This window comes from Lissotriton vulgaris, chromosome 3_1 (assembly GCF_964263255.1).
Source record: "Lissotriton vulgaris chromosome 3_1, aLisVul1.2, whole genome shotgun sequence".
In the NCBI taxonomy this organism is placed as follows: domain Eukaryota; kingdom Metazoa; phylum Chordata; class Amphibia; order Caudata; family Salamandridae; genus Lissotriton; species Lissotriton vulgaris.
Window position 1 is genome coordinate 1,702,040,241 of NC_141689.1, and position 72,089 is coordinate 1,702,112,329.

Here is a 72,089-nt window from a genome sequence, read left to right on the forward strand (position 1 = left end):
ACCTTAACTCATGTTGCAAGACATTTGCAGTACAAAACTCACACAGTGCGGCACTAATGAATAACATTGTTCTCAAAAAATACAAAACAACATTAGACATCTCTAATGGATTCTTTTGTCAAAACATTGCACCCAAAAGCAGGAATTTAACCGCTTTCTCAATAATGGGGTCACAGAAAAATTTCTGTTGACTCCAACAGGGATTCAAGAATAGCCCAGGATTATTCTCAGCAAGGGTAACAGAGTTACTACAAATATATGATAATGAGGCATTATCTTATGTCGATGACATCTATCTCACAGATGATGACCTGGATACTCACTTGAAAAGAGTGAACACCATAATACTTGGGTTCGCAGCAGAGGGTTACAAATTCAACTTTGCCCATCTAACTGTCCTGTTTTTAGGATATGAATTATCAAGTGAAGGCAAAAGCCTAGCATACAACTTCTTAGAGAAGTGCGCTGTACTCCAAGCACCAAAAACGCTGAAGAACTTACAATCAATACTAGGTTTCCTGAATTTCGGAAAAACTTACATTCTAAATTATGCAGAGAGGGTTAAACCTCTCTACGAATTAATAAAACCTGATTTTAAACCTATCAATTGGACTCAGAAACACGCAGAAATTTTGATATCATTGCAAACAGACATGTTAGCTAAAACAAAATTACAAACTCACGACAACACACGCAACCTTGTAATCCGAGTCATCCCAGGAAGTTGCGGATTCACGTACCTGACCTCTAATGAGGGAGAAACGGTACCAATAGCTTACAAATCACATTTGTACACAGAAGCTGAAAAAACATTCAGTCTTACAGAAAATATTGTAAATGCGGTTCAAACTGCTGTAGCAAAAGAAAGAGCCCAAGCCCAAGGCAAAAGAAAAGAATAACTGTTTATACAGCAGAATCAGCCCTTGAGGCATTATTAAGCCCAGTTAATCTAAAAACGGTGGCATTAGATCCAAGATGGATACAGTGGGAAAATGCTCTTGCTACCAAGACGTGAAATTCTATTTTGACCCGAACATGAAAAAACTGAAAGATCTAAAATATGATGAAGAATATCCTCTGCCAATCGAAATGCTGCCTCTTCAACAGTACTCTTGTGTAATCTATATGGACAGACTTACACAACATTACAATGTGGATAATAAATCCTATAATGCAGCATGCGCGATTGTTAAAGGTCGCTGGCTCTGTGGTAAATTCAGACCAAAAATAACAAAAACTGAATCATTAAGAAACTGTTTGCTCGTCTTCAAAAGGCGACTGTGCAGCACTACCCGTGAACTATCCACTCAATTATACATACATAACTGATGCAAACTCCGTTCCTTTTGCTCGAATCCCTGGAGTAGGGGATAGAGTATTTCCAAACACGAACAGGAGTATCTTTTTAATAGCGGATGCACACATGGGATTGGGTCTAAGGCACCAAGGGATTAAGGAATCTCTGAAAGAATTACAATCGGAATACTGGTGGCCGGGGATGAGCCTGGAACATTACAAATTTGCAAAGAGCTGTCCGAACTGCAACAGAGATCGCAGTAGTGAACCGACCGGAGTATTGCCATGGCCATTCTTGTAGTTAGCATAAGGCTATCTATAAGTAAATTCCAGCGTCCCATTAATTTCTTTTTAAGACTGGATTCACTTAAAAAATACAGACCCCAGCGCTCGGCTGACGCCAGAACTGTTATAAAAGATTTGCGAGTCTTTATCGGCACATACGCAATTGGCATGCTACATTCTGACCAGGGTCCTGCTTTTATCTCTCGAGCTTATAAGGAGGCCATGACCAGCATGGGCATTGCATTGCCGTACTCTTCTCCCTTTCATCCTGAGGGAAATGGGATTGTGGAAAGAAAAAACCAGGACATAAAGCAATCTATAACGGCAAGGGTATTAGGTTCGGCTGATGGGTGGGTCCAACATTTAACAAGTGTCCAACGTAGTCTTATTAACCTGCCAAGAAATTCTCTAAAAGGTTTCAGCCCGTACGAACTATTGTTCGGAACTAGAATGTATATTCAGGACTTAGATAGTCACACTTCAGTGGTAGAAAAGAAATGCTTTGATATCAAAGATCGTTTGGCTGTGTTACAGGAGTTAAATGAAACAAGAAAAGACCTGAGCAACTTAAAGTTAAAACAGCAGCCAACAGCCACTGAAGATAAACCACCTGTCCCAGCAAGGCCTGTCTGGATTCCAAAGATTGGGGATCTGGTCAGAGAGAAGATCGCGGTGAAGAAGGAATTTGGGCCTTCTTACAGAAAAGCAGTACCTGTCTTAGCTGTCAGCGGAACAAGATCAGTTGTACTACCGCCCCTTGCTGGTAAAAAGGAGAACCGAGTAGTATCCATCGACCTGGTAAAACCACAATCATGCTGCCAATAATAAGTAGTAGGCCCAGTAGACTCCCAAGAAATAGCAGAATACCAAAATTTGCTACAATCCAAGAGGTTCAAACTGAGAGACTAATCACATTTGATAAACCTGCAGTGAATAAAAAAGGACTATGCAACAATGTCATAGAACTTGTGCCTCTTGAAACCCAAATTGAAACAGTTCATCAAGAAACATCTGTCTACAACGATGTAGCCTCAGACTATGCTAATGAAAGAAAAAATGAAAAAGCAAAGAAAAATTCAGAAGCAATTCCAACACTTGACAGAACTGCATCTGGCTACTTCATTAATTTCGATAACCTTTCTGAAGATCCAAGTGAACCTGAAGAAAAACCAACAACAAAACATTCAAAGACAAAATAACTGAACTCTTTCATCAACTCAAAGAAACATATCTGATTTCTCCATGGATTAAATTTTGGATTGTGTTAGGTGTACTTTTCCTCTTGCTTTGGCTCATCATGGTACTTTGTTTGGGAAAATTCATTTAGGTAAAATACAGTACAATGGACACAGCAAGTCAGAACATCAACTTGGTCCTAAAGCCACACAAGTCATCTCACATCGAGAAAAGAGAACTATCATCAGTGAATGTCACAGCCATTCCAATACCCGTTGGGGGACCTTGGGACAAAACGGATTACGAAATCTATGGCCCGGTTGAACTCTTGAAATATCCACATCAGTTCAAGGTTTCATTGAGTGACTTTGTAAAACCAAGTACATTCTCTGATGATTGGGACTTTGAAAGCATAAATAACATGATGCCAGATTTAGTAAGGTCAGCAAAATTTACAGAACATGATTACTTACAGGGTTCGTCGAATTATAAACAAATGTACTGCTACAACCACTTTGCACATCACTATTTGCATAAATCTGCACAACCTAGAGATGTTTTTAAGTATAATCAATGGGAACATTGTGCAACTCCACCTAAAAGCAGTTCGAAAACATTTTATGAGAAATTCCCATACTTCTCAGGGTTTAACACAAGTGATGCAGAAACGTTTTATTTTAAACTTTTAAATAAGACAGGGATAAAAACAATGTTGACAAACACTAAATTGATTTATACTGAAACATTTCATGAAAAAATGATTACATTTGGTTTTGATTTCTGGAAAAATAATATTGAAACGAAAACCATCTGGGGTACAAAAAATTAGCAGGTCCAAGGTTTGGAAGCATTATTTAGAGCCTGCATGATCCCAGAACAAATAATATTATTGAATGACACCATTCAACAGACTACTTGTCTTGGTCTAGCTAAGATTAAAGACTTAAACAAACCGTCTATTCCAAAACCAATACCTGATAGTAATACCACTACAGATGTTGAGATAGACGTACACCATATTTTACACCAAAAAAGAACACATCCTGATTGGAAAAAATGGTTGATCTGGCCAATTGACACAAATAACTGTCAAGATAGATTCCTGAACAAAAAACAGGGGTTCAAAATGACCAGACCAGACCCTAGATACTCCCAGAGACAACATCTAGGGATAGTTACAACATACAGTGTAGGGAAACTATGCCTTGAATGGCTACAAACATCCACACTGGCTGAAATTAAGCAACATTTGACTTTACTTAAAGACGGTGCTGACTTGCGTAATTTCTTAATGGGACCACGCAAACAGCATCAAAAACGTTTCATAGCGGCCGGTATATACGCTGTGTACAACGAAGCTTGGAAAGTAACTCAAATTGAGACAGCAGAGAAAATACGAGAAATTGATCCTATTAATTTGGAAAAATCACTTTCTGTTGTGGACAATGGGTTAATGACTCTGTCCTCCAGAATATATTCACTGGACAGTATTGTATCATCTGCTATCGATATAATAGATCAGGACTTACTAATGTTACAACACGGTCAGTCCCAATTACGTTCTATTGTACAGCTAGGCTGGACGTTGCAAAATCTGCGTTCAGGTTACGTGCCATGGCGTTTGATAAACACAACGTCATTAATCTCTATCTTTAACCTTACTGATAAACAAATCAGTTTGGCACAAAAAGGGGCAGACTATACGATTCTGAGCATTGAAAAACTTGAGAGATTACCGTTGACAATGTCAGACAGACCTGTCATTGAATGGATAATACATGGAATAATCACAATTCCGATAACAATTTTCCAAATTAAAAATTGCCAAGAGTATTGTTAGGCGAGCTGTCACAGGATTCCAAGTATCCGTTTCGAAGATGATTAGTCCCAATTCCTTCTAGAACCAACTAGCGTGACAAGGAAGATAACTCTTGCCGCAACCAATTGGCTCCCAAAGGGAAGGGGAAGTGGAAGACAAGGGAAGGGGAAGTGGAAGAGAAACAACCAAACAACACAGGATCTCTTCAAGAGATGACTGTCCTCTGTTTCTCAGGAAGTATTCTGGACTTTCTTCCAATGCCGCCTTTTGTCTGAGTGACTGCGTGACATCAATCACAGAGAGTACACAAGTAACTAACAATTCAAAGAGACTCCTAAATCATTGCGCTTTAACTTACTGACCAATCCTAAAACATACCAAAGTAAGAATAGCCCATTCCAATACTTCGTAGTTGCAAGGTAGTTTGAATTTCAGCAAACTATTCTCCTTTAAAATAAGCACAAAAGTGTGAGCATCAAGGGGAAACAATTTCTTGGGAACAGTTATTAAACAAACTGAATATTGAGTTAGTATAACTTGTAAATGCTCATGCAAACTCAATATTCTCCTACCTTGCTTTTGGAGGTTCTTGTAGTAACTGGGGTTCTGTAATTACAGTAAACAAAAGAAAGAAGCAGCCTAGGAAATGCCTAATAACTTCTATTAGACCTCAAAACATTGGGAATGGCAAGCAAAACAGTTGTAGTCACTGTTGCATTGTTTCGCAATTATAAGATCTTAAACATCACTGTTGCAATTATTTTTTATTGTCCAGAAATAGTCTTCAGTCTTATCAAGCGTCTTTGTTATTTTCGCTCTGACCTTTTCTAAACAAAGATTCCAGTGTCACAAGGCTTTTTTCCTATTGTCTTTGCCAAGGGTTGTTTGTCAACAAACTAAAAATCTTACTTCTTCTTGTTCGCGTTCACAGGAAGAAGAATTGCGGGGATCGCTTTGTCTGGGGAACGGGTCCGATCTCCTTTGATTTCCGATGCCGAAAACCAGAAGTTCCGACCTTGGATTCGTGAAAGAAACTCACCGCGATGAAGATATCTGCCGGTGAAAGCCCCGAAGGCTCTGGTGAGTGGCGCCGTACGCGAGGCAGGGAAGGGCAGGAAAGCTGAGTCCGGAGTCCAGGAGGGAGGAGGAACAAGGTGACAGGCTGCCGAGACGCTTCGTGGAATCCCGTAATGATGCCAGGCTGGGACGTAGCGAAGCGTCTCTCAGAAAGTCGGAAAGGCTTTTATAGTCTTTCATGCACGTGTTAACAGCCTTTAGTTTGCGCTCACTAGCACACATGCTCCACGTGCTAGCTTAATGAATATTCATACGGAGCAACAGTTCTGGCCAAGAATAGGAAAAGCAACAAGCTTTGGTACATGCAGAATAGGTAAAGCAACAAGCTTTGGTACATGCAAACTTTACAGAATTCCCTATTAGCACCAGACATGATTATAGCCACAGACATTATTAAACAAACAGATCTCTGTCACCCACGGATGAGGAAAAACAAGAAGCCAGACATTAAGTGCCCATGACAAGTATATACCAGCAGGCCAGTATAAAAGGTTGGGTAAAGGGTACATTAAGTCATCATGGAAATTACCTTACACACACACATGTTATAGTGACAAGAAACAGAATGTATTTCTTAGTGGTAACAATTGTAAACGATCACTAAGCGGTATACTTCTGTGCCAAGGTATTAATTTGCATGGGGCCTGTGAGGGGACTTGAAATAACCTTTCATGCCACCAGCACGGCACACCTGCAACACAGATAGAGCCATTCTTTAGACAACTTTCTAACAGGAGTTACGTTCTAATAACGGACCACAGCTGTTGTGACATGGTGCCAGGGAAAGCCTATCTTGTAAGCGTTAGTTCCATGTTTCAACTTTGTTGGTCCTTCCATCTGTATATTCTTAGTTGAAAGCCAAACTTGATCTCCAGGTTTATAAACCAGTGCTGGACTTCTATGTTGATCAGCATAGACTTTCATTTTATTTTTCTGATTAGTTAACGTTTTCTTAACCTTCTCCTGAAAATTGCGTAAACTGGCTAATCTTGCTGAGACTGCTGGCATGTCAGTGTTTTTCTCTGGGAACATAATAGGTAGAGTTCGCAGATGCTGACCAGTTAGAAAGTAAAATGGGTAACGGCCGAGTGCTGAATGCCTGGTGTTATTATATGTGAATTCTGCTAATGGTAGAGCCTCAACCCAATTTGAAGATAAGGTAGTGGTCAAACATCTTAAACTTTGTTCCAAGTATTGATTCACTTTCTCTGTTTGACCAACAGTTTGTGGATGGAATGCAGAAGATAATGCTAAATCTATTCCCAATTGGCCACTCAGCTGTTTCCAAAATTTAGACAGGAATTGTGAACCCCTATCTGAAATAATCTTTTGTGGTAAACCATGAAGTTTTACGATATTGGCCAAAAATATTTTACTGAACTCCTCTGCAGATGGAAGTTTAGGCAAGGGAAGAAAATGTCCCATTTTTGATAATAAATCTACAACTACTAAAATAGTTGTCATTCCAGATGATTCAGGTAAGTCTGTAACAAAATCTAAACTAATGGTATGCCAGGACGTCGGGGGGATTTCTATTGGTTGTAGCAAACCCATAGGAGAAGTGTGAGATGATTTCTGCTGAGCACATACAGGACAAGCCTGGATATATCGTTGGATATCAGATCTCATATCTTTCCACCCAAAATTTTTTGGGCATAATTCCAGAGTTTTTGTCACTCCAGGATACGCAACAATTGCTAGGTCATGATTCCATTTAATCACTTGTTCTCTCAAATTGTCAGTTGGAAGAAACAACCTATTTTTATGGTAAAACAAACCATCCGTTATTGTGGTCTGTTTTTGCGAAAGCCAGTTTTCTTGATTCAATTCCTTTGTCTGGTTCCTGAGTATTGTTAAAAAATCTACTTGAGAAATTTCTGCACAAAGCTTTTCTACAGGAATTATACTTTGCAGTTCTTTATCGGATTCTTTATTTTTATCGCAAACTAAACGAGAAAGCGTGTCAGATAACAACTGTTTGACTCCTGGTCGATAGGTAATTATAAAGTCAAACTCACTAAAGAACTGTAGCCAACGCATCTGTCTAGGTGTGAATGCTTTGACTGTGGAATAAAATTGTAGATTTTTATGATCGGAGGAAATTGTTATTGTATGTTTTGCTCCTAGGAGATGGTGTCTCCATTCTTGAAAGACTGCCTTGATTGCTAGACGTTCACGCTCAGCAATGGTATAATTCTGTTCTGTTGGCAACAGCTTTCTAGAGTAAAAGGCAATCGGGTGAACTGTTTTTGAATCTATATCTTTTTGTAGCAGAACTCCACCAACAGCAGTTTGTGAAGCATCGGCTTCCACAAAAAATGGTCTGTCAGGGTCAGGATGTTTTAAAATAGGAGCTGGGGTGAATGCTTTTTTTAAGATGTTAAAAGCTGCTTCAGCCTGAGAATTCCACTGGAATTTCTTTCCTTTTTGTAAAAGTTGAGTGATTGGAACCACTATTTCTGAAAATGTTGCAATACATTTTCTATAAAAATTTGCGAATCCTAGGATTCTTTGTATTTCCTTAACAGTGGTTGGGGTAGGCCAATTTAAAATAGCTCCTACCTTTTTTGGATCCATTACTATGCCTTCAGGAGACAACCAATAACCGAGGAATTCTACCTTGGTGGTTTTGAAAACACATTTTCAAGCTTAACAAACAAGGAATTGTCTCTCAACTTTTGCAATACAGATTGAACATGTCCTTCATGTTCTTCAGGGGTTTTAGAAAAAATCAAAATGTCGTCAATATATACAATGACACAGATGTCTAACAGGTCATGCAGCACTTCATTAATGAAATATTGGAATGCTGCTGGCGCATTACAGAGAGCAAAGGGCATCACTGTATATTCAAAGAGCCCAAATTTAGTGCGGAAAGCAGTTTTCCACTCGTCTCCTTCTTTTATGCGGATCAAGTGGTATGCACCGCGAAGATCTAATTTGGTGTAGATAGTTGACCCTTTTACTTGATTTAAAAGTACAGGATTCAGAGGTAGTGGGTATCGATTTTTAATTGTAGCTTTATTTACTGCACAATAGTCGATGCAGGCCCTTAAATCTCCTGACTTTTTTGCTACAAAAAAGAGTGGAGATATAGACAGGTGAAGTTGAGTGACGAATGAACCCTATTTCCAACAATTCGTCAATGTAAGTTTGCAAGTACTGGTTTTCTGGTTCAGTAAGGGCATAAATACGGCTGCAGGGTAAGACTGCTCCTGGGATTAGATTGATTCTGCAGTCGTAGGACCTATGAGGAGGTAATTTCATAGCCTTCAATGGGTCAAAAACATCAAAAAAATCCTGAAATTCCGATGGGAGTTCTGTAGATTCCGACTGAATCGTGGCACAAGTGAGTGGAAAGTTAGGATCCCTATTTTCTTGATAACAATGCTTTTTACAGTAAGCATAATCTAAGGTCACAGTTCGTTTAACCCAATCTATTTTAGGATTGTGGAGTTCTAACCATGGAATACCTAGAATGACTCCAAAGGTTGGTGTATCTATGATATCAAAAGTAGTCAGCTCTGTGTGTCCGTTATCTGATACTAAAAGTAAGGGTGAAGTATGAAACCTGATTAAACCAGAAGATAGTGCAGAGCCATCAACAGCTCTCACAGGCTCGGGTTCTTTCTTTGGAATTTTAATTATGTTTAGTTTCTTGGCAAATTCTAAATCAAAAAAGTTACCTGTAGCTCCAGAGTCGATTAACACCGGAATACTGTGTCTTTGTTGATTGTCCAGAATTAAAATCACTCGTATTGTGAAATGTCGTGGTACATGATTGATAACACTGGTTGTGTATTGTGAGATCTCTAAGTTTTTTCTCTCTCGAGGAACCGATCTCTCCGTCCCTCGAGACACTTAGTTTTCCGATTCTAGTGTGTGATTTTGATCTATGGAAAATACTTTCTTTTTAACCGGTCTAACCGAACAATCATTGGCGAAATGACCTGACTTTCCGCAATATAAACATAAGTTAGCTTTTCTTCTTCTATCCTTTTCCTCTTGTGACTAAGGCCCCTTTATTCCACCTATTTGCATTGGCTCTATCTGCGCATTTTTGCTTCATTCACCTTTTTATCAGATTTAAAATGTAAAGTTCTAAAATCATTTTTTGGTCTTTCATTCTTTCTTTCACCCAACCTATGATCCAGCTTGATGACTAAATCCTGAAACTCAGTAAAATCATCAGGTAGATTAACTATGTGTGCCAAGGAGTCTTTTAATTCTTCTCTAAGCCCTCGATAAAACAAAGACACTCTTTTACCCTCAGGCCATTGGGCTTCCGCCAACAACCGATTGAAAGTAGTAACATATGCAAGTAAATCCTTTGAGCCTTGACGTAAATTTAATAACTCGTTATCAGATGCTTGTAAAAATACATGCTTTGCAAAAAAACTGAACATTGCTGTTTTAAAATCTGTTAAATTGTGCAATAATGGATCATTATTATCCACTAAGGGCATGGCCCAATTTGCCGCTACTCCTCCGAGATAAGAAATAATAAAAGCTACCTTAGTGGTGTCTGAAGTGAAAATATGAGGTTTGCACAAAAAATTTAATTGACATTGACTCATAAAGGTATTACAGTGTGCACTATCTCCAGTAAAACGTTCTGGATAGCTAAAGGGACTGGCTGTGGTGATACTACTGTAAATTGGACTGGTTGATTTTGACCAAAACTGGGCGTCTGAGTTTGGTTCTGAAAAGGAGCTCCGAATTTGGGTGGTGTTAAAAGGGGTCGCCTAGGTTCCCCTTTCTCTCTCCAAGAAGTAAAACCTGCTCTGGTACTTTCTAGTTCATCTTTGGTGGAATCTAGTTACTTTCTAAGGGATTGATTTTCAAGACGCAATTCCTGCACCTCGTCATTCATTTTGCGCACAATCTCGGCTAACTGAACAGTATTCATGTTAGCGAGATCTATGGGAATAATCAAATTCAAGAGGGATGAGATGTTTGGCTTCGCTTTCTGTTAGGCGAGCAATCACAGGATTCCAAGTATCCGTCTTGAAGATGATTAGTCCAAATTCCTTCTAGAACCAACTAGCGTGACAAGGAAGATAACTCTTGCTGCAACCAATTGGCTCCCAAAGGGAAGGGAAAGTGGAAGAGAAACAAACAAACAACACAGGATCTCTTCAAGAGATGACTGTCCTCTGTTTCTCAGGAAGTATTCTGGACTTTCTTCCAATGCCGCCTTTTGTCTGAGTGGCTGCGTGACATCAATCACAGAGAGTACACAAGTAACTAACAATTCAAAGAGACTCCTAAATCATTGCATTTTAACTTACGGACCAATCCTAAAACATACCGAAGTAAGAACAGCCCATTCCAATACTTCGTAGTTGCAAGGCAGTTTGAATTTCAGCAAACTCTTCTCCTTTAAAATAAGCACAAAAGTGTGAGCATCAAGGGAAAACAATTTCTTGGGAACAGTTATTAACCAAACTGAATATTGAGTTAGTATAACTTGTAAATGCTCATGCAAACTCAATATTCTCCTACCTTGCTTTTGGAAGTTCTTGTAGTAACTGGGGTTCTGTAATTACAGTAAACAAAAGAAAGAAGCAGCCTAGGAAATGCCTATTAACTTCTATTAGATCTCAAAACATTAGGAATGGCAAGAAAAACAGTTGTAGTCACTGTTGCATTGTTTCGCAATTATAAGATCTTAAACATCACTGTTACAATTATTTTTATTGTCCAGAAATAGTCTTCAGTCTTATCAAGCGTTTTTGTTATTTTCGCTCTGACCTTTTCTAAACAAAGATTCCAGTATCACAAGGCTTTTTTCCTATTGTCTTTGCCAAGGGTTGTTTGTCAACAAACTAGAAATCTTACTTCTTCTTGTTCGCGTTCACAGGAAGAAGAATTGCGGGGATCGCTTTATCTGGGGAACGGGTCCGATCTCCTGTGAGTTCCGATGCCGAAAACCGGAAGTTCCGACCTTGGATTCGTGAAAGAAACTCACTGCGATGGAGATATCTGCCGGTGAAAGCCCCAAAGGCTCTGGTGAGTGGCGCCGTACGCGAGGCAGGGAAGGGCAGGAAAGATGAGTCCGGAGTCCAGGAGGGAGGAGGAACAAGGCGACAGGCTGCAGAGACGCTTCGTGGAATCCCGTAATGACACCGGCTGGGACGAAGCGAAGCGTCTCTCAGAAAGTCGGAAAGGCTTTTATAGTCTTTCATGCACGTGTTAACAGCCTTCAGTTTGCGCTCACTAGCACACATGCTCCACGTGCTAGCTTAATGAATATTCATACGGAGCAACAGTTCTGGCCAGGAATAGGAAAAGCAACAAGCTTTGGTACATGCAGAATAGGTAAAGCAACAAGCTTTGGTACATGCAAACTTTACATAATTTCCTATTAGCACCAGACATGAATATAGCCACAGACATTATTAAACAAACAGATCTATGTCACCCATGGATGAGGAAAAACAAGAAGCCAGACATTAAGTGCCCATGACAAGTATATACCAGCAGGCCAGTATGAAAGGTTGGTTAAAGGGTACATTAAGTCATCATGGAAATTACCTTACACACACACATGGTATAGTGACAAGAAACATAATGTATTTCTTAGTGGTAACAATTGTAAACGATCACTAAGCGGTATACTTCTGTGCCAAGGTATTAATTTGCATGGGGCCTGTGAGGGGACTTGAAATAACCTTTCATGCCACCAGCACGGAACACCTGCAACACAGATAGAGCCATTCTTTAGACAACTTTCTAACAGGAGTTATGTTCTAATAACGGACCACAGCTGTTGTGACATGGTGCCAGGTAAAGCCTATCTTGTAAGCGTTAGTTCCATGGTCACTTGCTGTATGCAAGTATTGTATCCAAACGGCTCTCCAGATATGGAGGTGACGATTTGGCCTTCTTTGAATATCTCTTCTATACGAATTGATACTTTAAGCAGAATGAAGTCTGTTCTTTTACAGACAACCGTGCCTTTTACGTCATCAAAAGAAACGTATGATCTGCAAGTTGCAAGGACAACATCAGAGATACATACACTTTTATCAACTAATTGCCCCATGCATTTCAGAGAAATGCTAAGCCAAATTTTAAATATGTCAGATTTATTTATTTATTTATTTGCTTGTAAAGCGCCTGAGTCAATTCCCGAAGGGATATCTCTGCGCTGTTGCCAGCAGTTTTAGGGCAGCTTACTCTGAGGGCGATACCAGTGATACCAGATACCAGTGGCATCGCACATGTATTCAAGACATTTTTTTAGGGATTGTTAACACCCTTTGAAACAGTTCTGGGCATCTTTCCCAATTTTGTCCATTCTGTCTTTGGCGGTCTATCACTACTTTTTGGGACTCGTAGCAGGATCTTTATTTTTGATCCTTCTGCTCCGATATGGCAAGCCAAATCGCAGACAAGACACCAGCAACGATGGAGGAAACGATCCTAGCTATACGCTATCGGGACCGCATAACTAGAGTCCTTGGATTAGCCCGGCTAAGAGATCTGAATATGACCTGGTTTCTTTCATTCAGACCAATCTGGCAAAATTGCATCTTACCTGTGCTTCGATGTATGCTATGCGGAGAAGAATGCGTGTTGGACACCTGTCTTACACTACAATCAGCAGTATCAATGGATATCGATACTTTGCTAAGTCCTGTAACGGCTCATGCATCGTGTTGTCCCCAGCGGTTACCAATCCTGATGACGGCATTCGTTGAGACTTCATCACTACGATGAGGTGGCAGTGAAGTACGAGATGAGAGCAACATCACCCAGGTACAACCTTCTGTGAGCATTGCTGATCCTGACAACGATGATAGCAATCATTCTCACCACTGCACTGTTGCAGCATTTTCAAACTTAGTCGAACTTTCACCTGAAGCGGTAGACAATTTTTATGTCTGAAATGATGTTCTCCCCTAAACAGAAAGAATAACTTTTTAAGCAACAAGCACACAGCATTCCCCTGAACTCTGAATTCGGCCTTCAGCTTTGATAAACAAAAGCTACTGAAAACACTTGGAACTATTTTCTCCCCTGAAAACGAAAAAAAAAAAATGTCAACTTCCAAAATATTTACATTTTTTTTGGCACATGTACTCTGCTTAAAGTAGAACTATTCTTAAAGAACAGAGCTTCTATTTTTAGTAACTCTAGAGACAATATATTACCTCAGCCTCTAGCACATTTACAGCAACTGTATTTATATGTGATGGAATGGTCTCGACCTTCTTTTCTGTATTAAGAGCCATTTCATGTGTAATTTTCGCAAATCGTTCAGCTAATATATATGCATCCTTTTTTACTGAAAGATTACACTGCTTAATAAGCGTACAGTACCAATAATCTATCGTGTATTTCGCATACACCATTTTCAAATGCAAAAATGTATTTTGGGGTGGGTTGGAATACACATGCACCTTTAAATGTTTACTATTGCTTAGTTTTAGTAATGATGGACATTAGATCGTGGAGTGGGTATTGTGTTTTTATCTAGGAACCTGAATCAACATTGCTATTTTATGCCCTTGTACGGCTATAATCAATAATAACTCTGTAATGGCATTAGAATCAGATCCATATTTAAGTAAATAGCCCTTGCAGGCCAAAGCACGGCAGAAGCTTCTTCCTTGGATTTCTAGAAAGCACAACGAGTTCTTTCGACGCACCAAACCTCCAGCAACCTGGGAAATCCCCATTTGCTTTTGTTTTGATTTGTCATAGAACTCCTGCGAGCACTGTAAGAACGGCCAGTTCTTAGTGACATCTTTATTGACGTCTTATGTCCAACCTTACGTCAAACCCGGCACCTTTCAGGTATAAATATACCAACGTTGCCTTAAGCAAACACACGGCGGTGGTTTTGGAGCAGAGCAGCTATCTACTTGCCCGAGAGCCGAGCTGATGCGAGAGCCCACGGACGCTGCCCCTCCTCTTTGACGCGCTGAGAAAGACGCTGTCTTTTTCTCCAGCCGAGAAAATCCAGCTCCAGCGTTTCCAGCTTACCCTTGCGGGTTGCTGGAATATCGAGTCCTGAGGAAAGAGATACCAGACCTTCCACATTCTATTACCAAGGTACGGAGCTGACTAAACCCTTAAAGAGAATTCTTAAGTCAGATTCTTACCAACTTAACTTAAACTACTACTAACTTACTCCTTCCCACGTATTAGGCTTAGGTCAGGTACACCGGGGTAGGCGTATTTTAGAAGCACCAGTTGAGTACGTTAGTCAATGTATATATGTATGTATAGATTTTATCCATTTTAAGTATCTTATGGCTAAGAAACCATATCAATGCTTTTACAGTATTATTTCATAATACTCCTTTTACTGTACGCACTTTACTTTACATTAAGTATTGCAATTGTGGCAATTCATTTCGCTTGCATGAGAAGGAAGACTGCTCAAAAAATTATACATTTTATTGAAAACGCCCGTCTCTCTCTCTTCTCTGCACCCTGGTGAAACTAAGTACGCACAATTGACTGAGTGAAATAGCTGTCTATTGTTTTCTTACAATTCTAGAGATATACTCTTATTCTGAGGGAGCAAAGTTGTCATGTTATATGGTTGTCAGAAGCTAATCCCTTCTTGTCTATCCAGGGAGGTTAAACTCCTTGTTTATTCGAGAAAGTTTCTAGTGACCTCTGAGCTAGCTGGCAAACCTTAAGTCTAATATAGTCAGTAGAGACCTAGTCGACCTCAGTCCTACGTCTACACTGCTGAGTATATTATTCCAATGCGCAGAGCCTATTGGGAATATAGGAACTACACTACAAAGCCACATTCTTAGACATCTTTACCAATCTTTTTGATTACAACCATATGTCTTTAGGCATTGTATCAGTCAGGATCCCTTTAATATAGACCTCTTCACCCACCCAAGATATTATATGTATAGGTTATTTTATTGAACTCATATGGCATCCCATCAGTGCCTAATGTTTTTTCATTTTGCATTCCTCAACATTGCTTTAGGATTCTCCCATATTATGGGTATAGCCTGTCCTTTTCTAATATCAGGGGGTATATACAGAATTGTCTAGCTCTTAAACATTCCTTCACCTGCATTGAGTCTAATGTTTTTCCTTGTAAGTATAGTCTTTGAAGCTGTGACCTGAAAGCATTATTTATGGCTTCTTCCTCGTGTGCATTCCTCGTGTGTGTCGTACCATCATTGTCTCTCAGTGTCAGTATACTAGCACAATGTGTTTTTAATCTTGCATCAGCCAAGCCAGATCCTCCCATCCCTATCCCTCTCTCTGAATTTCAAGAAGGCAGCACTTTTTTAACATCAAGAACTAGAGGGGAGGGAGAGATGTGCATAAACCAGAAACCAGAAGGAAAAAAAGATAGAAGCAGAACTGTACATCATACATCATATTCCTCTTTGAAGGAGCTGTCTAACTCAATGGCTGACTTCTTTCTAAATATAATAGCATCTATCCACCATCATTTTCAATGTTCAAGACACCTTCAATATTTATCTGCAGATATTGGTCGCAAGCTTTTTGAAATAAAATCTTCAAACATTAGTCACTCCTATGAAAAAATGGCAGACTCCAATCAACATTCTTAGTAATGTGAATAAGTGAAGAGTCTAATGATAGAATGTTTTCGACCTTCCGATAAACGCATTACCCATAAAACACAATAATAACGCACTTACTTAAATGTTTCTTATTAAATAATAAGATTTATAAGGTAGAATATGTGAGAATATGTGAGAAAGAGATTATTTAATTTGTGGAAAGACAGACTGTGAACAGTTTTGTTTTTTAGACGAATGGCAGGTGTGAACCAAACCACAACTTATACAATGTTGTTAGTAATGTACCTGTAACACTTTAATATTTGTTTAGAAACATCTTAGACAGTGGAAGATTCCCATTCCCATGAAGACTCTGTAATATCATTGGTGGAAGAAGCAGAATTACTGCAACAAATACATTGGTTTTAGATATCAAAATGTTATATTAGTGCGTGTTCCTAGACTAGATGGAGAAAGCTTTTTGGCAGATGCAGATTTCCAATTCACCACAGTCGGGAGAACTTCTCAGACTCTCTGTGCTCTGAAGCTCTGTGCTTTGAGAAGACCTTTATTATATTTCCTTGCCAGAATGTATGCTATAATTCTATGAGATTCCACTGAGTACTTGAATTGCTTAAAGTTTTATGCTTTCACCTCTTGACTTCAAACTTCTTATGAATTCAAGACACTTTTCCCTTCTTAATATTTAGAAAAGGGACTATGACTATATGGAACACACTTTATGCAATTGTTCTGTATTGTATTACAGATTAATTGATTGCTTATTGATGACTAATAAAGAAATATTTACTAAAAGATATTAATACAACCCTTAAAACTCATACCAATGCCATCAGTGACTCCCAAAAATTGATGTTTAACTGAGATATGCAATTTGAATTTGCAACTTCTAACTAAATATTTCCTTTGTTAAAGTTCCATAACTTTAGGGCCCAGTAAAATCAGGGACTTTGGGACTTTATTTCCAGTTATGTTGAGACACAAATTCAGAATGTTAAAGTAAATATTTATTAAAGTCCCATGCTCCCACAAAGCTGGTAGCAGAGGACTATTTACGTAGTGTGAAAGAAGAGCTGTACAATTTACAGTTGCCCAAGGTAGAGAAAAGCACATATGCCAAAATCCTGAGTTTGGCAGTGGAGGGGGTGCGTTTTTTCTGAGACTAATGCAGGTATGAAATTGGAGGTGTGAAGATTAATAGGGTTATGCTTTGCATTTTGTACTGAGAGAGAGAGAGAGAAAACTTTGTTTATTTAGACCATAGTTTTTAAACAATACACAAAACACAATTGGGATCCAAGTAGTGGTGACAATATGAATTCTATAACAAATAAATTAATAAATTACCATACATTTAAGAAAAGGATAGCGCCCTCAAAAAATCATAACTCATTAAACACAGTTTACAAAGACATCTAAATCCATAAAATTCTCATTAATGGGAGAACACTAACAACTTTTAAGATCAATGCACTTCCTTTAATTTCTCCCTTACAAAGTCTTTTGTTGCTTTCAGAAATGTTCCCAATGCAATTGCAATATCGAGAGATGGCTTATTCGTAAGTAGACAAACTGCCTGGGCATGTGAGCTTAACTTGTTTTTTTATAAATATTGGACGTAAAAACAATTTCCGTATGGCTAAAACCAATGTGCACTCAAGCAATATGTGCAAAATGTCATTTCTTATTCCTAGCCAACATTTACAAATACCTTCTGCTCGAATCAATGCTGCCTTTATTTTTTTTTCTGTCTTCCAAGGGTTAATACCAACTCGGATCCTTAGAATTTCATGTCTTGACCCTTGATTGGGCAGGATATCCAAATACGGGAACCACGCTTCATTTGCCCATGAGCATTTTAGCCACTGGACCGAGTTTTTCACTCTCATATAGACTAGGTCCTGCGATCTTGAGTATGACTGCCCTTGGTCTCTAAGCATTCTCTTTGTAAAATCTACTTCCAGGGATTGCTGCACAAGTCTCACCTTAAGGCGCACAGCTATTTTCTGGAGGTTTCTTCTTACGTCCTTTGCCCAGCTAAGGCTTCTTGTTTGAATCTCCTCTCTGCACCATTGTGAGACCTTCTGCACACCATCCGGGTCCTGACGTTTCCAGAATCTTACCAAGGACATTTGGGTCTGTACGCTCCATGGTATTAACACTAGCTCCATTCTGATTGCTTGGATCATTGTGTAGCTTGGTAATGACAATAGGATTTTTAAAATCTTTCCTTCTTCACGATCCCACCCGCATTCACCACTCAGGTAAAGAACTTCTGCCCCGTACAGTCCTTGCAGGGGGTGATTGCTTCAATTGCCTTTAACATAGGTCTATGTGACATATCACCATATTCTTTATTACATTTTTTCAGCCCACAGACTGACGAGAAATCTTTCGCTTTTAGGGCCTCCAGGTGAGTGCTCCATTTTAGCCTGCTATCAAACCAGAGGCCTAGGTATCTCTATTCTTTAACTATCTCCAACTTGTCTTTACCTAAAAACCAATTAAAAGTCTTGTGTCGATTCCCAAAGCATAAAACCTCTGTTTTTTCCATATTTACAGTTAAAAACTTTCTATCACAACATCTTTTAAAAACATTTGATTTCCTTTGGAGTCCTATTCCTGTTTGATCAAGCATCACAAGAGCATCTGCATATAGGAGGCAGGGCACTTTGTTTCTGCTCATTCTAAGGCGCGGGTACTCAAAGTACGGCCCGCGGGCCGCCAGCAGCCTGGCAAGCCTTCCTTGACGGCCGGCAGACTTTACAGACATTTTTTTTACATGTCAACAAACACCGCCGGCACTGCTGTGTGGGGGTGGGCGATTACATCCAGAGTCAGAGTGGAGCTGCAGGGGCGCTGAACAAAGCCCCATTAACATGTAAAGGGTCTTTTAAAGACCTGTGAAATACTGGAGTGGGGTTGTGTGTGTTTCAGCCTGGGCTGACACAGCGTCCCGGACACCCCTTGCTTTCTGGGCACGGAAAGCAAAACACACGTGTGGGTAATGTTCCAGCATTTTAATGTCTATCATGACTAATTAGTGCATGTTGCACACATCGTGCTTTGAAATGCCAGTAAATCAGTCAAAAATATAAATCCCAGAGGCATTGTAAGTCCCAAACAAGGAACTTACTTGCGGCCTACTACTATGAGGAATAAACATTCACAATGAAAATTTGTCTAGAATTTTAGGTCTCGCTTACTCATTGTACATTGCCTTCCTGTATATCCATTTTCAATATATTATGTAATGCACAATCAGGAAACTGGCCTAATCAATAATTATTTTCATTTTATCCATTCCCAAGAATTATGAAATCCGTTCATTGGCTTCCCGTGCTGGGCCTTACAAACCAAACACACTGCAGAAGGATCCACCAGGGTCCTACTCCTGGGAAGGGAAGAGAGAACTTCAATATGCAGGCAAATGCAGTCTCCCTATACACGGGTGGGGTGGGGGGAGGGTGGGGTGGGTAACAGGACAGTGGGTGTGGTGACAGAGGACAGCAGGGACTGAGAGCCGGATGAGGTGGGAGGGCAGCAGGGAGTGAGAGTCCGGGTGAGGTGGGAGGGCAGGAGGGACTGGGAGCCCGGGTGAGGTGGGAGGGCAGCAGGGAGTGAGAGCCCGGTGAGGTGGGAGGGTAGCAGGGACTGAGAGCCCAGGTGGAGGTGGTAGGGCAGAAGGGAGTGAGAGCCCAGGTGAGGTTGGAGGGCACCAGGGAGTGAGAGCCCGGGTGAGGTGGTAGGGCAGCAGGGAGTGAGAGCCCGGTGAGGTGACAGAGGGCAGCAGGGAGTGAGAGCTTGGTGAGGTGAGACAGATAGAGATAGAGACAGATAAAGACATATAGAGACAGAGACAGATAGAGACAGGGGCAGACAGAGCTAGATAGGGTCAGAGACAGGGACAGACACAGATAGAGGTAGAGACAGACAGCGATAGAGACAGAGATAGACAGAGAGAGAGAGACAGAGAGAGACAGAGATAGAGACAGAGATAGAGATAGAGATAGAGGCAGGGACAGATTGAGACAGCGACAGACAGAGACAGATAGAGACAAAGAGAGATAGAGGTAGAGACATGTAGAGGCAGAGACAGACCGGGAGAGGCAGAGACAGAGAGACGGAGGGGGAGACAGAGGGAGGGAGAAGGAGACATAGCGAGACACACAGAGGGAGGTAGACCGATAGAGGGAGGTAACAGAGGGAGGGAGATGGAGGGAGGGAGACAGAGGGAGGGAGATAGAGAGAGGGAGGCAGATAGAGGAGGGAGGGAGATAGAGGGAAGGAGGTACAGAGAGGGAGACAGAGAGAGGGAGACAGAGAGGGAGACAGACAGAGGGAGAGAGTGAAGGAGACAGAGGGAGACAGAGGGAGGGTGACAGAGAGAGCGAGTCAGGGAGAGACAGAGGGAGGGAGATGGAGACAGACAGAGGGAGGAGAGAGATAGAGAGAGGGAAAGAGATAGAGGGAGGGAGATAGATGGAGGGAGACAAAGAGAGGGAGACAGAGGGAGGGAGACAGTGGGAGATAAACAGAGGGAGGGAGATAGAGGGAGAGAGAGGGAGTTGGAGGGAGGGAGGCAGAGGAAGCGAGTCAGGCAGAGACAGAGGGAGGGAGAGGGCAACAGAGGGAGACAGACAGAGGGAGGGAGACAGAGGGAGGGATACAGAGGAAGGGTGGGATATAGAGGGAGGGAGATAGAGAGAGGGAGGGAAGGAGATAGAGGGAGGGAAGGAGATAGAGGGAGGGAGATAGAGAGAGGGAGACAGAGAGAGGGAGATAGAAAGGGAGACAGACAGAGGGAGAGACAGAGAAAGGGACCAGAGAGAGGCAGAGAGAGGGCAACAGAGAGTGACAGACAGAGGGAGACAGACAGAGGGAGCCAGACGAAGGGAAGGAGACAGACAGAGGGAGGGAGAAAGACAGAGGGAGGGAGACAGAGGGAGGGGGATAGAGGGAGGGAGGGAGATATAGGAAGGGAGGGAGATAGAGGGAGGGAGGGAGATAGAGGGAGGGAGGGAGATAGAGGGAGGGAGGGAGATAGAGGAAGGGAGACAAAGAGAGAGGGAGACTGAGAGAGGGAGACAGAGAGAGAGACAGAGGGTGACAGACAGAGGGTGACAGACAGAGGGAGACATACAGAGGGAAACAGAGAGGAAGACAGTCAGAGGGTGACAGACAGAGGGTGACAGACAGAGGGAGACAGACAGAGGGAGACAGACAGAGGGAAACAGAGAGGAAGACAGACAGAGGGTGACAGACAGAGGGTGACAGACAGAGGGTGACAGACAGAGGGTGACAGAAAGAGGATGATAGACAGAGGGAGACAGAAAGAGGGAGACAGACAGAGGGTGACAGACAGAGGGAGACAGACAGAGGGTGACAGACTGAGGGAGACAGACAGAGGGTAACAGAGGGAGGGATACAGAGAGAGGGAGAGAGAGGGAGACAGAGGGTGACAGACAGAGGGAGGAAGACAGACAGAGGGAGACAGACAGACAGAGGAGGGAGACAGACAGAGGGAGAGAGACAGACAGAGGGAGGGAGGGAGATGGACAGAGGGAGACAGAGAGGGAAGGAAAGAGAGGGAGGGAGACAGAGAGAGAAAGAGAGGGATACAGAGAGAGAGAGTGAGTCAGAGTGAGTGAGACAGAGGGAGACAGAGAGAGAGGGAAGGAGGGAGGGAGGGAGCGAGAGAGAGATAGAGAGAGGGAGGGAGACAGAGGGAGGGAGAGATAGATAGAGAGAGAGAGAGAGAGAGAGAGAGAGAGAGAGAGAGAGAGAGAGAGAGAGATGTGTGTCTACCTGGTGTGTTGGCTCAGTGAATGAAGGCGTCCGCTGCAGGGGCCTGTGTTCAACCTCATGGTCACAGTTGTTTTAATTCTAGCCCCTCCCCCCTCCCCCACTGACCCCGCCTCCACCAGTGTGGGCCTTGGCCACAAACTACACTCTAAATTCGGCCCCCGAGAGAAAGTTTGCAAGTACCCATGTTCTAGGGCTTGCGCTTCTTTCTAATTTTGCAAATTGCAAATAACAAGGGTGCCAAAATGCACCCCTGTCTGAGGCCATTCCCTACAGATATCTTATGAGTTAATGACCCCTGCGTGTCTCTAATAACCTGGGCCCAAATCCCTCTATGTAACTCTTTTAAAATCATCAATATGCCATCCGGTATTCCGAATTTTATCATGTCTTCCCAGAGGCAGTTATGGTCCACAGAGTCAAAAGCTGCCCAAAAGTCGACAAAGCAACAATACAACTTCCCATTTTTCTCTATTGATTTCCAGGCCAGTGCCCATAGGTCAAAGCAATGATCTATAGTGGAATGTCCTTCTTTAAATCCCCCCTGTTGAACTGGGACAATTGATCCCTGTTCTGCCCAATCTTTTAACTTACCCAATATTATTTTAGCAAAGATATTTTCCCCAATATCAAGTACGTTGATTAATCTGTAGTTCTTTGGGGCATAAACATCCCATTTCTTGTGAATCAGTTTGATTATCGCTCCCATTCCAGTTTGTTGGGATCGTCCCCAATTCTAAGATTACTAAAAACATAAGCGAGAAGAATTCTGCCCACCAGGACGACTTTGATTTTATTATCAGAGCTGGTAGGTTATCTGGGCCTGTAGCTCTTGTTAGATTCAAGATCGTTATCGTGTTAAACAATTTACTACTGAAAAATCTGATTTTAGATCTTCCTCCAGGCCGCTCCAGTCCCCTGATACCTCCTCTTCAGTTACTCTCCCCGGGGTATATAGTTCCTGCAAATAATCCTCCCAAGTGCCCTCTTCCACCACGCAATTCATTGTGGCAACCAAAGGTTCTGTTGCTGATTGTACCAGCTTACGGAACTGTTGTATGTTCTTAGATTCAATAGCCTCCAATAATTTTTCCCAACAAGTTTCCTTGTGGGCTCTTTTAGTACTATGAGGTAGTATGGTGTATTCTCTCTTTAGCTTGACGAGGTTTTCGGCCATGGTCTGGTCAAATGTTTTACGAAGGCTATGCACGTCTCTCCTTAGTTCTCTTTTCTTGTTTAGGCAGTCTGTGTTGAACCATTTACCTTGTCTAATCAGAATGTTTTGTTTACTCTTAGTAATCCTTGCGTCAGTTCTAAATTCTACACGGATGCTTTGTAATACTTGATTTATTTTCTCAACATACCAAGCCAAGTTTAGGCCACTCACACATCCTAGATCAATATTTTGTTGCAGCCTGGTTAACCTTTCTATATATTCTTCTGTTAACCATGTTGTTATGCGCTTGGGTAATCCATCTGTTGTATGATTACTTTGTCACAAGCAATCTGATCAAAGTTTGCCAGCTCTAGTTCTATTATATTGTGGTCACTGCCTTCTATATGGCTGATCCTGAAGCCCTTTACTAATACAAAATTCCATGCTGGCATAAAAACATAATCTATGGGGCAATTTTGTGTCCCCTGTTTAAAAGTTTTCTTTGCCGGGCAATCTTGGGCTGACCTACCGTTTAAACAAAAAAGACTTTTTGTCACTAGGTAATTTCACAACTTTGCATCATGGACTGAACAAATGCTTTCAGGAAACTTTGCTTAATTTATATCATAGGACTCCAAGATTTCCATATACCAGAGATCTAACTGCTTTGGGTTTAGTTTATGATTAAAATCTCCCACCAACAAAATTATATCCGAACCATACTTTTCGCACAATGAATCCATATCATTCTTAAAATGTTCCATTTCAGCACCATATTCCTCCTGGGAACCCCATTGCATATATACTTTTAAAATCAACATATTTTCATACTTTATATCGGTGATCATTAGGGTTATCCTGCTACCAAGCAACTATTTACATGTTACAGTAAGCTGAAGTACATGTTTCACTAGTTTTGTGGATAACAATGTAAATGTAAATGTAGAGGTACTTGTATAGCGCAAGACTACCCCGAGGCATCTCGGCGCTTGTACGAATACCGCTGAGGAACCCTTCCTGGCCTTTCCCTGTGAAGTGCCCACTCCTGGGCACCCCCAAGGTGAAGCCAAGCATCCTAGCATTTTTGGGGCCGTTGTGGAGATTAAGCAAGCTATTGCCCAGAGTTGCAGAGTGGGGCCCATGATTAGAATAGGCACCGAGGCGAGAATTAACAGGTCCGAGGAAATTGAGTACCAAGAAACGCCGAGGCGGGAATTGAACCCTGGACCCGGGCGAGACTTCAGCATCAGGGTCTACCGCTCTAACCATTGAGCCACACTTCTCAATAATGTCAATAAGCCACCTTCTGGGCGACCGGACCTTGGTTTTATTGCCAGGCGATAGAATTGGCGGAACCCATCAACTACAGGGGTATCACCGCATAGCCAGGTCTCTAGGATGCAAATGATCTCATTGTTTTTTGCCAGTTCTTGTATAAGTTCATGCTTTATTTGATTTCCTAGTCCATTTATGTTCCAAGAGACCAGTTTTAAGCCATGTGGCAATCCCGTTACCTTTTCTACAACACTAAGGTACCCATTCCCATCAGTTTCCTCTAAATATCGCTGGGATGGCCCAGCGGGGCTTGTACTATAGATCCAATTCTTCCAGGATCCCTCCAAATCTGAATTATTTATTACTATATAAGGTTTCCCAAGCCTAATCCTACTACTCTTTCTAGTAATCTCACTTGCCTCTTTCCTAGTCCTGCATGATGCATAGGAAGGCTTTCTTTTGCGTAACATTATGTTCTGTCCCTACTTCTTCTTTGGGTACTAGTCGAATCTTTTAATATCTCTCTCTCTGCCTTCTCTATGGCAATTTTTACCAGGTCAGAATAAATTTGTACCCTGGTAAGCTCTTTTCCATCAATGGTTGATTGAAAACCCACCTGTCGGAAGTCTTTTGATCCTATTCCTTTCAAGTTGTGGCAATGGGCAAATGAGTTAAGGAGATGGGACCTGTTTAAATACAATCTCTTTTTTGTTTTTTTCCCTTCCGCTTCCCATTTTCACTTGTTCGAAATACAGCCACCTATTTCCTTTGTCCTCCATTCCTATCAATATGGGCCCCCTGAGTGGCTGTTGGGTATTATTTCTAACCCCTTCCTCTAATGTATTGCCCAAGTATGGCCTCTCTTTAAGGAAGGTAGTAATACCAGGTATTCTAGCTTTGTTAAATGATATATGTTTTATATACTTTATTGACTTTTCCTGGTAGTTTTGTTTACTACTACCAATCCCCTTTTTCGCTGGTTTCTTTGCTGATTTCTCAGAACTTTCTGTTCGTATTCTTCTCGCTCTTACTCTCACAGTTTTAAAGGGTTTTGATTTTAGCTTTTGTTCAGCTAATCCTGATAATTCCCCCATCTCCCTCCTTTTTTTCACAGCTCTAACATTACCACCCTTTCTTTGATCACCTTTTCCTATGGGTCTCCCCTGTTTTAGTAAGCCGTGTCTAGTATAATCACCCATTCTTTTTACCAACATCAGCCATCTCGAGATATAAACTTCGTGGTTGGCATTTAAGGGTTCTGCATTCCCAACCTCCTCCCCACAACCGGGGCGAGAGGCTCAGGTGAGGGACCGGTCTTAACATTCATAGCATTTAGACCCAGATACCTTGTAGCTCCCCCTCAATCTTAGAGAGGTGCGATTTCTTCTTTTTTAAATATCATGGTTTAACATTGTAACTTCCAGGAGCCCCTGTAGCGATTTTTGCAGCATTATCATCAGTTCCAACATTGAAGAGGCTGGTGTTATTGAGGATCCTAAATAAACTCCAAGGATAGATTACAGCCATTACTGCCCATTGACGCTGGATTCTGGTCGCGATACAGTTCTTGTCTTTTTATTCCCTTTGATCTTACATCCAAGGCTGGGACTTCTTCCTTATCTTGCCTTAAGTCCCCGAAATTTGTTTCCTAGGTCGCCTGGGAAACGCACTGTGAAGACAACCTCAGAGAGGAGGATAGTCGAGGTGACATTATTACTCCCTTATACCCTGTTAAGAACTGTAGGGATTGGTTGATCAGATTTACGGAGTCCATCGATTGTTCGTCAAAGATTAGGGAGGAACCCCCCTTCCATGATTCCTCCCCTACTACTTCTACTACTTCTATTTCAGCAGCTGGTGAAAAGACCCTCAGGTATTGCCACATAAATAGATAAAAACAATATAGGAGACAACATAAGTATGATAACAGGTGGGCTAACACGATGAACCAAATCCCATAAATTAGGCTTTGTGGGATGAAGATGTATCAATAGCTAACCCCTGCACATCAAGTCCATAGTAATTAATCCAGTTATCCGACACTTTTTTAAATGTGCCAAGACAGCCCGGCTCTTAAATGTTGCCCCTTCCTCTTCCATCTACATATCCATTCCTGTTTTCCACTTTGTCATGGTCAGTGGTTCAGGGGCCCCCAGTGTTTGGCTAGTTTCGTCTTTGCTACCACCAGGCTCAGATTACATAGTAGTAGTTTCATTCGTGTGAGATCCAGATCATTAGGTATCCCAGGGAGTATATATTTGGAGACGTCAGGTAGGGTCATCCCAAATATTTTGCCAAATTCGAGGAGTACCTTTCCCCAAAAGGAATGTATGATTGTACAAGTCCATAGCGTATGGAGAAAGTACCCTCGCTGCATCTACATCTCAGGCATTCTGGGGAGGGTGCCCTGCCTATTTTCTGGAGGCAAACACAGTCATAGTAAGTGTGGTGAAGGATTTTAAGCTGAATAAGTCTCAATCTACATTTTATCACTACCTCTTGTGGGAAAATTAGCATAGCTTCTCAATCAAGATTATCTAATTCACCTATATTGTTCTCCCAGGTGCTTCTCCGTTTCAAGAGAATGTCTGGCACATTGTTATTGACAGTTTTATAAATGGCAGAGATTGCTTTCTCCTGTATCCGTCCCATCAGAAGTCTATCTACTAGGGATACATAATCTGGGAGCTTTGTGTGAATGTGTTCCGCTTTCCAGGCATGGGCCAGCTGCAAATACTTATAACATTGTGCAGCGTTAAGTTGATATTCCCTCTGGAAGGACAAAAATGGCATCAGGGCACCCTCCTCAAGCAGGTCACCTATTCTAGATATACCAATCTGGTCCCAGGCCTCATACCCCTTCAGCTTTCCAATTTCCTTAAGATATGATCACAGCAACAGTGGGGACTCCCATGGGATTTTTTGAACTCATCACAGACATTTAGTTGTACTGAACCACGTTGCCAAAGTCATTTGTGTATCCACCAAGAGGCCTCCTATACCCTTGCCCCATAGAGATAATGGTGATAGGGGCATGTTTGGAATTGTGTCCTCTCCAGCGTTTCAGTAGAATTGTTGCCCTTTGTCTGTCCCCACTCATTTATGGCTATCAGATGAGAAGTCCAATAGTAGGCTCTGATATCTGGAAGGGCGATTTCTCTGTTAAATGGATTATATTGTAGTGTTAGGAGGGCTATTATGGGGTGCAAATTATTCTATATTAATTTCTTCAATTCGTCATCATTCTAGTGAAGACATCTTTGTGTATTTTACAGTAGGTTTTTTGAAGAACCTATAAGAATTTTGGGAGGGTGATAATTTTAAACATCCCTGCCCGACCTAGTATCAGTAGCAGAAATTTCCTCTAATGTTCTGCATCTACCTGAAAGCCTGCCAGTACCCTGCTTACAACCAAACACATCTCTGACTCAATTGTAGCGTACATCTCTAGATATTGGAATCACTCTTGATTTACCCATAACCTTTCAGATGGGTCCTTTAGATTTAATTGACATTCGAGGAGGAAAAGGATGGATTTTTTCCAACTTATTGTACAGCCTGTATGGGCCCCTTAGTGTTCAAAGACCTGAAGGGCTGTGGGGAGCAATTCCTCTGGTCGGGTAAGATACAGGAGGAAGCTATCTTTTCTCCATGAATCGGGGATCTGTTTATCTCAAAACCTTAACAGGCCAGGGTTTCGAGGGTCAAGGCAAACAGGAAGGAGGACAGGAGACACTCCTAATGGGTCCCTCTCTTGACAGGAAACTCTGATGATACTTTTCCATTGACTTTCACTGCTAGCATAGGCACCTTGTAAAGTAAGCCTACCCAGCTCGTGGATTGTGGTCTGCGATTGCACATTGTTGAATTAGTGGAGTGTTCTCCAATGGAGTGAATTCAAAAATTAGAAATTATATGAAAAAAGCAACATGAAGAGAAAAAGAGTCAGGCAGAAACAGCGAGAGAGGTACGGCTTACCCACCGTAAGAAATTCCAGGTGGAGGGTATGTTCATGTGCTGTGGAGCAGAGGAGACCTTGCATCATTCACAAACAATTTTCCAAACCTGATAGAAAATCCTTGACAATGGTACACACAGTTTAAAAGGTTGGTCAAGATTTCAAAGATTCTATGATTTGAACCCCTTCTTTGACATTGTCGTCCTGAATGATTTCTGTGCTGAATGCAAAATCGCTGTACATTGGCCAGATACCGAGCCGACAAGAGAATCTGGTATGAATGCACCATAACCTGTTGTGATGATTAAATATAATGAGGTATTTACTTTCTTGAAGGACAGCGTACCTCCGAAAGATTAGAATTATGTGAGACTGATCTGAATTCAGCAGGAAATTAAAGAGTCAGTCAATGAATACTGTGAAAAAATGCTAAAAATCATTTCAGCAGCATACAGGCCAGACTCAACTATAACCTACTGATATGGGATTCTTTATTATGCATTTTGTGATTAGGTTGAGATAGGAGATAAGTCAGCACATACAGCGGAATGTGATTTGTTAGATGAGAGCCTGAAGGTTAGGTTTATTGCCAACAGCATACCATCTGCCACCTTGGCTGCGCCCTCCAAAGCCAGCAACACGTCGCCTCTGCGGGAATGCCAGTCACTACTTAGACCCATTTTTAACAAAAACCAAATACGGTTGTGCCGACAAGCAGTGCTTGCAAGCTTCTCTGGCGAAGACATTCCATTAAGCTGCCACCTAGTAAAAATTTTAACTGCAGCGGACCTTCAATTAAAACAGATATCATCGGATCATCGATGAAGCTGTACTGAAACAGAGATGGTGACGACCTGTCAATCCTTTGCGCTCACATCTGTAACTGTGTTTTTAAGCATAACATCTTAAGCATTTTTTGCACATATAAGCCTCAAAGGAAAGTATCAATAGGCTATTTACCTTGTACAAACTAATGAATGTTGAGACGGGACTATGCACTACAAACATGCACTTGTCAGCCTGCCTTTATTTTGTAGCCAAGACTCTGACAAGGAGGGCAATTATGTCTCATGATCTGCTGCTAACCTCAACTGATAAAAATGAAGAAACAAGACTACGGGTCATCAAGGTTGGGGGAGTGGATCCGTTCCGTGATCTCAACGTGTGCTTTTTAACTGTGGTCATAAGCCTATTTTAAACTGATGTTTTATTGCTTATAAACAATGTTCAATTTATTTGTAATGGTTTTAACATACTGCACAATAACCATATTACTTACTTACTTACTTAAAAAAGATGAGAGCCTGAGGTATGTGAAGTACTGTAGTGATGAACAAAAGATGAAGCAGATAAAAATTAAAGAGAAATTCATGTTGGCACAAATAAAGTTCGCACAGAAAGGTTTTGAATAACAGTCTTTTGTTGGAATTGATGGTGTAGTGATGAATGCCAGCTTCCAGAATCAGATGCAGGGTGTTTGTCACCAAAGTGTAGAAGTAGGTATGGTTGGTGTTCAGGGAAGAGGAGTTCCAATTGAATCAGGTACAAGTGTAGATATTACAACATTAAAGAAAATAACTCCATGTCATCTTTGTATCAAAATAGGACATTGGAAAGGCGAGTGTAGGATTAATCCAGATAGAAGGAGTGTTGTTGATCAATTATAAGGAGTAAATCAGTTTCAAATGCAAAACAATCCTGTCCAACAATCATAAGTGCCCATGGAGACGCAGATACCAAGAATGCTAGTCCCACAAGCCACTATGGTTCAACAGAATGTGAGTGAAACAAAACTGAGTTTTGATCAAATGCCCAGAGTAAACAGAAACATATTTCAGGTACAACATTTGAATACATACTAGCAATTCCCTTTGACTGAGAATCAGTATTTTGATGCAAGTTTGCACAATCACAGTGCTTGATGGGGGAGGCAGATTCGTTGCTTGGTGCAGCATTACCATTAGACCAGACAAACCATTTGTAGCAGGTCATGTAAATGACCACCAAGTGTTGTTTGTCATCGACACCAGTGCTAACACTTACACTGTTAGAAAAGTGGAAGTCCAGACCTACTCCTCTCAGGAAAGAAGATCCAAGTTGTTGAAGTCACAAACAACCAAGTCAAGAGAAGTGCCTGTAAAGATAGGTTTGTTTGAATAAAATCAGCAATTTGTTGTATGCAATTCGAGTCCTATAAATTTATGTGGATGTGATTTATGGTGCAAGTTAAATTGCACAATTCACTGTACCCCCGAGGGAGTTGAATTCAAAACACCAGATGAGGATGTGGAGTTTAGACTAACACAGCATTTTGTTGTAGAGATTTATCTATGAAGAAATATTCAAGAATTGCCCCTAGTTCTGAAAGACACTGTAAATCCAGAGTATGGCATTTAACAGGAGAATACACTGGACTAATAAAAGGTGTAGAACCAGTCCGAATGGCAGTCAAACCCAATGCTATTTTTCCAAGAACAACACCCTATCACATGACAAAAGATATAGTAGCATGAATATTACCATTAATTAACAACATGTTACAAAAAGGGATTTTAAGAAAAATAATCAGAAGTTCATACAATTCACCAATTACGGGATTACAGAAACCTGATGGCATGTATAGAGTAGTGCATGATTTGAGAAAAATGTATGACATTTTATTCCCATGTTGTCCTCAGGTACTACATCCAGTCATCATATTATACCAGATTGGATGCACAGCAAAATGGTTCACTGTTGTGGACAATTGTCAAGCTTTTTTCTCGTTTTGTTTGAAATGAAGACAGGCATGTCGGTTCTCATTCATGTTTTGAGAGAGAGTTTTGGCATGGTGATGAGTCCTAAGGATATGTGGAGAGCACATCAGTTTTTAACCAGATACTTAAGAAGAATCTGGAGACATTCTTTGTGAAGTACATTGATGGTCTACTTGTGGAGTCAGATATAAAAGAAATTTGTAAACAAGGTACAGTTTCTCTTTTGAATCATCTTGCTGAAAATGGACATAAAGTGCCCCTAAGTAAATTACAATACTGTCAAAAAAGAATTCCAATATCTGGGACATCTCATTGAAAGGGAACAAGGAAAGTATCACAAGAAAGAGTGGAGGCATTTTTAGAAACGGGTCTTCCTAAAATGCAGAAAGATGCTAGAATGTTTTTGGGAATGGTTGGCTACTGTGGACAGTGAATACCCAACTTTTACCTGGTGGCAAAGCCTTTGCAAAGGCTAACACACAGAGATGTGCCTGCTCCACTTCCATGGGACAACAAATGCATGAAAGCTTTCCTAGAGCTAAGACAAAGTCTCTGTTGTGCTGCAGCACTGGAAATACCAGATTATACCAAGAGATTTGCTTTGTTCTACAGTGAAAGGGCCGGATATGCTCTCTCGGTGCTTACACAGATGCACGGTGAAGCAAGGAGGCCCATTGCATACTTCTTTATTATCTTTGATCCCGTAGCTACAGGGCTCCCTGATTGTCTGAAATTAGTAGCTGCTGTGAGTCTTAGCCTGGAGAGGTGAGAAAGCATAGCAATGAGGCATCTTTTAATTGTCATGGTGCCCCACTAAGTGGATAACTTACTTACAAGAACTAAAACACAGTACATGATGAATTTGAGATTAACCAGACATGAACACCACATTCCTGCCCCAGACAGCCTACAGTTGAAATGATGTCAGATTATGAAGCCCGGTACTTTGATGCCTATGCTTGAAAACTCTGACGAGTTGGAACATGACTGTCTGGATGTTGTGAAATTATGCACCAAGCCAAGACCCACCATTAAAGATGTGACTCTCACCTGAAGTTTCCTCAGGGGTGAAATGCACATTCTGATGCAAAGTCCCAACTTCCCTCACTGACCAGAAGTGCCCAACAAGGTCAAACCAAGGAATGGTGAGATGGGGAAGAGGGGAAATCACGGGAAGATAAAACACTCCTGTCCAAGGCACATTCAAGGATGACTGGTGAGCTTCAGATACTTCCTCTGTGTCTTCTGCATATAAAGAAAAGAGTAGATGTGTTAGGGTATGTATATGGTTTAGATATATTAGATTGCAAATCTCTTATTAAATATTTTCCATATAAGGAATAACTCCCTCTTAATTTCCCTTCTTCCACTGAGTATATAATGCGTGTAGATGCAGGAAAAGAGTACCATCTAATCAAGTAAGAGAAAAGAATAAGGTGTTATGTAATCAGAGCAGAGTATATAGGAAAATATCATATGGACTGACCAATGATCGTGAAAAAACAGGGAGTCAAAAAGATCAAATCAGATTATCATAAAAAAGGGAAAAACGTATTCATTATAGGAATAACTCCTAATAATTGAAATCAGTAATATGCACAAAAATGCACAGGGCTATTAGATAGTGATGAATTCCTTAACTTCAGGAATAAACTAATCCTTATCACTTTTTTAATAGCATATCAGAAGAAGTGCACAAGAAAATGAGACCTTCAACATACCGTAGACAAGCCAATCAGATAAATAAAGACACCATATAGTTTACATTGTGCAGCTAGAGTTACCACATTTGAAGATGACATGGATTCTTTAAAGGTTTGTTTGTATTTTCTTCTTTCTTTCAGGTTTCCAGGAGAGGAGAATTTTGTCCTTGCAGGATACTGGAGAAACCGATACGAAGGAAACAGGAATGGAGAACCCGGTGTTCAGCAACCCAGCGAGGAACCGCACGATGTGATGAGTGGTGACCCAGAAGCAAACAGGTAGGTGAAAGGTGGGGTGGAAGATGCATGCATCAACTCGAACGCAAAGTGCACTTCTGCTCATGCCAGCCGACTTTATTCAGGTTCTTGCTCCACCACGTCTCCAGACGCGATCGGGAGTTGAGCATTCTTGACAAGATGAGCCTTTAATAACTCCTGACTATGAGTTATTTGTGGATGTCTCCTGCTTGAGAACAAACTATGTTTTTTTTTAGAGCAGCCTACGCTATCTGCACAATCCAAAAAATTGTTGAAGCTTCCTGGCTTCAGAGTACAATTCACCCCAGGTTGCAGAATTGATTGCTCTCACCAGAGCATGCAAATTAGCAGTCCAAATGATAGTGACTATATTTACAGATAGTCAATATGGCTTTGCCGTTTTCCATGATTTTGGACAGTTATGCCATAAAGACGATTCATGGCATCATCTGGTTCACCAATACGCACTTATGATCATTTAAAAAAGTTTTTGGATGCATTACAACTCCCCTCCTAAATTATTGCACTCAATGGGCAGCTCACCAAACTGACATGGCTTTGTCACAGTTGACAAAAGATGCACTCTCGAAGTAGCACGTTATTGTGAAATTGTGGCATGCAAATTTAATGGAACAGTTAGAGGTGATTCTCAAGAAGACGGTGCCTTTTCAATGTTGATGTTTGTAGCTGAATCATGGGAAGAACTCCAAGATTTGCATGAAAAAGTAACTGAGATAGAACAGCAGGGTTGAAATGAGCAGGATGTGGGAAAAATGTAAATGACATTTAGGGGGATATTTTCAACAAAATTGGTGGAGCGTGTCGTTAGCCTCCTTAGCTGAATGACTTAACAGCATGCTCCGCCACTTCAGAAACGAAGGGCTGCACCATATTTACAAGAATATGGTGCAGCCCTGTGGTTCTCCTTGCACTGGTGCAACACTTAGCAGTGTAGAGTCAACCCAGGCACCTTTGCAATATTGTGCAAGGGTGCCTGCGTGCAGCGGAAGATTGCTTATGTACAGGAAGGTCCCCCATCCTGCACATAAACAATCTTGAAATGCTGTTTTGTCACTTCTATGTGTGCTGCTTAATGCATCACACATCAAATGGAAGTTACAAAATGTCATATTTTTTTAAAGATTGTTTATGTGTAGGAATGGTCATCTTACTAAACATAAACAATCCAAGGTGTTATTCGTTTTCCATGTGTTCTGCAAAAAGGCAGCACACAAGGGAACAGCAAAAACAAGGAGAAATAAAGCATTTCCCTGGTCTGAATTTTGGTGCTACTCCTATTTACGCTGCCCTTGTACACAGGGAGCAGCATCAAAATCAATAGGTTTTGTAGTAGAACGCCCACCGCAACACCCACTGCCCACTCCTCTCACGCCAAGCATAGCATGAAAGGGGGCCTTATTTACAAGGCATCGATAAGCCACGTTAAGTGGCTTAACACTGCCTTGTAAATATAGCGAACCCCCTATCGCCATTGGAACGTCACAAAAAAGTGATGTTCCCATGGTGATAGGGGCTTGTAAAGATGCCCCTTAGTTTTCAGCAGATGGGAGGCCTGCATTAACAGACAGCATGTTACCACACATGACACGTCACTTGTATTGTCCTACTCATTTAAGTAGGGATGCAATGGTCAGGATATTTTGGCAGAATTGGTTTAACCTCAGATTTAAAATGCTAACAGAGGATCTATATCAAGGTTGTGTAAAATGCCAACAGATCAACGTAGGTTAATGAAAAACAGTTACACTGAGTCACATAGGGAGATCAGGCAGTCCTTTCAACAGGATGCAAATTGATTCTATAGAGATGCCTTTTTGTAATTGGCTGATATCTTTCCTGGTTATAATGTGCATTTTCTCCTGATGGGTGGAAGCCTACCCAACATGGAGTAATGCCAGTTTCACTGTGGCTACATTTTACAGATTTGGACCCACAGTATGGAATATCGATCTCTCTTAAGTCAGATTCAGGGACTCATTTTAACAATGAGATCCTCAAGAAGTTGTGTGCAGCATTTCAAACTAAACAGAAGTTACATTGTAGCTATCAACTGCAAGCTTCTGAAATAGTAGTGCAGTTTAATGGGACTATGACATCTCAATTTGCAAAAGACTGTGCATCCACATCTCTGAAATGGACTGATGCTTTGCCCTTGGGGCTGATGTGTCTTTGAAGTACACCTGACAGGAAGACCTGTTTACCACCACATGACGTATTGATGGAAAGAGCAATGAGATCACCTGCTGTAATCGCAAATGCACTTGTGAACATAATATATGACACGGTACTCATCTACGGAAAATGATTGACTGGTGTGGGGAGTTCTGTTTCTTGACACGTTGAAGTTGTCATTGCAAATCGGCATTAAGAGCAGTGCCACGATTTGAACCCTGGGGACTGGGTTCTCTTTAAGGAACATGTGGGAAATTCCTGTCTCGAGCCAAGGTGGAAAGGCCTCTACCAGGTGAATGGAATCACAAATAATGCTGCCAACTGAGCCCGAGTGCCAAATTGGGGGCACTCCTCAGATACTCAGAAGCCAAGAGACCTGTGCTAAGATATAGTATCCCATGAACCAGGAACAAGAAAACTTACAAATGCAAAACCACATTGGCACAGTGGCAAGGAAGATGGGAATAAGGGGTGAAGAACTGCAGACAGGTGAAGAAAATCAGTTTCCTGATATCCCACAGAGTGGCAGTAGAGCTCAGGCGGAAGATGGAGAAGGTAATAATGCAGCAATGGTGACAGTTGAGGTAGTTCCAGAGCAACAGGTAGATCCAGATGAAGGCACCAGCACTCTATCAAGACCAGACAGAACTCTCAATGCTGAATGGCCCCGCATTTATGAAAGAAAGAAGCTAACATCAAGTGTGTCAATTGCATCAGTTCCATCCACAATCTCTGAGGAAACAGAAGTCACGGTCTGTCTCTTGTGTCCTATGCTGACAACCAACAATTGATAGTGTCAGTCACTCAAAATGACAGTATGTCAGCTGAAAGGTTCAATGATTGTATTTCCTCTGTGATGTCATGGATGAATGTACATTTCTTAAAACTAAACACCGAAAAAACCGAGATCCTGGAATTTGGCAAGAAACCTTCATTCTGGAGCAACTGCTGGTGGCCCCCTGAAGCCGGCATTTGTCCTTCGCCAGAGGGTATAGACAGAAACCTCGTTTTCTCATTGATAAAGATCTTACTTGTGCTCTCCAGATTAACCAAGTGGTCTCTGTCTGTTTTTTACACATAAGATATTGTGGAAAATTCTTCCTTTTATCCCGTTCTCCCTTAGGAAAACGGTGGTCGGCGCCCTTATTTTATCAAGGATAGACTATTGCAATGCCCTTTATTTGGGTGCTGTAGTGAAACAGCTGAATAAACTTCAGTCACTTCAAAATGCGGCAGCTAGAGTTTTGTATGGTCTACCTAAGCATCACTCCACCTCGGCCAGCATTAAACAACTACACTGGCCTCCAGTGAGGCTACGGGTGGATTTCAAAGCCCTATGCTTAGTGCACAAAGCACTCTATAGATGCTGGGCGGAAATCATCCAACGATTATTCCCCCGACACATTCCTTTGCGATGCCTAGAATCTCTGGACACTGGGTTGGTTCTTCCTCCCCAAACGAAGCGGGTCACTTGGGGGGGGGGGACGTTTCTCAGTTTTGGCAGCTAAGTTATGGTACGCTCTTCCCGTCTCGCTTCGACTACAGCCCTCACATACCATATTTAGGAAAGCTATCAAGGCTCTTTATGAAATGCTAAAGTCAGTGCGCTCTCAGATTTCTCTACCCAGCGCCTAGACGCCTCGGCATTAGTGCTCTTTACAAGTATCGTCAGTATCGTCAGTCAGTCAGTCAGTCAGTCAGTCAGTCAGTCAGTTCACTGGAATAAGTGACACCGAATGTAGTTAACGGTATGCTGCACCTGAATGGACTTATTACGTGAATGCTTGACTGGAACACAAATTGCCTGAACCCCCTTGAGATTGTTGAATTTAAAGACAAAAAAACGGTTGTTGTAAAACGTATTGAACAAAGTGTGCAAATTGATTTGAAGAAAATACTGATACATTTTCTGTGGAGATTGCAAAGATTACCTAGCCCCGAAGCTGTAGTAGAAGAGTAGAGATAACATTTTAGAAGATTAAAGTATAAGGTTAAGGAAGACTATACAAACATCACTTTAAATAAAGTTACAATAAACTAACTGAATAGCAAAGAAGAAAAAGAAGAATACCAACTGCTTATGAAATAAAACAAAGACACTAGCGTGCTGCTACATTTAGATCTGACTTACGATAAGAATGTGTATTCTAACCAGGAATTGGTGCAAGATTATTGTTGTAACTACATTTTTAGCAATGGTATTTGTAGCTATAGCATTATTATTGGTTGTACCTGACAAAGAGAAATCTGTAATTCCAGCCAATAACATGTCACTGTGACATGCTATAGATGAGGATTCATTGAAAACCTCATTTGTAGATGATCTGAAAGAAGAATATTCCAATAATGTTTATTCTAGATTAGTACAAGAATATACACATGCAATGATTGCTAAGGATTGTTATGTGTACACACTTGCCTTTCTCTGCTGAGGAGGTGACAAATCATCACAGTCCCTTGTCTTTTGCAATTTTGTGCAGCATAATGCTTAGATTAATTTATGGACAGCAACAATTTAAATACTATTATTCACATTTTTACATGATTCTTTCAAACGTATCTTTACAGAAGAGCATGAATTTGCACTCACAAGCAAAAGAAATAGAGAGTGCTTGGCATTATTTTAGAATTTACCATACTATTTACGCTGTTAAAGATTATGAAAACAATTTAATATGTCTAATGAGACATTTAGAAAATACATTTATCATGATGTTAGAAGAGAAAAGAGCACATATTGCATATAGTAAGAATCTAAATGAAGATGTTTTAAAGGATGAGGGAAGAAGGAAGATGACTTTAGAAAGAAAATGACATACTGAAAGTTATGACTGAATAAAATACAAAAATGGACAGTATGTAATTTTAGGAGGAGATTTCAGAATAGAAAGAGACATATTGGGAATGGTAATTGTGAACACACATTTAAATTATCGGAGGGGGGACCTGGCCAGTTTAACATGGTGACAAACCAGTAATACCAGGAGTTTATTTTCTCTGTGGACAAGATTAATATTTCAAATTACCAGCTTCCTGGGTGGATATTTACTATTTAGGCCTACTTGATTCCTAAGATGTATCATGTTAATAGCTTAAAAGCTTTAACAATGTCACCTGCAAACAGATGTGCCGGAAGTATAAATGAGGGAACACAATTGATGGGCGATATATTTCGAACTATTATTCCAGCTGTGAGAGTGATATTGAATGATGAGAAAATTATAAACCTTTCAACTATAGTATACATGCTGACAGACTGGTAACCAGTATATCTGGAGCTTTATTAGTCCCAAACACTGAACTAGTAGCAGTTAGATCCATGGTTTTTCAGAATAGTTATGCCTTAGACATTGTACTTACATAGAGAGGCGGAATCTGTATGATTCTGAAGTTGGAACATTGTGATCCGACATACGTGATGAGAGTATGAGGTTCCGTGACGATTGTAAGTGGTGTTTTCGACTTGAACGAATATGGTCGAGTCTGGTATCTATGAACCGCAAATGACGAGTTTACTGGGTGTACGCAGTTTCGCTGTGCTAACCTAAACCGTTCGTTTGTTTCATGGGTTTCTATCTGTACCCACGGGTTCCATCTTAGATACGGCATCCATTTTGTTTCTTGCCCTCAAGTAGCCAGCGAACGGACGCTGTCCGCTTCGCGACCCTGGGATTCCCAAGACTTTTGCGGAAGACACATTTCCTTTGAAAGTGTCTTTATGATGAGGGGGATGATACTGTAAGGCAGATGTCCCCGCTCGAGGCTCATCTTGCCGTGCCGGTCTATTGTCTTAGCCGTGCATCTCATTAGGCACGTCCCTTTGATGCCTGCAGCTCGTGTTTCCCGATAAAACCTTTTTTACACCTTTTTCGATCTCCCCACTGTTTCTGCCTTCCTCTGCACCTGTCCCTGTTCCTTCTTCGATCTGTTAATTGCCGATTGGAATGTACTAATGGTGGGAAGATGGGTTTTTTCAGTTGGGAACCGCCAAATGTTTCCGTAATTATTTTCCGGACCTTGAATACATCAAAGCGACCCCTCTCGGGGATAATTATGGGAACCAAGTTGTAAATCTTTGTGTACCATGTTCGCTTATGAGAGAAATGTGTATAAAAGGAGCGATCCACAGTAGCAAATTGAATCAGATCCCGCGAACATACCTGCTGTGTACTTCACGTGATTTCTGTGTTCCCTGCAGAAAATAAACCTCGAATCTTTGACGCCGAAGGTAGTGTCCCGTGTCTCTGTCATTTGTACGCCGGAACAGGTTACCCACGAAGGTTTCAGGTGTTGTCCCCTGGCACCGCTGGGTCTTAAATAACCCAGTCCTTCAGTTGGCGCCCAATGTGGGGCTGCATCAGTGGTACCGGTCCAAGCCCGACGATCGTGAGGAACTTCGTGTGAAATCTCCGAGGGAAGGTGCACCCCGCTTCATCGATCCTGTTGTCGAAATAAGTGGCCCGACGACTTTTCCCGCGAAGATTCCCGCCTCCTGACGGCTGCGACGGACTGCTGCCCTGACTGTAGACCTGTTTTGGCGCCTGGCGTAGACCTTGGTACAGCGAGACGATTGACGGGCCTTCCTGGTGACGCCATTGATCTTTGAGTTAAGTATTTGTGGGTCGCTCCCAAGAGTCCTTAGTTGTGGTCCTTAGTTGTTGCATGGTTCCATTGCATTTGTGGTTCTTAGTATTTGGTCCTTTGTTGTAATATTTGACGACTGCAGCCGCCAAAAACCGAGGTTTTTTGCTCTTTGCTGGGACTTGGTAAATCCCGTAGCCCTTGAAGTTTGTGAAACTCGACTAGTGTGCGAGATGCCTGGTTGTAGTACTTTGTTCAGTTGTTTCAGACGTTGTGGTACGGATTCCTGACTGGAGGACTCGTGTCCGATACCTCCGGTTGGAACTCCCACTTATGAGCTCTATAGTAAGCACGGGTTAGGTCCGATTACCTTTAATAAATATTGGATTCGCTATACCAGAAAGGATGGTGTCCTTAGTTGGCCACCTCACGGTAGTTTTGAGACCCCGATTTTAGATAATCTTGAGGCTAAATTGTTTAAGAAAAAGTCAAGGCCGGCCATGTTTGATGCCTTTCGGTTGTGGCGTAAGGAAGCCCGACAGAAAGAGATCAGACAGACTAAACGTAATCAGAGAGATGGTGTTGCTACCATTGTAAAGAAAGCAGAGCAGTTCCAGCGTGATAAGGAGGAAAAGGAAAAGGAAGTTTTTGATAGACTTCAGCGTATGTCTATAGATAAATGCTATCCCACTTTGCCAACGGAGTCGGATAAGAAGGAGGAATTGGTTGAGGATCCCTTAATGTCCTATCTTATGAAGTCACCACCTCCGTACGCACAGGATACCGCAGCTCCTGCGATTCCTCCTGTACCTGCTCCTGTACCTGCTCCTCAACCTGCTCTTCCGACTGTTCCTGCTGTTTTGCCTACTGCTGTTCCTACTGCTCCTCCGCTTGTACTTCCACATACTCCTGCTCCCGCTACTGCTCCTGTTCTACTTACTCCTGCTGCTTCTTCTGTTTCTACTCCTTCTCTTGTTACTACTCTATCGTATACTTCTCCAACTACTCGACGTCGTACCCCTTCAATGGCCGCAAATTTTGCTAATTCTCTTGGACCTATTCTTGAGTCCGCTGATTCAGACGGTCCACAAAGACGTAGTCAGCTCCCCGGTAATAGGGAACGTGCCGCGTTGTACAACATGGTGATGTCATGGATGCTGCACCCCTATAGAAATCCTCCGCGTTCGGTATTGAATACGTTTAGTCAATTCAATACACCGACACAGAGGTATGTTTTTGAAGAAATGTGCAAGGTTTTGCGCAATCAAATATCGGAAGATGCATCGGAAGATGTATTGACTGCTTTGACCAACTTACAGCTTCAGTTTTCGAGTGGAATGGTAGTGGGTACCAATGTTCGACGTGCCATCGAGCAATTATTGGCCCTCCGTCCCTCTCCGATGCCTCAAGCATTGTTCGTTGAGGATGTTGAGAGGCAGTTAGATGCGTCTGGTCAGTATCCCATGCGTGAGGTTCCTCCAGTATGGATGCCAGCTAATCCTCAGGCTCAACCTCCGGTATTGGCACATTTCCAGAGAGTATGGATACAGCTCCCATGGAAACGATCAGAAGTGTTACAGGTGAAGCAATCTTTGCCTGACCCTCGCAAAAATCCTGCAGGGTACTATAAGGAATTGTTGCAGCTCGTAGATGCTACGATAATGAATCTTGCCGATATCGATATGCTGTTTGGCAATGTCGTACCGCAACCGGTATGGGCTAAGATTCGTCAGGAAAATCATCCAAACGAATTAGGTGGTGATTGGGCTGCCCTTGTAGCGGCGGATGGGTTGCAAACTGGTGGTTCTAAACCCGAACAGTTGATTGCTGCTCTTCCTCAGAGAATAATTACCCTAATGAAAACGCTTATGCCAGCTATGAGGGTGAACTGGGACAAATTGTCAGCCTGTAGACAGAAGAAAGACGAGAGTGTCTCTGATTTCTTTACGAGATTTGAGGAGGCATTCATCGACCATAGTGGGCAGGATATGGGCACTGAGGGTGGTCAGCGGTTGTTTGTGGATACATTTGTTTCTAACTTATTGCCCGACTTGAGCAATAAATTAAAAAATTCTGAGAGTGCGTGGGCTGTCTCTACTTCTGCTCAAATATTGGCTACGGCACAGTATTACGAGAACAGAGAAAAAGAAGAGAACGACCGCGCTGATAAAAAGACGAAAGAACTCAAAACTAAAGTGTTGCTGCAGCAGGCTTATCCTCCGCGTTCGAATCAGAATGACTCGCAGCAGCGAAATCGATCGCAGTCGCAATCGAATAGGTCGCAATCGCGAAATGACTCCTCTTCCCAAAGGTCTTCGTTAGGGTACAATCAGTGTGCCTATTGTAGACAGGAGGGTCATTTAAAATTCAACTGTCCTGTTCTGAATGACCGTAATAGTGGTAACACATCCAGAGGTGGTCGTGGTGGTACTCAACAGACATCACGTGGTAGGGGTCACGGTGCTCAAAATGATCGTTCAGATAATTCGTCAAATTCCAATAACTGTTTTGATCAACGTGGATCATCGCAAGGACGATCTGCGCAGTACAATGTAGATGATTATTACGTCGATCAGGGAACTGACGACAGTAATTACTAGGACAGCCATAGACAAGGAGAGGGAGTGGTATCAGTTCCGGTTGATCAGAGAGGGCCTTACGTCGCAGTTGCCACATCGGGCGTTGTTGAGCCTTTTCTGTTGGACACTGGTGCAGCGAAAAGTTCCATAATGCATTCGAAACTCCCTGGCGCACCTTTGTCTGGCTTAACAAATGTTTCTGTTGGATTCTCTGGCGCCCCTGTTAGCAATCCAGTTTCGTGCCCTTTGTCTCTTACCATTGGGCCTCGTGAGCTAAAGGCTCCGTTGATTTTGACCACTGGGTGTGGTGAAAATCTTTTGGGCCTGGATTTGCTAAAACGTTTGTATGCGACTTTGTACTGTTCTCCTGCGGGAGTAAAGCTTACTTTGGGTGAGAGAGTCGTCTCTCCAATGTACTTGTCTCTCGATAAGCTTCCACCCGAATTGAGTTCTCTTCCTGCGTCTTTGTGGGCAACAGGTCCCAATGACGTGGGCCTGCTTGATATCTCCCCTTATGTTGTTCAGCTGAAATCTAATGTGCGATTGCCACGTATTCCCCAGTATCGAATCTCTCTTGACGGTGAACGAGCACTGTTAGCGATCATCTATGATCTGATCGAGAAAGATGTTATTGAGGAGACTCGGGGAAACGTGTGCAACAGCCCTGTACTGCCTATTCTGAAACGTACCGATCCTTCGAAACCACCTGTTTATCGTTTTGTTATCGATTTACGGGAGGTAAATAAAATTGTGATTCCTCAGTTCCCTGTTGTGCCTGACATCACGGCGCTATTGACTCTGATTCCAGCTTCTGCATCTTGGTTTTCGGTGATTGATCTGAAGAATGCGTTCTTCAGCATCCCGATTGCTGAGGAAAGCAGGGACCTTTTCGGTTTCTCTCTTGGTGGTTGTAGCTTTCGGTTTAAACGTGCTCCTCAGGGCTACTGTGAGAGTCCATCGATTTACAGTCAAGCCTTGAAGGGCCAACTGGATGCGTTTATCTTGCCGGCTGGTGCGGCCTTAATCCAATACGTCGATGACTTATTGGTGGCTGCAGATACTCAGGACATTTGCAAAATTGCTACGGTATCGTTGTTGCAACATCTCTGTGACTTACATCACAAGGTGTCACCTTCTAAACTCCAATATTGTTGTCAAGAAGTCACCTATCTAGGTCACTTATTGTCAAAGGAGGGAAGACGGTTGACCCCAGAGAGAATTGCAGCGATTGCGCGAATGGCTGTGCCAACAACCCAAAGAGATGTGCGTGCCTTTCTAGGTATCACGTCATACTGCAGACAGTGGATTCCAAATTTTTCATTGTTAGCAAAACCATTGGTGGCTCTTACGTGCAAGGATGTTCCAACTCCTTTACCATGGACGGAGGAATGTCAGAAAAGTTTTTCTGAACTGCGGGACGCATTGTGTTCGGCTCCTGTTTTAGGTACCCCTGACTACAGCAAGCCGTTTACATTATACGTTCACGAGAGGGAAGGTTGTGCGTTGAGTGTCTTAACGCAACCTTTTGGTGGTAAGCAACGTCCATGTGCATATTTTTCCTCGACCTTGGACCCGGTAGCTAGAGCATTGCCGAGTTGTTTGAGAGCAACAGCGGCAGCTGCGGTGTCCATCTGACAATCAGCAGGATTGGTCATGGATAATATGCTTACAGTGATGGTGCCACATGCAGTTGACACTCTTTTGAATCGTACGAAAACTCAGCACTTGACGAGTGCGAGGTTGTCTAGGTACGAGTTGACGCTGTTGGCAAGTCATATTCAGATAAAGCGTTGTAATGTTCTAAACCCGGCGACCTTATTGCCAATTAGTGCAGAGTCAGATGAAGTAGCAGCGCATGACTGTTACTTGAGGACTGAGGAGGAAACAAAAGGTCGAGTGGACCTTAAAAACACTCCTTTGGAAGATCCCGATGGAACTTTGTATGTGGATGGTTCATGTTTTAAATTGCCAAATGGTGATGTGACTACTGCGTATGCTGTCGTAACTTTGAATACTGTTGTAGAAGCTGCAAGATTGAATCAGAACTCTGCCCAAGCTGCAGAACTGATTGCCCTAACTAGAGCGTGCGTGTTGGCAAAAGGGAAACGTGTGAATGTGTTTACCGACAGCCAATATGCTTTTGGCGTTGCTCATAGCTTTGGACGATTGTGGAGAGAGAGAGGTTTTATGACGTCGCATGGCACGAAGATTCAGCATGGACAGCTTGTGAATGATCTTTTGGACGCACTTACGTTGCCTAAGCAGGTAGCGATTGTTAAATGTAGTGCACACCGTAAGGTGACGGATGATGTTGGTCGTGGTAATGCATTTGCGGATGAGACTGCTAAGGAGACTGCCCGGAACCTTAGCACTAGAATGTATGTGACGAGTTCGGTTAGGTGGCCTACAGAGACTGGTATGTGTGAGGACACTATCGAGAGTGTGAAGGCAATTCAGAATGAGGCCACTGAGACTGAAAAGACGAAGTGGAAAGAGAGTACGGGAAAGTTGGATGTGAATGGTTGTTGGGTTGATTTGTCGGAGCATAAAAGATGGATGTTGCCAGATGCGTATGTGCTAGCTGTTGTGACGATGGCACATGGGTTAGCACATATTAGCGTGAAAGGTATTTGCAAGTTGCTGTCTCCTGTGTGGAAGAATGATGGTATCACGAAATGTGCTGAAAGATTGGTTAAAAACTGCATGGTATGTATGTTGTACAATCCTGGTAAGGGAACCCCAACACCTCCTGGCCATTTTGCTCCCCCTTCATGTCCTTTTGAGGTGATTCAACTAGACTTCATCCATATGGAGCGATGCAATAACCTGAAATACGTTTTGGTTGTGGTTTGCGCGTTCTCCCGATGGATTGAAGCCTACCCTCTCAAAGACAGCACAGCCTTGCCTACTGCAAAAATCCTGCTGAAGGAATACTTTCCTCGGTATGGAATGCCTCGGATTGTATGGTCTGATAACGGAAGTGAGTTTGTGGGGAGTGTGATGAAGAGTGTGTGTAAGGGCCTTGGAATTAATCAGAAATTCCATAGCGCCAATCATCCCCAGTCAGCAGGTTTGGTTGAAGGGTATAATGGCACCCTTAAACTCAAACTAGCGAAGATTCAGGCTACGACTGATCTTTAGTGGCCTGACGCTTTGCCTTTAGCTTTGTTGTCAACAAGGGCGACAGTACACTCCCGAGTAGGGCTCAGTCCCTATGAAATAGTGTTCGGCCGTCCTGCAAATGTTTGGGGGGTCCCTAGACCAAGTGTGTTTTCTAATCTTGAGTACCCCATGTTGATTGATTATCTTCATGATCTGACTGCTAAACTGAGGTTAATTCACCAACAGGTTTACGAAGCACTGCCGACGCAGACGGAGGGTCCAGGCCACCAGCTCCAACCAGGAGATTGGGTGGTTACTCGCAATTTTGCCCGAAAGAAGAATCTGGAACCCCGTTTCACTGGACCTTTCCAGGTCCTCCTTGCCACGAGAACTGCCGTTCGTTTGGAAGGGCGTAAAAATTGGGTGCATGCCGCCCATACTAAGAAGGTTCCTATACCTTTACCGGCAGACTCGTGGGTGAGGAAGGGCATTGCTTCAGCTGAAACCGAAGGATTGCAGGCTTTCGTACCTTTTAGCGACGCACAACCTGTCGGAGAATCCTCAGTGCAGCAGAACGACATTGTTGAACATTTGCCATCACAAGACTCAAGATCTGAACAATCGACTGATAAGCAGAATTCTGTTCCCTCATCGGATTCATTGTTTGATGAACAGACACGTCCTGGGAAAACTCGATACTTTTTGCGATCCAGCACCAAAGACTAATAAAATCTTTGTTTTGTCCCCCGACATCTGCATTATCCCATTTGCCACGATCAGTCTGAACACCCATATCATTGTGATTATTTTTGTAAATATTGAGTTTCGTTCCACATGTGTTTTTGCTTCCACAGCTGAGAGACTTTTGTACATATTTGTAAATAAGATACCTTGCATCCAGGTGTACCGTAGGGCCACGCATGTACTTCCTTCTGGTTAGTAGGTCTTGACACTAGGTTAAAGGCCGTCGATTCCTGGGAACTCCTGGGGATTGACTACTGCTACACAGAACGAAGTGCGTCAAGAAACGTTGCGGACGGTCTTAGGGGATGGCGTTTTCGAAGCTGATGGACTTGGAAGAAGCTCAGGCGCAAAGATTCAAACTGCAACAACTTATTCATACCAAATGTTTTATGTTTCAAGTGTTCCTATTGTTTTTGACTGTTTCTGCACTATTGGCGGGTGGGGTGTATTACATGATGTCGTACTTCTTACCTTCTGCCATACCTACTCCTACTTCTGACCCTAAACTTACCTCCACTGCATCCCCTCATTCTTTCCATATCTTACCCGAACACGAACAGGCTAGACGTGCAGAATTCAGAAATAATTCCTTTATTCAGCTCCTTCATCAGCACCAGTTAGTGGTTAACACTATTAATTGTTGGGTGTGTGGGTTAATGCCACATACCACGGATAAGGGAATTCCATATCTGGTCCTACCTTATAGTTCCCAGGGTTCAGCTCGAGCATTCCAAACAATGTTTCGAAGTGCACTAGATTCCTACCCCAATCGAGAGCCACGTTCTCCCTACTCTGGTCCGACTCCTGGCTCGTATCAAAAGCCTTTGTCTATAGCGATAGAGGACTTAGAAAGAGATATCTATGAACCGTCGCTCATTCCAGAAGAAGAGGTACAAGCCTATAGGGTCCTGAGTAAGGTCGAGTATAGTGCGCTCACGAGTGAAAAACAGCTTAGAAGCTCGCCCCCGATATGGGTCGTACCCCACCTTGGTAATTTTTGTTTATTGGGTTGTGGCCGAAGATCGAGAGCTCGTCTTGGAGAGAGTGCTTGCTCCGAGACTTATATCTTGCCGATGCTCTCGTCCCCTGTGTTTCTGGCTGCCAAGGGTACATACTTTGTCTGCCATGATCGTGAGTATACATGGTTGCCCTCCGACTTTGTGGGCTCATGTTTTATCGCAAATTTGTTGCCTCCGACGTTCACTGTAGACGCAGACTATCACAAGACTAGAGTTGTGAGAGGCATAATTAGCGAAGAGGACACTGCCGGTCAAGAGGCAGGAGACTTTTTCAAGGGTTTCCTCCCGTTTTGGGGACCTATGGTTAATAGTAGGAACCTGAGACAGTTGAATCGAGTGGTGGAATCAACAGCTAATATTACTGCCAGTGCCCTTGGTAATATCACCACAGAACTTCAGGCGGATAGGCTTATGACGTTTCAAAACCGTATGGTTTTAGACGTGGTCTTAGCAGATCGAGGTGGAGTATGTAAGGTGATCCATTCGAGCTGCTGTATTTCCATTCCAGATAACGCTCCGACTGTCTATCAAGCCATCTCAAAGTTGCATAAGATCTCTGAGTCCATACACGTGGACGTAGGGGATTGGACGCTACTTGGGTGGTTTTGGGGCCTGATGTCGACTTGGGGTTGGAAGATTCTGATGATCATCGGAGTTGTTGTGGCGTTCCTGTTCACGTGTTGCCTTTGTGTGCAGTGTGGTCCTGCCTTATGTGGCCTCTGTGCTACGACGTGTATAAGACAGCCGCCTGTTACCAAAGGAACTCGGTTGGACAGAGCTATGTTACAGCAACATCTAGATGGTCTGATGAATATCGAGTATGATTCTGACTAGTGCTTGCCTACATGAGGGCAAAAGGAGCGTCTGAGGTTCCGTGACGATTGTAAGTGGTGTTTTCGACTTGAACGAATATGGTCGAGTCTGGTATCTATGAACCGCAAATGACGAGTTTAGTGGGTGTACGCAGTTTCGCTGTGCTAACCTAAACCGTTCGTTTGTTTCGTGGGTTTCTATCTGTACCCACGGGTTCCATCTTAGATACGGCATCCATTTTGTTTCTTGCCCTCAAGTAGCCAGCGAACGGACGCTGTCCGCTTCGCGACCCTGGGATTCCCAAGACTTTTGCGGAAGACACATTTCCTTTGAAAGTGTCTTTATGATGAGGGGGATGATACTGTAAGGCAGATGTCCCCGCTCGAGGCTCATCTTGCCGTGCCGGTCTATTGTCTTAGCCGTGCATCTCATTAGGCACGTCTCTTTGATGCCTGCAGCTCGTGTTTCCCGATACAACCTTTTTTACACCTTTTTCGATCTCCCCACTGTTTCTGCCTTCCTCTGCACCTGTCCCTGTTCCTTCTCCGATCTGTTTATTGCCGATTGGAATGTACTAATGGTGGGAAGATGGGTTTTTTCAGTTGGGAACCACCAAATGTTTCCGTACTTATGTTCCGGACCTTGAATACATCAAAGCGACCCCTCTCGGGGATAATTATGGGAACCAAGTTGTACATCTTTGTGTACCATGTTCGCTTATGAGAGAAATGCGTATAAAAGGAGCGATCCACAGTAGCAAATTGAATCAGATCCCGCGAACATACCTGCTGTGTACTTCACGTGATTTCTGTGTTCCCTGCAGAAAATAAACCTCGAAACTTTGACGCCGAAGGTAGTGTCCCGTGTCTCTGTCATTTGTACGCCGGAACAGGTTACCCACGAAGGTTTCAGGTGTTGTCCCCTGGCACCGCTGGGTCTTAAATAACCCAGTCCTTCAAGTATAAAAATCAGAGAGTACGCAAGGAACATTTCAGACATCAAACTTGACCTGGAAACCTTAGAAACCACTACTATAGTAAAACGTTTTGCTCAAGGTACTTCTGCAATAGGCAATTGGATTGCAACGGCAGGAGGAGGAATCCTCAAAGCAATATGAGTTCCTGTATTACTAATAGTTGTTTGATCTCTGAATTCGATAGGCATATATAAGGCTTTTAAAATTCTGCTACAAAAAAAATAAAAAATGGAGAAAGAAATAGGCAAATAAGAAAGGATTTAGAACTAAGCAAAAACATTAACAAAGGAAATAACACCCTAAAAGAGAGAAAAAACGTAAAGTGAAAGAGAAGAGATTCAACAGAAAAAGAGAGCCAATTAGGAGATAAATCTGTGACTGCTGTAATGACTGTAAACCATCAATGGGCAAAGGTTGATAAGGTGTTTTTAAAAGGTGGCAATTTATGCAATTAACATGTTGAAATAGCGTGCAGGTCTAAAATGAGAACCCACATTTTAAGATTGACGAATGGGACCATAGTAAGGCAAATAAAGTTAGAAATGCTTAAAGATGCAGTTTTCCTTTTCATTTTTTATTAGCCTTAGGTCAGCATTCTTAGCAATGTGAATACCCCTGTGATAGGAAGGTAATCAAAGCCAGAAGGAATAAATATAAAACAGTGATTGAAGAAAGAAAAAGGAATTAAGGAAGGTGGCGTGGGAGGACCTGGAACAAGCTGGCTCACTCAAAGATTCTAAAAAATTCTGGGAAATCATTAATCACCCGTTGTTTACCTAAGAGGTGAGGCAGATGGACTCACTGATCCTAGGAGAAACATGGGAAGCCCCTTTTGCAGGCATTTTTAAACTCTCACATAAGGGGCCAGAGGATGAAACAGTGAAAACAGCCATTGGCCTAACTTTAGCCACCGGGCTGAGTCTATCCATTACAGTGGACGAGGTGGAGGTCGCTCTATCACAGGGAATTTGTCTGAAGGCCCCTGGCCCGATGGGGTGCTCTTGACCTCTTTAAAAATAATCTTAAGCTCTGGGCACCTTTGTTTATGAATATTGTCAACGCAGCCATTATTGGCTCATTGCCTTCACATGGAAGGAAGGAACAGTGGTGCCAGTATTTATAAAATGAGCAAGAAGTGACTATGGGCCCATTTCATTGATAGATGCCACAGCAACATTTTTGGGCAGGGTCCTCCTTGCGCGCTTAGAAGATTGGGCATTAGAAAATGGGATTATGTCTAGCCCTGGGCGGAGTTGGCGGAGTGGGGCTTCGCGGAGCTATGCGAAGTGGGCGAGAAACTACGCCCACCTCCGCACTCCGCGTTGCCCCACTCCGCAAACACCACTGGCCGCCAGCCCCGCCACCCGCCTCCCTCCCGCCCTCCCTAAATACTTTCAAATAAAGCAATCAAATAATTTAAAAAGCACTTACCTTGCCGCCGCTGCCCGCCGCGTCCCCGGGGCTCGCTATCTTCCGTCTTCTTTAGTAATGCGCATGCGCGGGCGGCCGCGCATGCGCATTTTCTCGTGAAAATGCGCATGCGCGGCCGCCCGCGCATGCGCATTACTAAAGAAGACGGAAGACGGAAGATAACGAGCCCCGGGGACGCGGCGGGCAGCGGCGGCAAGGTAAGTGCTTTTTAAATTATTTGATTGCTTTATTTGAAAGTATCTAGGGAGGGCGGGAGGGAGGCGGGTGGCGGCCAGCTACGCTCCGTCTGCGGAGCGTGCGTAGTGCCGCCTGGCTACGCCAGCTCCGCAAAATGCGGAGTAGGCGGCACTACGCACACTCCGTGCACGGAGCGTAGCTGGCCGCCCACCCCTAATTATGTCCAATACTCAATATGGTGTTAGGCGAGTGTGGGGTACAACTGAACAATGTCTCAATTTATCTCTAATTGTTAATGAGCACGTAAGGGCCATGAAGAACTCTATCCATCTGGCCTTCATGGACCTATCTAGGGCCTTTGATACGGTCATCCAATATAAATTATGGGCTATGTTGGAAGGTATGGGTGTGGAAAAAACGTTAGTAACCCTACTCCGCAGGCTTCACTCTGTTACCTCAGTCAAAAAAAGATATGGCAGTAAAGGGGAAAAAACATGCCCAATTATTTATACGGAGGGAGTCAGGCAAGGATGCATACTGGCACTTCTCCTGTTTTTAAGTTATACAAATGGGTTGGGGAACTTGATTTTCCCAAAATTGGCAATAATCCTGTCCCACTTTAACTTATTGTGATGACATGGTTTTATTAGCTAGGAAAGCTATGAGTTTGACCTTATCTATTGATGCTTTTACCTATTTTATGACCTCGCTTGATTTAATAGTTAATTTTATAAAATCATATACAATGGTATGCAGACCTGAAATCACTAAAACTAAAGCTTTTATTTGCAGGGAAAGATGATAGAAAAGGTCAGTAATTTCTCATACATGGACAATCTTTTTAATAGCCAGTTTGAGATGATAACCACTTTTAACCTTAAGAGCACAGCAGACAAGTATGGCGATGGATGCACTATTACTTGCTGCTTGTAAATTGAGGCATAAACCAGTGAAGGAGCTAATTACCTTTTATAGAGCCAAATGTCTTTCTTTTGCCACATATGGAGCTGGGGTTTGGGGCTATGCTAAAATCCAACATCTTGTAGTAATCGAAAATAAATGTAGGAAAAGGTTACTGATGCCCCTGAAAAATGCACCCACCCTATTCTGTCACAAGGAACTTCACCCAGAATTTATAGAAGATCTTATAGGCAGTGCCTCTCTGCTCTTATGTGCCAAGATATGGACATCTGAGGATTTAACATTTTCCCATGATGTTATTAAAGACTGCCTAAAATCAGAGAATGTTTTAAAGATTCCATGGTTTAATATTTAAGGAGAAACTACCATGTGATTGGTCTGAAATACTTTTTTGAAAACCCTGAAGGTATTCCCCTAAGTGCCAAAGGTATTATCAAGGAGGTATACTGCTTCAGGGACAATAGGCTTATTAGTTACAAACATGTTGATATGGGAGTCCCCTGTTTGCCTCCTACCCCTGCACAATTTTATCTATCTTTTTCTATTAAGACTCAGTTTTGATTTTATCTAACGAGGCTCTGTTTATGCCCTGTGCACTTTTTGCTGGCATTTCCTCGCCAAGGAGGGTGGTCAAACAAGCTTATGCCCTGCCCATATGATAATGCCTCAGTTCAAAGCAATATTCACTTTATATTATTTTACACATTGCATAAATTTGAAAGAACTAGATAACTGCTCCCATTACTAAGAAATTCTCACCCTTGCTTGTATATTGATGGTTTTGACTTTTGACAGTCTTTGCCTACGGCTGAAATCTCTATTGCAGAAGCAAGTTACATAAGAGACTGTATAGCGATCAGAAGGCATTATGAGTAAAATTTGCATAGAGACTTTAACTTTTTATTGTGAATCTTGTGTGTACTGTATTTTAATCTATTTGATCTGTAAATCTTTTTATGGTTCTCTGACCTTAAAAAAGTTATTCTTGACTTAACTTAGTAATGAGAATAAGTGAAGAGTTCAATGCTAAAATATGTTGAAGTGACATAATCTAATAAAAGATATAGTTTTCAACCTTCCCATAAAGACATTACCCATAAAGTACAATGTAATGTAGTTAAAGCTTACTTAAATGTTTCTTAATGAATAAGATTTGAAAGGTAGAATATGTGAGAAAGAGATGGTTTCATTTGTTGAATGATAGACCTAAATGTGAACTGTTTTGTTTTTTTAGAAGAAATGCGAGTGGGAACCAAACCACAACTTGTACAATGTTGTTTGTAATGTACAAGCAACACGTAATATTTGAAAGTCTTTGCTTCAAGACAGCGAAGACGGTGGTAGATTTGCATTCCCATGAAAACATTACAATATCATTAGTGGAAGAAGCAGGACTACTGCAACAATTGCATGGGTTTTTGTGTCAAAATGTTATATTAGTGTATGTTCCTAAACTAGAGAGAGAGCTGTTTTGGCAGATGCAGATTTCGCATTCCTCAAACTTCTCAGACTCTCTGAGGCCTTATGCCCTGAGCAGACTGTTATTATAAACCAGAATTTATGCTATAATTTTCTCAGACTCCACTGAAATTCTGAACATCTCATTATGAGAAGTACAACTTGATTTGCTTAAAATGTTATGGTTTCACCTCCTGATTTCAAACTCTTTATGGGTTCAAAATACTTTTTTCTTCTTAATATTTAGACCAGGGATTCTGTCTAAAGCAGGGGGTCTCAAACCTTTTCAGTAATAAGTTCTACTTATGTTCAATGAAACTAATTGAAAGCTGCTAATATTATTAGCATTGTGATAGTGGCCACCATATGCAAGATTTGTAGCCGTTTACTACCAGCAATCACGTCAGTGCATCAGGCATGGTTGCCAGCAGTAATATAAAAATGGCTTTGTCAGTATGCCTCTACATGGGTAGGCCATAGCTCCAATGCCTCTACTACCAAGGTAATATCATTTGTAAAAATATCTCCTCAATGCCACATGATGTATCAATCAAATATCATGTTTAAATATATTTTGGAAATTCAGCCATTTTCCATAAAATATCAGTTTATGAGTTCTGAAAATAAATACACTTTCATCTCAAATACGCACTCTCAATTTTGGTATATGTAAATTACTTCAGCCAAGCAAAAGCTTCTATGTTAGTAGGGTTGCCAACTAAGCATGGGCGGAAAATCCGTTCCGCTCGTGGATTTTGCGGATTTTCGGTAAATTCGCGATCCGCGAACGCTCGCGAATTTACCGAAAATCCGCAAATTCGCACGCAGCGGATTTTTTTTTCTTGGTGATAAAATTTTGCGGCATAAGTTCGCAATTGCAAACATGTAGGTGCGGCAGGCAGCAACAATCTCGCACTCGCGAAATTACAAAATTTGCAATTCTGCACAAGAAATCCACTAGCAAGCAGCATAGACCTTCTGAAAATGATGATTTTTATCAGAATAACTCCTCAGGTTGACATTTGCCTGCCCTTTTTTGGATTTGAGGCCTTTTGACTTTCTTTGGCTCACTTTTGGATTAGAAATCAACTTTCACAAGTAAGTTTGTTTGGGGCATTACATTTGCTGTTCTGCAGAAAAACGAGTTTTGCTAAACTGAAAGCACTCAGCAGGTGCAAAAGTTCAAATTCATCATTAGTAACCATTCCCTGTAGTGCTTCCTGACTGGGGCCCCTCCAGAGTTCAGTTGCTAGTTGCAACAATTGTATGACCCTGCTCTGACCCTCACAGCCGGATCATAGAATAGCTACAAGTAGGCCACAAAGGTCCTGGAAAAAAAAATTGCACTGCAACAGAACGCAAATTATAGATAAGGAAGCAGGTGCCAGACTGGAATTTTAAAACAGTGACACATTAATAAATCAACCCCAAATTAATTCATGTCAGTTGAAGCATGGCAGGTGTGCTTGCTTTTTCCCCCCATAATCTACAGTGATGATGATGAACCAGAGGGTGGCATTGATGTACTAGAGGGTGGCATGGGTGAAACAGAGGGTGGCAGTGTTGAAACAGCGGGTGCTGTAAGCCTGTGATGATGAACCAGACGTAGAAACAACATAGTCGCGACCGTTGCGTGCCGACAAGTAAGTTCGCAATTGCGAACTGGTACAAAATCCTCGCGAACTGGCAGAAACCCTTGCGAACACTATAAAAACAAAACAATCCGCAAATTCGCAAGAATTCGCGGATTTTGCGGATTGCGAGTTCGCAAATTCGCGAACGCCAGATTCGCAAAATTCACCCATGCTTATTGCCAACACACAGGAGAGCTACTTCCAGGCTGCTGGAGAGCTACTAGTAGCTCATAAGCTACTCATTGGAAAAGCCTAGTCAAAATGGATTGTGCTTTATGCATTTGTTCTGTATTGCATTACTGAAGAATTGATTACTTATTGATGACTAATAAAGAAATATTTACTAAAAGATAATAATAAAACCCTTTACACCCTCACCAAAATGTCATCATACTTGATATTTTACTGTGAACTATAGTTTGAATTTTGATTTGCAGCTTCTGATTAATTCTTTAATATAGCAAAGATCCATAGCCTTATGGCCCAGTAGGAGCAGGGACTTTATTTCCAAGTATGCTGAGACACTAATGAATGAATGAATGAATGTTGGATTTATAGAGCGCGTGGTTACCCTGGAGCGTCCCAGCGCTGTACCACTGGGGAACCCGTCTTGGTTTTCCCTGTGAGATGGTCCCTTTACTGGGCATCCCCAAGGTGCAGCCAGGCATCCCCGGCAGTGATGGGGCCGGAGTGGAGACTAAGCAAGCTATTGCCCAGAGTTGCAGCGTGGGACCCCATGGTTAGAGTGGCACCGAGGTGAGATTTATCGGGCCCACTGACATTGGTCCTGCACCCAGCCGTGTCAGGAATTGAACCCTGGTCCCGGGCCGAGCTCTGCCTCTGGGTCTGCCTCCTCTGACCGTGAGACACACTTCTCCACTGATTCTGAATCACACAATTCTGAATCATAAACCAAATATTTATTAGGGTCACAGGCTCCAACAACACTATATTATATATTGATAAATATACTCAAAAGTATGGAAGACATCCCATGTAACTATATCCTGACTTGCCACAGTATACACACCCAATGTACACATAGACCTCATCCAACTGATGTAAAGAGGAGGCACTGGGTGGCTACTCGCAGTAACATACACTGCAGCAACACAGTGGAGTATGCAACAAAATGAATCCTTATTTTGTGCAGCATGGCTATGCAAAATGAGGCACAGCCCCCCCCCACTTCTTCGGGTCAAAAGGAAGTTAGAGGAACACACTCAAAAACAATGAAAATAATGCATGAATTTGCTGGTCTCACAAAAACATTGCACACAAATACAAACGACATCAAGCTCAAAAGAGGATATGTGACTAATTGTCTGCTTGAAAAGAAATAGTATGTTGATACAAATATTATGCCAAAGGTACCCTTTAGGCAATCTGCAAAGAAGCATTTAACATCTAATATTTGAAAGACATCCATCTGCAGGGGTATTTGTCTAGGGACATGAGCACTCACACTCATTTTGCATGCACCTTCACGTTTCCATGAACAGCATGATAAATCAGATGAAAGAGCTGTCTACAACACCAGCTGATTCTGCCTTCTTATTGGTGTCAATGTATGTATAAGCTTACCGACCAAAGTCTAAAATCCATGACAGCTCCAAGGAACATATACGTCTAAATATGCAGAACCTGAGGACGAAGATGAGTCTATCGAAAAAATGCATGATTTTAGGAAGCTAGCTGCTTCAATCAAAAATATAATAATTTTAAATTGGACACGTAAGGTCTACCACATGCAGGACAAAATATATTGCATTGCAAACATTCAAGTTATATATGTATTCTTCCATTAAATTCAAAAAGGAATACATAATTATAATTAGGGCACCCAGGCTTTATGGTATTTTTTGTTATATTTCTGTCTGTATTTATCCATATTTATTTTATGTCAACTTTATCTGTTTTTATCCATATTTATTATGAGTTTTGTGAGAAAAAAATACAGTTGAAACTGGTGTATTTCCACATTTATTTAAGCAATAAATATGCAGTCACGATTGAATGCCTGCCAGGTTTCAGTTTATGAACACCTACAGAAGTTAAATCAATGCACTTTAATGAAAATGTACACATTTTAACATCCACCTTGTGCATATCTACTGCTGTGTAAGACTCTGGCAGTCATGGCAAAGGGTACTTAGAATCACTCAAAAAGCACAACATTTTCGTTTTTATCAACTTTTAAAAATAAATACAGACAAGAAAGTAAATGGTTTTCTGTCTTTATTTATCTGTAAAAATATACAGGGAGCCTTAATTATAATTCATTATGTCTTGTTCCATTACTATAGGCCTACATACATACTGTGCAAATATTAGATATTACACAAACTTTTCACAATTTCTCAGATTCATTGTTCCACTAATTTGTCTCACTCCCTTCCTTTGACAATAAGCTTTTTATACCCTCCTTGTTGCTGAGTAAGACAGCTAAGACCTGTTCTCCCTGTCTACTCATGCCCTTACTGTTTGTCAGGGCCAGGCAGAGCTAGAGTATTCGAGAAAGATTCTGATAAAACTCCACCAATTCCATTCTGTGAGGTCAGGTAAGTAAATGACAAGGCAGCATCAGGACCTCCCCAGGGATAAATGTGACTAAGTGAATGAAGGTGAAGACAAAACACAACAGCTGCATTCCTTCAATTAGAAGCAATATGATGTTCACCAGTTGGAGGATACAAAATAGAATTTGCTCTTGACATCAGGAAACATATTGAACAGTTATTTAGACAGTTCATAGTAACCTTTGACATCAGCATAATTGTAATGACCTTAGCCATATCCCATGTGCCAGAGAACAGGTTGAGGGATAAAAAGCCGACTTCCCTTATGTTAGTGGTATGGGACGTACATATGTATATTGTGTTAGCATGATGTATCTATATATTCCTAGTATAGAGGTATGCATAGTGTTTAATCTATAACTTCTTTTGCTAATTAGTAAGGGTATATGCTGTTTGTGTATTTTGCTTGCATCGAGTAGGCCGAAAACTGTACAGACGCCATCTTCTCTTTTTGCGTTAGACCCGAACAGTGGTCACGTGTTACCTTCCAATGGTTGTCAGGCCTCAGCTTAGTTGATTTGCTAGAGACAGCTGAAAACACGCTATTCTCTCCCTGTGCTCGAACTCAACGTCGCATCTGGTTGTGGGTGCGATAAGCGCATTCCTGAAGGCACCGTGCCTACACTCCTAGGCACCAAGACGAATGGGAGTCACCCCTCCTGACCTTCCCAATAATAACTAAAGCAGAGCTTTGTACTAATCATGTGTGCCATATATGGTCCTTCCCGGGGACCAAGAGCCAAGTAGTGTTTTTCCATGTACGGTGATTTCATGTACCAGCCTAAAGTATATAGTGTTGTTTTGAGTGTCAGCCAGCAGTCTTCTCCACGCACCATGAGGGGTGAGGATGGGAGAGGCTCCTCTACAGAGTATTTTGTTTATAATAAACAATTGAACTTTCTCCAATTCCAACTGACTGATTATTTGGTACTTGGTATTGGGCTATTGGTAGGTATAGCCTTTATTTTATTTTATGGTACGTCAGGGCTATTGATAGAATTCAGTTTGAACCAGGAGACCCTCTCCCTGTTCAGGAGCACAGGACAGCAGTGTGACATGTAAGTCGGTAAGCGTAAGCAATGTTTTTGTAAAGCCACGATCTGTCGGGCATATTAGCAAGAACCTAGTTAAAATTATCGCCGTTTTAGCGACAGGAAACTGCTGTTAAAAAGGCGATAATGAGCTTTGTACTAATCATGTGTGCATTATATGGTCCTTCCCGGGGGCCAAGAGCCAAGTAGTGTTTTTCCATGTACGGTGATTTCATGTACCAGCCTAAAGTATATATGTGTTGTTTTGAGTGTAAGCCAGCAGTCTTCTCTGTGCACCGTGAGGGGTGAGGATGGGAGAGGCTCCTCTATAGAGTATTTTGTTTATCATAAACGATTGAACTTTCTACACTGCCAACTGACTGGTTATTTGGTAATTGGTATTGGGCTATTGGTAGGTATAGCCTTTATGTTATTTTATGGTATGTCAGTTGGACACTCTGGTGGGACTCCGCGTTGGGGGTTGTCCTCCCGTAACTGGGTAGAAAGGACAAAGAAAAGGGGAGCTCTGGTCGAGTGGGTGGACTGACCGGAGATTCTGATTTACTCCGCTCTAGCGATCAGGGAGACCCAGCTGCTAGTGACCCCTCGCCAGAATCCTACGGGCTTAACCCAGGAGCTGACTGTGTTGGTCTTCAGGAGTCGGCAGTGGAGAATACGCAATCATACCTGCGTGCACCAGGTGAGTGAATTGTTTTTGGTGTCTTTTGGAATGCACTGTTGAGCAGTGCCTTTGGAAACAGTTAACTGTATTTGATTTGTGGGTTGGTGAACCATGGGGAACTTTGGGGGTCTGACGGGGCAGCATTTTGGCTGTACGGGTAGACGCTCCACGGACTTGTTTGGGGAAATAATAGAGATACCGATCGGACGCCTGACACGTGTGGTGTGCACCCGGGCGGACTGCTCACAGAAAAGCCTGTGGTTGTACCAGGGCCGGACTGAGAACCAATACCGGCCCTGGCAAAGTGCTCGGCCGGTCCCCTTGGGGCGCAACCGAGCTCTTTGCCAGGGCCAGTTTTCGGCCGATTTTGTTACATGCTGCAAAAACGGCCCTGTAACAAAAATGGCCCCCAGGGCCCAAAACCAGCCCCCACCCTTGCGGCGCACCGGGGGATTGCCCGGTGCTCGCAATGGCCAGTCTGGGCCTGGGTTGTACCAGGGTAGCCATCGGGACATATCAGGAGCAACGCTAAGGCAGCGGGCTTAGTCAGAATAGTCCCGGGGGTGAACCAGGAAGATTGCAGGATGGTCAGTAGGTCGGTCTGTAGTAAATCCCTGTCTAACGGTCTCCTGGTAGTCTCCGGACAGCATTACTTTGGTATCTGTTGGTCTGAAATCTACACTGATTGGTTCTCCATGAAAGGGAGTCGACGGGCTCCGTTCTTTTGGTATTGAAAAAGAGACATGTCGCTTTGAAATTATTTCCTTTTGAATATGTTTTTGTTTATGTGGTCCTGTTTGAGGTTCTGATTGTTGAATAGGATGAGAGAATGTATGAACATGGCCATGTTTGAAAGATCGTTTCTTTGAATGAGATTGGATTGTGAGTGAATAAGTATGTCGTGTTTTAGTAAACTGTGTTTTGGATGCTGGTGTCGCCGAAAGGGTCAAGACTGGATCAAAGTCAACCTGCCCCACCTGAGGGTAGCCCAAGTTATGATACGTATATAAAACATGGTCTTCCGCCTATTTTGCTTACTACATTATGGCACAAGTACACCAAAGATAATGTAAAATTACAGTGGGCTTTAACTTGGTCTTTTGATGAGAAAAAAATGAATTACCTGCAGGATCGATTATTTTCTAAACGTAGTCGACAAACGATGTTCGGCTCTTTGAATATGTGGGAGAAGGAAGCAAAAGGAAGACGTATTAGGGAGGAGAAGTTATGCAAAACAAAAGCAGGTCAGACGATTACACAAAAGGCCATAGCATATGATAAAGAGCAGACTGAGAAAAATATTGAGTGTGCAGATAGACAACACAGGTTGCAGGTGGATAAAAGTTATGTAACTAGGACCGGACCAGAGGATGACATAGAGGATTTGTTAGATACACGTCCACCTCCCCCTTATGCCCCACAACATCTATATCCTGCAGTCCCTTTAACGTCAGCTTGTGGCTCCTGTTTCTGCCCCTCTAGGAACTTCCTCCGTCTTGTCCCCTCCGAGATTAGTATCAGCTACTCTATTACCAAACACCTTGTACCTTTCCCCCGTACCTGCGGTAGTTTTGGCTTCCCCTTCTCCAATTTGGACTTCTCAGTCTTCGAATACGACCCCCATCCTAGTCGATCAGACACCCTGGGGCTCTAGACAGGCGACGATTGTATACTCGATCAGCAGTACGATTAGAAGAGAAACGGATGATTGCGAATCAGGCGTCCCAATGGATGCGGAACCCTGTATATACTATTGCCGATATATGGAGTACCCTTCAAGAATATGAGCCTGTTATGCAACAATTTGCTCTGGAGCATGTGGCTACCTGTCCTATTTCCTTGTGGGAACAATGCTTTCCGGATGCAAGAGCCCCACAGGTAAGATATGATATTTTGGACCAGGCTCAAAAATTTGAATTGGGTCTAAAAGATGTGTACCGGAATGTAGAGATTTTGATCAAATTTAGGGAGCGGTTACATCTGAAATGTCATAATTTGGATTCCCAGTATCCTATGAGGGAGGTTCATCCGATTTACCATCCCGAAATACCAGAGTTACAGGATATTCAAGATCAAGTAACTAGAGCTCGTGTGGAGGCACGATTACAGGAGCAATGGGTCTACATCCTGTGGAAAAGGAGTGAGGTCCTTTCCCTGAAAGCGCAACTCCCCGATACTTGTAAAAACCCTACTGCCTATTATAAGGAACTCACAGAGGCTGCGTCTTCAGCTGTCATGACCTTAGCTGATATTGAGTTATTTTTTGGCCTAGTGGTCCCTGTTGACGTATGGCGTCAGGTGCACGATCAGGATCATTTAGCAGAATTATTAGGGACTTGGGACCAGTTTAAGGACTGGGATAAGGAGTGAAAGCCTGGTGATAAACCTAGACCTGAAGTATTGACTTTGCCAGCCCAAACTATTACGTATATGAACACCTTGATTCCGCCTCGTAAGGTAGATTGGGATAAATTGACTGTGTGCAAACAGAAAAAGGAAGAGAGTGTTTCGGATTTCTTTACCAGATTTGAGGGGGTGTTTATTGACTTTAGGGGACAGGATTTGTCGGTGGAAGGTGGTGTGCGATTATTTGTTAATTGTTTTGTGACCAATTTGTTACCTGAGATCTCTGCACTGCTACATGCTGCTGAGAGTACTTGGATCACTTCCACCCCCTCGATCATATTGAGCATGGCTCAGTATTATGAGCATAGGGAAAATGATAGCAAGGATAAGTCAGAAAGGAAAGCAAAGGATCTTAAGACACGAGTATTGTTACAACAAGTTATCAGGGGACGGGGCGGAGATCAAGGCGGGAGAGAGTTCGCTCCGAGAGGGGTGGCAACTGGACGAGGAGGAGGTCCAGCTGTTGCGTTAGGAATAAACCAGTGCTCTTACTGTAAACAGGAAGGGCATTGGCGAACTCAGTGTACATTGCTACTGGCTCGGAACGGGGCAGCAAGAGGAAGAGGAAGAGGTCGAGGTGGCGTGAATCGAAGTGATATGCGAAGAGAAGAAGCATTGCATGGTGAGTCGGAAAATCATTTCTTTGATTATCCAAGAGGAAGAAAGTACTATAATGAAGATTGTATGTTTGAGGGGGTTGATGGGTATGGTTATACATAGGACAGCCATGGACAGAGTAGTGGCGAGGTGTCAGTACCCGTTGATCAGCAGGGGCCTTATGTGAAAGGGCGGTTGATGGGGACTTCTGAAAACTTTCTAGTTGATACGGGTGCAATGAATAGTTCAATTTCCCGTTCACTCGTCCCGTGGGCTGCTTTGTCTGGGCAAAACAACATTTCAGTGGGTTTTTCTGGAATCCCGGTAGTGAGCCCCATCTCTAAACCTGTTCCATTTACGATTGGCCCGGTCACCGTGGACTCTCCATTTTTGTTAACTTCTCATTGTGGGGAAAATTTGTTAGGATTGGATTTGCTAAGGAAACTGCATGCACAAATTCATTGTTTCCCTGATGGTGTTTATTTGACTATAAGATCACCGGGTAAACATACCTGACAATGTTTCACTAAAAATGAGCCCCTTCCGCCGGAGTTCGCTGCTATACAATTGACTCTATGGGCGAAGGGAGATACGGATGTTTCTATCATGTTAAAACCAAATGCTCGTTTACCACGCATACCTCAGTACAAGATTTCACCAGCTGTTGAAAAGGCTCTGCTTGCCGCTATTCAGGATCTGATTGACAAGGGTATGGTGAAAGAAACAGCTGCAAACGTATGTAATAGCCCGATATTACCGATTTTGAAAAAGGCCCTGGTTGGGAATGATTTCGATCACGTTGATGCCTATCGCTTTGTAATTGATCTACGAGAAATTATCAAGATAGTGGTGCCGCTGTATCCGGTACTTTCTGATATCACTACTATTTTCACCATGATCCCTCACACTGCAAAGTATTTCTCGGTTATCGATCTGAAGAATGCTTTCTTTAGCATTCCGATCCATCCTGAGAGCCATCATATTTTCGGCTTCTCCTTATCTGGACGCAGTTTTCGATTTTGCCGCGTACCCCAGGGGTACACTGAGAGTCCTAGCATTTATAGTCAGGCTTTGAAAGCAGTATTAGACGAATTGACCTTACCCCCGGGCAACGTACTCCTCCCGTGTGTTGATGATCTGTTGGTGGCTTCTGATATTGAAAGCAGCTGCAAGGAAGCCACCGTTAAATTATTATCTCATTTGGCAGCCACAAGTAACAAGGTTTCCCTCTCAAAGTTTCAATATTGTCGACAGGAGGTGACCTGCCTTGGTCATCTACTGTCAAAACAGGGGAGGAAACTAACTCCTGAACGTGTGACTACCATTTCTAGCATGTCTGTACCTCGTACTCAGCGTGATGTTCGTGCATTTCTTGGCATAACCTCTTACTGTCGGATTTGGATTCCTAATTTTTCCCTTCTTACTAAACCTCTCTTGTACTTAACCACTAAAGAAGTGCACAAACCCCTACCTTGGACTGATGAATGTCAGAAAGCTTTTGATTCTTTGAAATCTGCGCTTTTGTTCTACACCCGTCTTGGGTACTCCTGACTATCGAAAACCTTTTGTGCTCTATGTACATGAGGTGGACGGTTGTTCGCTTTCAGTGTTAACAAGGCTTTGGTGGTAAGCAGAGACCTTGTGCCTATATTTCGGTGGTGTTGGATAATGTTGCCAGATCGCTTCCTAGCTGTCTGTGGGCTACTGCCGCTATTGCAGTGGCTATTTGACAGTCGGAGGGGCTCTTGTTGAATACTGACCTCACAGTGAGGGTACCACACGCTGTAGATACATTATTGAATAAAACGAAGACTCAGCACCTTACGAGTGCTCATCTTACTGGATATGAATTGACTTTATTTGCACCCCATATTACAATTAAGCGGTGTGCCACTCTGAATCCTGCCACATTGCTACCCCTCCCTTCGGATGAAACAATAAATGACATATGTAGGAAGGTGGATACCTGACTATGGTTACCCCAGATTTTTGCCTAGTGTTTAGCTGGTTTTCGACTCAGTTGGCCTGGGATCCTGCCAATCAGGGCCCCATGCTATCTGCTCTCTCTGTAAACTGAACTCCATGTACTTTAGGTACATCTCCAATTGTGCATTGGGTCACCTTATGAGCCCCTGTACAGAGTACTATAGGTACCCAGGGTATAGGTGCATTCAAGGCCTACCAGGGGCTGTAGCATGTATTATGCCACCCCTGGCTGGCCACTCACATTGACACAACTGGCTGATCACTCAGCTGGGGCAAGGTTGTGTAATCACCCCTTGCTTAGATATAGTATTCCTATATCTAACCTTATATCTAGTCACATATACACCTATAGGTCACTCCTATGGCATGCCTTAACAATCCTGGAGACAGAGTGCTTGGTTTTATGTGAGATGGTGCTCTAGCATGAGCTGAGCCTGTCAGCAGCTTTCGGAACCATGTCCTTATAACTGTTCTAGGATATAGCCATACCATGTACTCTTAAGGGCATTATGAACCTAGCCGTTAAATGCTAACTCTGGTTTGGTTTTATCAAAACATGTTGTGTAAGGTGTCATACGCTTTGGAATACTACCCCCTCACCAGTTCTGGTGATGGGGGTAGCATTCCACCCTTCTAGAGGCAGAAGACATGTTGTTCCTTCTAATCCCGATTAAAGTTAACCAGAGCCTCAGCCTCACAAAATGGATGCTGCTGCCACAGACACAAGTCTGACCTTCTGCTCCTTCCAGCGAGGGAGGCTTGGACAATAGGTTTCCTATCTTGGGAGGTGCTAGCACCACCCCAGACAGGCTATAGTGTATTGGGTCAGGGAGAACTGAAAGAAATGAGAAACTGCTTGGGGTACACAAGGTGTCCCATGCATAGTCCAGTTCAAACCAGTGCTGGGGCACTCCAGCCCCAGCTCTGGTGCGAAACTGGACAAAGAGAAAGGGGTGTGACCACCCCCTCCCTGGTCCCACCCATAGGAGGGACCTAGCAGGTAATCCAGCCCCTAGATTTGGTATATAGGTAGGAGCTGAGTCCCCAGACTTTAGATTTATCCTGACTGAAACTTGAAATGAAACTCTGGACCTTCGACATTCTACCTGAAGATAGAAGACTGAAGAATCTCCCTTGTGGTTAATGAGTGACCACCCTGCACAGGCAGGCACCATCCAGCGATCAATGGCTTGCTTTGTTGACGCTCCCGCCAGAGCCCGAGCACAAAGCCTGACAAGACCTAAACTTTCAGACATCCTTCAGCCCGATCCACAGCCCCAGCAAAGCTGAGACCCGTGGAGGCGACGCGAGACCTGGGACTGGCCATCTAGAAAAGTCAGCAATTTGCTTTCCGTGCAGCTTCTGAGGCACACTCAAAGCTGTGAATTGGGGATTGAGAAGCCCCAGCCCCGAGCACCAACTACACTGAAGATCAGCCCTCCACACTCCACGAGTTGTGCGTGGGGCCCTTCTGCATTTTCCTGCTTGATGCGTCTGTCTGGTCACTTGCCCATAGGCTAGTGGCCATCTTGACGACGAATCTTTCATTTTACACCACTGGTCTGGTTGCATTAGATTGGCCCTTGCTTCTCTGAAAAGAAGAAGCCCATCAGACCTTGCTGGTCTGATTAAGAAGCCATCTTTGATTCCTGCGTGGGTTGCCTTTGCCAAGGCTTGTTGACTCCAATCCGGAAGCCAACACCGCCACCAGCGATAGCCTTTGTGGGACAGTCTGTGCCTGACTCCTGGTTGTCATCAATGCCTCCTGGTCCACGTGGCTGCAGAGACAAGCTTCACAACATCACCTGATTGCTTTGCAACATCGCCTGGTTCCTTCCTGGTTCCTTCCTGGTCACTGGCTAGTGACCCAGACTCTGTCCCCTCTGCTTTCAGGTACTCTTCATCCTCGATCCACCCTGGGATCCAACCGGACACTTCTCTCCTGGTCGCCTGCAGCATCTTTCTTCAAGGCTCCATAGGATTCAGCAACGAAACCTGACACACTTTGACACCTATGCACCCGCTTCCTGTGGGTGAGGTAACGGGAGTACTCTGGTGCTCTTGTGGGTATTGACTATCCTAGTGTCTAGGTTTCAAGTAACTTTCATCGAGTCCAGTCAGAAGTGCCCTAAAAAACTAGTTTCAAATTCTTTCGTACCCATTCTAACTCTATGGTAACTTGCGCGTGAGTCAAGACTCTGCACACTCCTCTCGTGGGTCTCCTACTTCCTATCCTTTGGTAGTACAGTGTAGCCCCAGCGATTCCCTAGGCCCTAGGCCTATCCTTTGTTTGTGATGTGGTTCTTATACCACTATTTTAGTAGATGGTTTAGCGTGCCCCTAGGGTCACACTGTATTTTGTGCAACTTATTGTATGATAATTAAGTATCTTGTTATGTGCTTGTGCCTCTGACATCATAAAGAGTTCAGAAGGGTTGTTTAGAAATAAATACATATATATATTTTATATATCCTGTGTGGTGTCCTTTCATTTGGTATTAAAGGGGTTACATATGGTAAAACAGCTGCTTCACATGCCCTCTTGAGTTTAGCCTAAGACTGCTTTGTCCATGCTACCACTAGGATATCTGGTCTATAAGGTTGACTCTACAACCATCACCATAAGGGTTGTTTGGACTGGTGCAAGGTGCTCACTAGAATAGTGAACCTCATATACCAGGGCAACTTCTCACAACATACATGATTGTATATTTCGGACCAAAGAAGCGACGAAGGGACGGGTAGATCTCACAGACATTCCTCTATCTGACCTCCAAGGGCAATTGTATGTGGATGGCTCTTGTTTCGAGTTACCAGATGGCACGACAACAGCTGCATATGTGATTACAACCCTCTGCACAGTAGTTGAGACTTTTCGAGTACCCTATCAGTCAGCACAAGCAGCTGAGTTACTGGAATTACTTCGAGCTTGTGAATTAAGTGAAGGATTGAGAGTAAACATTTACACCGATAGCCAATACGCCTTTGGCGTGGCTCATAGTTTCGGCCGCCTATGGGCATAAAGAGGTTTTCTCACTTCTCATGGTCAGAGAACACAACATGTGCCCTTGATTTTACGGTTACTTGCAGCTTTAACATTACCAGAAAAGGTAGCTGTAGTTAAATGTAGTGCACATAAAGTAGTGGTAGATGCAGTAGGTGAAGGGAATGCTTTCGCAGATCAGGTAGCAAAAGAAACTGCTAAATCCAAAATGTCATCCATGTGTTTGACCACTTTTGCTAGATGGGTGGCAGAGACCGGAATATTTGATAATACTATGGAAAGTGTCTGAGAAATACAAAAGGAAGCTACCCCTGCTGAATTGGCTTGTTGGGAAAGGGAAGTGGGAAGATTAGACAAAAACGATTGCTGGGTTGATTTGACTGAAAAACAGAGATGGTTATTACCTAATGCATTGGTGAATGCTGTAGTGACCATGGCCCATGACCCAGCACACATTGGGGCGAAAGGCATGTGTGCACTCTTGGACCCCGTATGGAATATTCGTAATATTTCTAAAGCTACTGCCCATTTGGTCCAATATTGCATGATTTGTTTGTGACACAATCCTGGAGGGAGGGAACCAGTCCTCAGTGGAAACTTTGCACCACCATCCTTGCCTTTTGAGGTGCTCCGAATGGATTATATCCAGTTGGACCGTGTTAATAATCCAATGTGCCTTTAGTAAATGGGTGGAGGCCAATCCGACAAAGGAAATCACTGCTTTGGCATCAGCAAAAGCTTAGATAAAAGAGTTTTTCCCACGCTTTACCACGGGTGATCTGGACAGATATCGGGGGACACTTTAATGCAGAGCTTATCAGTCATGTTCGACACCGTCCCCCATGAGGATCTCCTCACAAGACTATATGACATCGGTCTAAGGGGGACGGTGCTCAACTGGTTTCGTTCCTTCCTAGCCAACCGCCGACAAACGGTCTGGGCCCCCCCTGGAACTGCCGAAATGTCGCCATTGGGAGTCGGAGTTCCTCAGGGCTCAGTACTGAGCCCTACTCTATTTAACATCTTTATGACCCCTCTGGCGGCACTGGCGGAGTCCTATGGGGCCCAGATCGTCTCATATGCTGACGACACCCAGCTTCTTTTCACCTGCCGTAAGAGCGAAGAATTCGATGGGGAAAGTATCCGTGAGTGCCTTGGGGCTGTTTTTAACTGGTTCCAACTGAACAGCCTCAAGTGTAACTCGGATAAATCCGAGATACTTTTCTTTGGATGCCCATTGGAACTGGACTGGCATGGCTGGTGGCCTGCCGACATGTTCCCTCCTGCTCATTCTTCTGAGTGGGCTAAGAACCTGGGTATTAAAATTGACAACAGGCTGACGCTCAAATCCCAGGTATCGACCCTTACAGGAACATGTTTCAGCATCCTCAGGATGCTCCGAAAGTTCTTTCCGCTGCTTTCTGAGGAACATCGGAGAATAACTGTCCAGGCCCTCATTGGATCCAGACTGGATTATGCCAATATCCTGTATCTGGGTCTTCCAGAATACCTCTTACAGCGTATGCAGGTCACCCAGAATGCAGCTGCACGTGCCATTTTTGGCCTGCATCGTTGAGCCAGTGCCTCGAACTTGCTGCAAACTTTACACTGGCTCCCCATACGGAAGAGGATAATATTTAAAGCCATGACATTAGCTCACAAGGCCTTACACGCCACAGGTGCCAAATACCTACAAAAGAGGCTGACCTTCTATCTGCCGACACGATCTTTAAGATCGGAGTCTCTGGCACTCGCAGTAGTCCCCCGCATAAAGAAAGCCCGTGTTGGAGGACGGTCTTCCAGAATGCTGCCTCCTCAGCTGTGGAATTCTCTACCGCTATCTTTGCGGTCCACTTCTAACTTACTCACTTTTAGGAAGGGTTTGAAGACCTGGCTTTTCACAGGCTAGAGTTTTTTTAGTCTTCTCCGCTGGCTCTGCCTTTATGTGTATTTCTGTTATGTTTTACCAGTCTCCTTTTCTGGGTCTGGAGCACAAAGCGCCGGGACACTCCTTTGGAGTAGCCGCGCGCTATAGAAGACCCATTATAACATAACATAGCATAACAATGGGTTGCAGATTAAACAGAAGTTTCATGCAGCCCAATACCCCTAATCTGCTGGATTGGTTGAGAAATACAATAGAATTTTGAAATTAAAAATGGCCAAGATTCAAGAAGGAACTGGGCTCAAATGGCCCAATGCCTTACCATTAGCTTTGATGTCCCTACGTTTTACCCCCCATTCTCGGTCAGGTCTATCCCCGTATGAGGTGATCTTTGGGCGACCAGCCAATGTCTGGGATGTCCTGAGATCCAAATCTTTCCCTGATATTGATTACCCTATGATGACGGATTATTTGTACGCTTTGACTGAAGATCTCCGTTCCAATCATCAACAGGTATCAGCAGTGTTGCAGCCCCTGCCGGAGGGTCCCGTACATCGCTTGGAACCAGGACAGTGGGTCCTGGTCCGAAATTATCAGCGAAAATCCAGTTTGGACCCTTGCTGGTCAAAGCCCTACCAAATTATCCTGGCTACCAGAACAGCAGTGAATGTGGAAGGCAAGCGACACTGGATACATGTCTCGCACCTGAAGAAGGTGCAGCTCCCACTTCCTCATGACCAGTGAGATAGGGAAGTAATCTTGACCCAGGAGAGTGAACGAGCCCCTTGCTTTGTTTCATTTTCTGATGCCCTGGAAATCGGAGAAGGTCAAGGAGAAGGAGTACTGGGCTCGAAAGGGGTTTTGGCTTCTGAGAGCAATTGCCCCGGATTCTGTTACTCCTGTTGTTGATCATCGAGTCCATGATATTCCCATTGCGGAGAATACACCTTTCTCTGTTTTGTTCTATGATCAGGAAACGCCTGGCCATGCTCAATACAACCTGTAGCCCAGACAACAACGCGGTACCCCAGATGAAGATGGCAGGAGATAGGGAAAGACTTGAGTAATAGGGTTTGTTAGAAACCTTTCTGGGGTACTGGGCGGGACACTGGACTGAACTCGTTGAGAGGTTGGAACATTTTTGGTTGCTCTGTTCAGAAAAAAAGATTGAATCTCTTGAGGAACACGGCCCAGGTTGTATATTCTTCAAGAACTGTGGGAAGACACAGCTCCAACACACGGATTTGTTGTTTGGTTTCTTTTGATGAACGATAGGAGCCTGCCTGTGAGGCTCTAGACGGACACAGGAAAGAAGAACCCTCTGGCAGGTTGGACTGCATAGCCAGAGTTTAGTTTTGGACTTTTAGCCAGTATGTATCCCTTTGCTCGTTTTGTCCCTGAGTTTTGTACCCCGTCATTACCCCACTTATATACCAGCCTTTTCTAGTTCGACCCTTCGTGTGAAGATAGCTTTTGTAGTTATCATTATATGATTTTGTTTATAATATTGATGAGCGTTTTTGTATACTTAGAATCTTGTCATCCTATGTCTACTATTTTGGCAACAACAAAACCATCCCTGGAACATTATTTCTATACCTTGGCCCCCCACAAAGAAAGGCATCGTCAAACTTATACTAAAAATGTGTTTGTAGAAATGCTTCATCAAACGCATAGTGCAACGAATACCACCAATTGTTGGATCTGTGGCCTTCTGCCCTCTGTAATGCATCGTCATGATCTGTTTATTTCTTTGCCATTGTCATATTTAGGTAGTTGTGAGGCATGGTTTAAGTTATTCTCCATGATGTACATGCACTATACTGTAGATACTACTTGTTATTCGGAAAAGGACTATGAGATGATTTTAGCATACATAGAAACGCACAAAGGCTTTGACCCAGAGGGAAAAAATGGTGAAGGAAAGTTAGACCCAAGTGCTTGCATGAATTTGTACACAGAATATGAAAATGTTACCTGGCTCATGAATGAGATCTTGGATTTCGCAGAATTTAATTTTACCCAGTATTTCTAACAATTTAAGGAAAGAAATGTCAGAGAAGACAAGGCAATCCCAGTACCCATACTGAATAGTACTTCAGCCTTTTGTATTCAGGGAGCAGGACAACTATTAGTAGGAGAAAGCCAGCGTAACTATACTTATGGACTGCGAACTTTCAGTAGCCCTCCATTATTGACCCCTCCTAATGTATATTTTGTGTGTGGAGAAAATGCATACACGTGGCTTCCTTGGAGTTGGGCCGGTCGTTGTTATCTATCTTTCTATATCCTCCAGTGTCTATGGCACCTGCTAACTATAATAAGGACCACCGATTGATAACGCGAGGGCTGCCCCTCATTAGGGAATCGAGAGAATTAGACACCACTGATATAGATCAAACAGACGCTGCGGAGCAACATTTCATTGATATCATGAAGGGGGTGTTTCCTATCTGGGGACCCATCCTTATTAAGGCGGCAAGGCATCTGTTCAGAGTAATTGAAAGGGTGATCAATACCACTGCAGGTATATTAACCAATTTAACTGTAGAGCTTCAAGCTATGAGACTTGTCTCGCTTCAGAAAAGAATGGTACTAGATGTTATCTTGGCTAAACGAGGAGGAGCATGCCGTGTGATCGGCAGTTCCTGTTGTGTATACATTCCTGACTCTGCCCCTTCTGTTCATTTGGCTATTCAAAAGCTACATCGCTTAGCATCTGAAGTACATGCAGACAAAGGGACTTGGTCTTTGTCTGGTTGGTTCTGGGTCCTGTTATCTATTTGGGGATGGAGGATTTTGATGATTTTGACGGGCATAGCTAGCGTCATATTTACTAGCTGTTTATGTATGCACTATGGCCGGCTTGTTGTTCTTATTGTGCTACTAAACTTGCCTCTACCATAACCACTCCTTCCCCGGTGGCCGTAAAGGCACAATTAGTGCAACAAGAGATAAAAGATCTAATGAAGATCGATGAAGGGATATTTGAGGACTGACATACCTTTAAGTTAGCTACATCATGCTCAAAGGGCGGTTCTGAGGGATAACAAGCTGATTTCCCTTATGTTAGTGGTGTGGGCCGTACATATATATATATATATTGTGTTATCATGATGTATCTATATATTCCTAGTATTGAAGTATGCATAGTGTTTAATCTATAACTTTTTATGCTAGTTAGTA